General features: G+C 41.5%; 1 pseudogene across 1 annotated transcript; it reads right to left on the reverse strand.

Moving 5' to 3' along the window:
- Positions 1–12351: 12351 nt before the first annotated feature.
- On the reverse strand, positions 12352–28596 carry LOC308622799 (large ribosomal subunit protein uL22m-like; annotated as a pseudogene). The gene is made up of 3 exons: positions 27947–28596; positions 27225–27386; positions 12352–12521 (listed from the first exon to the last, which is right to left on the reverse strand). The product of its transcript is annotated as a large ribosomal subunit protein uL22m-like (transcript).
- Between the last annotated feature and the right edge of the window lie 43493 nt (positions 28597–72089).

Genomic DNA, 72089 nt, shown 5'->3' on the forward strand with positions numbered 1-72089 from the left:
CTTGCGGCACCAACGTTAACCCAACTTGCATCTGAGTTCCAGCAACCCCACTACCACCATCCTTGGACATTATCAACATTGCAAAACCCTCTAATCATCTATTCCCTTCCCCACTCTGTTCCTCAAGCCCAAGTTCCCACTATTCGCCTCCATCTTAAGACCTACTGTCAGCTGTCATTCCTTGTTTGATGGTAAACAAACACTTTTATTATTCAAAGACGTTCCCTACCCTCTATGTCCTCTGCTATCCTTGCAGAGAAGGAAACTCCAGTCTCCACTCTCGCAGAGGCTCCCACTTCTCTGCAGTCATCTGGGGTAGAAGCTGTGCTGTATTTTCAAGCTCTGCTTGTGTGCCAAATCCTGCCATTTCCACTTCCGAATTTTAATACTGCCTTTAGTCTCTCATTGTCATTCTTGACTCTGACCTCACTACACGTTCACCTCAAACTCAGTCACTTGTGTCACCACTTCTTTCTGGAGCACTTTGCAGGAGACCATTCATAAACTACCTTAGTCTCCTAACACCTTGAGCTCTCAAGACCACACCTTGAGTTTAATTATTCCCTAGAATTTCTGTTGTTTAAGCCACCCGGTCTGTGCTATTTTGTTATGGTAGCCCAAGCAGACTGAGACAACAGCCAGTATTAACCTAGGCTCTCTATTTGAACTTTTATACTCCACTCTGAAACAATGGGTTTTCTTATGCAAAATTCAGATACATAGGTTTAAGGTCAAAACATGAAGTCAGATGACGCTTGACTCTGTTATCCTCTGTCTCCTCCTCTGTAAAACAGGTATGAGAGTTCCTTCTCTGCCAGCTTCACATCATTGCTGGGGCAATCACGTGAACACACTCTGCAAACCTGGACGCACCAGGAAATGCAAGCGTCACGCAGTCGGGCCCCTGGCAACCTCTTGAGCTCAGAAGGGAGCTGCATGTTATGAATGTTGGCTCCTAGTTTCCTTTTTTACCCAGAGCAAGCAGTTATTATAATTCTTAGTTTAAATAATTAAATGGGAAAGTGTCCAGAGGCAGCGGGAAAGCTTCAGGTGGTCTCTACCAGGGAAGTCTCAAGACAGTCCAAGAGGGAACCTGGGAAAACCGGAGCCAGAGAAAGGAAGAGTAAAACAAATTTCAGGTTAAAGAAGAAACAGAGCCAAGAAGCTAAGAGAACTCTGGCCTCTTTTCCCAAGGCAACAGTCTGTCTCACAAGCAAAGGCCCTTCCAAGGGGAAGAGGGAGAGCATCTCCTCTGGCTGTCGGGGCTGGTGAGGGTGTAATCAGGAAGAACAAATCTGACTCCATACTGGATCTGTTTCTTTTTCTTTAACCTTTGTATTCTATTGCTTTTGCTACAAGTTACTCACTAAAGGGATGGTGCCTATAGCTTCAAGTATACACAGTGGCGCATCTCCAGGAACCCCATCTCCCATGCCTGCGTGTTAAGCTAAAATACCTTTATTTAGCACAGGGGAAACATCCTGACCAGGCCCACCTGTGAAAGGCTGCAGGAAAGAAAACAATTAATACAGCCCCTCCAGAGTCTGGCCGGAACCAAAAACTATTTACGACCACTTATTGATTGCCTTTTTACTTTACGTCCTCACCTCCTCCTCTTTGTTCTAGAAAAGAAACTAGCAACCAAACTTGGGCAAAATGGTTCTTTGGGACACTAGTCCACCATCTTCTCAGTCTGCTGGCTTTCCAAATAAAGTCGCTATTCCTTGCCTCAACAGCTCATCTCTCGATTTATCGGCCTGCCGTGAGGCAAGCACTCAATCTTGGACTCGGTAACAAGGGGAGGGAAGCGTGTACTTGAGGCCTAAGAGAAGACAAATCACTTGCACGGAGCGTGAGTAAAAATGAAAGCAACGATGAGAGGAAGAAAGCAAATGGCCTGAACTTGGACTAAAATAAATTCCGTCAAACATGATTAAATACACACAATGCCTAGAGCAAAAGCAGGAGCTCAAGTTCACACATCAGCCAAACCACAGTCTCTCACCAGAGCAGCCCAGACACAAAAGTGGTCGGGCGGAGCACCTGCCCAGCAGGGCGGGATGAAGGGATGCCGCACCAGAAGGCCTGGGAGCATCACACACTCGATAAGGCCACCTCCAAATCACTGCAGACGCAAAACCAAGAAGTGCACGAGACAAACAACTCCAGGTCAGCACACGCATGCTGCACTCCCAGCTCTACCACTTCCAAATCCAGACTCGGTGATAATTTACTACACATTTCAGGACCCCAGTTTTCTCTTCTATAAAATGGGTTGATAAAAGTGGCTTGACTGGACTTCCAGGATTGTTGTGAGAATCAGAAATTTATAAGAGGAAGCATTTCATAAATGGGAAGGAATCACACACGAGTGGGGTTGGATATAGGTCTTTCCACAGAGCCGCATCCCTGGGACTTGAGCACACGCGAGCTTACATACAAGCTCTCTGGGGGCCTCAGCAATGTTCATTCTGAGGAGTGCCACTTGCTTTCTGGCGAGCTGGAGCTGTGGCACAGCAGAAGCCGTGGTGGCTGTGGTAATGCTGCCCAGGGCTCTCTTTTCTCTCCCTCCTCTCTTTCCTCAGAGCCCTGCCCAGCAACAGCGAACTACAAGCCCTCCAGACTCCCGCACTCCCCACCCACTTCCCCCTGCTCGGATTCCTCATCTCCCCACTTCCCCATCAAGGGCATTACTCACGAGGACCAGGCCTGCTGCCGGATCCACTGCACCCTCCACTTCCCTCTACCTTTGATGCAACAAATGATGCCCCTTTCTCCTGCCAGTGTGGGAATCGTGTTTGCCTTGGCCAGGAGGTCTCAGGGATAACAGTGGGGATTCCCTGTGTTGGGCTACACCGGCACCCCAGGCCCAGAGGGAATGTTGGGGGCCCTCTTGGAGCTCCCTTAGGGGCACTGAGGCAGCTGGGGGGTTATGGAGGGTCTCAGGGGAGGCTGTGGTCCTGGCTTCATTCCCTCTCCATGCACTCAGGCTGCAGCCCCCCGGCACCACACTGTTACCTGGCACAACCCTGGAAGGGCTCTCCCCAGGCCCTTGCCTCCATGGGCCCCAGTGCACTGGCCCACCCCTCCTGCTGTCTTCACCTTTTCCTGGTTTCCCCCTCTCCCATCTTTTCAGCCCAAATTGGAACCGAGGTCTCTGACAAATTCAGTCACACAGAGCTCACCGTGTTTTCTTTCCTTTTCCCCTTTGTCAGAAAAACAACAACAAAAGCCCTGTGCCCACCATCCAGTTTGGCGGTACCTTGTTTACCAAGGTTTACTCACCAACAGGTTTGCTCCCAGCTCCTTGGTGTTTGAGCCCCCAACTCCAGGGACAGAGATGAGTTTCGATCCACTGGCGAGATGTTGAAGGACTTGAGAGGGAAAGGGGGCTTGGAGGTCCATGATGATAGAATGAACACTTTTTTAGTGCACTTCACAATTTACAATGTCCTTTCGTGACTACGTTATTTTGTTGGAGCCTCACGACAGCTATATAAGGGAGGCTGTTCAGATGAGAAATGTGGACCTCGCAAAGGTCACATAACTTGCCCATCAAACATCTGAGCTGATTAGAGATGGTCCTGGAGCCTAAGTCCTCTGCTTCTGACTACTTGCCCTCCACGAGTACTGGAACCGAGGACGGCTCTGGGGTAAAGACTCTCCCGCCCCAGGAGAGGCTGCCCGTAGCTGCAGAGCCGGCTGAGCAGTAACAGGGACCGAAGGAGTGAGAATGGAGTCCCACGAATGCCCCCGACGAAGGCCCGCTCGGTCAGAGGTCCCTTCTGCTCCTGGAGCTGGCTTTCTCCCAGATGTACAGAAGACTGCATCTTGCTGCCTGTCGAACGGCAGCCTGTAGGAGGCTTCCTCGGAGGTGAGTGAGGAGAAACTCCAACTCCGTGCCCCTCAACGTGGGCCTCACTAGAAACACCTGGAAGCCTTGTTAGACCTACTGATTGTCTGGCCCCCAGGTGATTTAAATCTCCCCAGGCCATTCTGCTGCACAGGGATGATGTAGAATCACTGCCCCAGCTGATACGAATGAGTGAGGCTGATAAGTGAGACGATGCGAAGGGTGGCTCACAGAAGAGGGGTCCCCCAAAACTGAACCAGTATGCCGTCACCTCTCCACTCTTTCCCCAAACCATTCCCTTTTAACTTGAATTTCTGAGTCCTGCAGTGCTGGTTTGTTCGAGGCTCTAACTTTCTGCCAAATCCCAATGCCCAGCCAGGAGTCTCAGTGCCCAAGAAGTGTCCCCCATCTATTCTAAAGACAATTCCAAAGTGTCACTCCCTGATGGAAAGGAGTGCCAAGGAGAAGGGTGACTGGCTGGCCAAGGACCCACAGCGTAAGACGAGGAAGTGTCTGCACAGAGATACTAGCTACCACTCAGCACTTTCAGTGGAGACACAGGGGCCTCACAGAGTCACTTACACTCGCTAGCTTTCCTTTCAGGCATTTATCTAACAAACTCTCTGAACCAAGCTTCTCCCAGACACCCACTGCTCACTGCCTCCCTGGAGCTAAAGCAAGTAGCACCAGATATATACATATATATATATAATCTCCAGCACCAGAGTCAGAAGCACCCCCAGAACCTAGGACAGAGCTTAATCATAAGTCCCACCACCTCAGAGAGCCCCATGCACCAGACTAGGTCACAGGAGCAGGGAGGCTAGATGTGGTCTTATTTAATGTGGGAACAGAGGGTTCTTTATGCGGCATAGGCAATACAAAGGGAGAGGGGGAGACGCTCCTATCACCTGTTTCAATTATCCTAACAATAACCTGTGAGTTCATAACTATGATCTCTGTTTTACATCTCGACAGAAGCCCAAGAAAGACCCATCTCCAGAACCTAGGAGTCACTAAAAGCAAAAGCCTTCGTACACAGGCCTCATGTTCAGGGGAAGGTGGGTATTGACTGCTCGTCAATAGCAAATCTGTGCGGAGTAGGCGCTATAGAAATTCGCCAACCCCTGGTGCTAACTCAACCCAAGGGAGAATATTATTCCATAAAAAGAATGAAGTACTGAGTCATGTTACAACATGATGACCCTTGTAAACATTATGCTAAGGGAAAAAAGCCAGTCCGAAAGGACCACATATTGTAGGATGCCATTTATATGAAATGTCTGCAATAGGCAAGTCTGTGGAGACGGAAGGTAGATTCCTGCGGGCTATGGCTGGGGCCGGGGGTGGGGTGGGGAGGAATGCTGTGTGAATGCTAATAGGTACGGGGCTCTTTTTTGGGGTGAAAAAAACGTTCTGGAATTAGATAGTGGTGATGGTTGCACAACCTAGTGCATTTATTAAGAGCCACTGAATTGTACACTTTTCATGGTATGTGAATTATATCTCAAAAAAAAAAAAAAATCCAAGGGTGATGGGCTTCAAAATTTGAAAGGTGCCTAGGGTTCCCTGAGGCTTTCAGGGGAGCCTGAGAGTCCCCTGTACAAGGTGTCTCAGCTAACAAGTGGCAAAGGCAAAGCATAAGCCAAAGTTTGTCTGACTGAATAGCCTGCTTTTCTTCCGTCCAAGGTCAAGTTCAGCCAGTCCCCTAACTCAGCAGCAATGCTCCTTAGCTCAGGCCGGCTGCTCTCCTCCTAACATCTCACACAGGCCCTCTGTCCCGAGGAGTCGGTGTCCGGGTTAGGACGCCACAGCAGTGAAAGAGGACAGGCACCGTGGGCCTGAGCCGCCCTTTGGGAGGTTGGGGGAGCCCAGTGGTGCTGCTATGGACCAGGGTTCCGGGGAGCTCAGAGCCACAGAGGGAACAAGGTCTTTGCATGATCCCAATACCTTTCCTTTGAAGCTCTGGTTACAACATGAATTATTATTATTATTATTTTTTGCGGTACGCGGGCCTCTCACTGTTGTGGCCTCTCCCGGTGCGGAGCACAGGCTCCGGACGCGCAGGCTCAGCGGCCATGGCTCACGGGCCCAGCCGCTCCGCGGCATGTGGGATCCTCCTGGACTGGGGCACGAACCCGCGTCCCCTGCATCGGCAGGCAGACTCTCAACCACTGCGCCACCAGGGAAGCCCTGAATGATTATTTTTAACTAAAACATGTTAATGGAATATTTTAGTCTTATAATAATTTAAAAATTACCTCATATTCTCTACATTTTACAATTAATATATATATTAATTTAAATAGATATTCATCTTTTGTTGCAATAATTCTTTTCTTTAGTAATAACTGTAATATTATCATGTTTAGCATTTTTCTGCAATAATATAAACATTAGCAATGAGATAAAATACTTTATCTTTGCTGCTGCTGAATAGTGTAGCAACTAATGTTTACAATCACACAATGATTCCACTTGTCCACTTAAAAGGTTAAAATTACAGTTACATCTGTATCTTTAATGATTGCCTATGCTAAATAATGTATATCTGTTATTGGATAATATAACTTTCCTTTTCTGTTGTGACACATATTTTAAGCTTTTTTCAAATGTTGAGAGTTTATTAAATCTTTGACATTCGTTTGTGTAGCTCAACGTCTTAGAGATGGTCATTTACATGGTAATTAGAGAAATAAAAATAGATGATCTATAAAGGAAATGATAATGTTCTATTTTAAAATAGCCCATATTTATTCGGTAGTCCAGAAAGTATGAGGAGCAAGTCTAGAGCCAGAAGGTAATTGTGTGTTTCACGGGACTATTTTCGATAACATGAAATTATTTATTTGTCCTTTACCTGTTAGTGATCGTTCTCCCTCTAGATTGTAAGCTCCACGAGGACGGGGACTGTCCCTGTCTTCCTCACCACCGTGTTGCACTGAGCATGCAGGACAGCATGAGGCCGAGGGAGAGAGATGAAGAGCTGGAGCATCAAGGAGAGCTGGATTTGTCCTTGTTAACTCAAAACGCTCCACCTCATTCAGCTGCATAGGAGGACACGGCTCCACTGAGGCATAGTGTCCCCTCTTTCTGCCTTAGACGCAGTGAGCAGACCTTGAGAAGAAATGGGACTTTCGGATATTAAAGGGGTGAGGCACAAGATCTGCTAAAGAGAATCTGATAATGGAAGTTGGGTGTGGATAAAAGGGGAGTCCTGGGCCACCGGAAACAGGAATGATTAGAGTCAAGTCCAAGGCTATTGACATGCTCTCTCCTATTTGCTTGATGAAGGGATTCATGGTGGCTAATTGCATCCCATGGACACAGATGGCAACCAGAGAGCTAACTCTTCCAGTCTAAGTGGTGATAGCTCCGTCTCCCTGATCTTCCAAATAAATTCAAGCATTCCATGAAGTGATATCAAATGCACACATTTGATTCTCCACATTCAGGATAGCAAACCTGGCTAAGTGCCCACCCTCTGCTAGAGACTTAACATGCATCCCCTTGTCTGCCTCTCACCATAATCACAGGATGTAGCTCTCACGATTCCCAGTTTACAGACAAGGAGTCTGTTGAGTATGTGGGGAGTATGGATTAGTACTCAGGCAGCCTGGTGTCAAAGCTTTGCAGGCTTAACCACCACATCTTACTGCTCCCTGCTACCGTCGCCTTCTTAGTAGAACTCCACGGAGTTCCCTTGACAAGGCTAATAGCCCAGCAACCCTGTGCTCTGACCTCAACTGGGACTTGTTTACAAAGCTGGCCCTGCACTTATCGACAAGGGAGGTTCCAGTTCACAAAAGTTAGTAGATTAAAAAATAAAGCAGTTGTCAACAACTGCCTACGTGACATTCTAGTTTGAATTTTCATCGCATTGGAAACCAGTCCTGTTGTTCCCATTTTGTGAAAACGAGAAAAGCCACAAAGTGTCAGTGACACAGCAGTCGCCAGGTCCTTCCTCTCTGTGATTTGGCCTCCTCCTGCTGTAAGAAAAGTTAAGTCATTGAGGATAAAGCCTTAGGAAAGAGTTCTCACATTCCAAATATCTATCAATGCATCAGTGCATCTATCAGTGCATCACTTCTATCAGTGCATCACTTACTTCTCCTTTCCAAAAACAGGACTTTTATTCACATCTACTTTGTTCTCCTTCAAAGAGAAACTGCATTTGAATAAAATCATCAATACCACCTGCAGCGCTTCGGCACGTGCACATGAAGTTATTTCTGAAACTGAGGACTGCGGGCTTGGGGCAAGGGAAGCATCTCCCTGCAAAGTTTCACTTGGGATGTTCTGGATTTCAACCTGAGCCACTGCCTGTGACTCCTGTCTACCTTCAATGCCGGCTCTGCAGAAAGGCTGCCCAGCCATGACAGACTCTTTGCCGAGGCTGTCCCTGGAGGCGGGTGCTTGTGGAGATCCTTTGTCTATTTAACAAACAGAATATGGTTCAAAGAAGGATCTAGGGCAACCTAGAAACTGAAAGAAAGCAATGGGGAGAGACTGTCTTAGCCCATCTAAAGCCTAGAGCCTAGAAAAATAGAAGGATGAAGGAAGAGGTTGCTACAGGAAGACTTCTCCAAGGTGTGGGGACCTAGCATCAGCAAGAACAGGAAATCAAAGGGACACTTTCTCCCTTCGTAAAGCTGTGAAGCTGTGGCCTTCCTAAAGATGAAGCCCACACTGACTGTTATGAGGAGGGCGGAACGCGATTCGAACTTCATCTCTTTGCCTTGAACTTGCAAATAACAGTTCCCCCTGCCTGTTCTCTGAAGCTGGCTGGCCAGGTGCTGCAGAAGAGTGTTCCTTGTCTCTTCTCTGGATGAAAACAGCAGGCATAGGGTACCCTCTGAGGGAGCCCTGCCACCGAGCTGTAATGAACCAAGCCCCCATCTGTATCTGAATCAGCTAGGGAACCTATTAAGAATTCAGAGTCCTGGGCCCCATCTCAGACTTACTAAATCAGATTTTCTGGGCGGTGGCACCTGGGAATTTGCATTTTGCAGATGTAGGAAATTCTGAGGAATGGTAGCGTTTGGGAATCACTGGATTTGAGAATTAAAGACAAACTCTTAGAAAAATTTGGCCCAGGTGAGACTACAAACATTTTCAGAACAGTATTTTTTTCAAGCCCCCTCCTGTTACTATGCAAACAGGAGCTGCAGATTCATTAGAGGACAAAGGATCTGTACACAGAAAGGTGGCATCCAATTCACTTAAATGTCTGTCTTGCTAACAGTGCAGTCTGCTGTTAAATGGTAGTTTGCCCTGAACAAAAGGAGCAGAGATGCCGGTGTTGCAGGTGAATCTGACTTGTGCTTGCAATTGCCATGGAAACGGCAGCCATTATCGCTAGCTAGGATCCCCTCCCAGGCAATCCTGCTGTTCTATTTTAAAAGCTACTGCTTCTGCTTGCTTCAGATTGGAAATCCTGCCTTCTTGGGGCATGGTGCTGAGGGTTTATAAATGTGTATCCAGAAAAGAAGTAGATAGGGAATTGTGCTTCCCTGTCTCTCTGTTTTCTTCTATTACGCGTCTTCCAAAAGCATCTCAGCATAATCCAAACAGGATAGAAATTCTTCTCATCTCTTAGCACAAATCTCATCTTGTCTCTGGCTTGTAGGGGAATAGGAGAGGGTGAGTTTAGGGTTGAAATAATTCATTTGCCTTCTTCCTTTCCCTTCTTAATCGGTAGGCCTAATTATAAATGCATCTGCACCAGGATTTTAATTAAGTTGAAATTTTCAAACATTGTTTATTTTACACTGAGTGAAGGGGAAATTTTAAAAGGATGAATATGAGGGGAAACAATGCCACACTTTTGTTCTAGAAACCAGATGTTAACGTTGGGCACGCCATGCACCGTCAGCGCTGTATCTTACATTATGAATTGAACATTTTATCTTTGCCTAAAAATGGTAAAATAACAGCAGCTACAAGCATATGGGTTTATCATATGCTATCACATGGGAAACAAGGCTCCAGTGGCTATGTCCTCACCAAGGGAACTCTCCTCAGAATCAGGCCTTCCCCCTTCCAGGCTCCCAAAACCAAATGCTCCTGGAGTATATTCATCTCCTCAGGGGCAGATTCACATCCATGAATTCCCCCCAAACGGAATGTCAGATCGTTCACTGACAATGAGAAATACCTCTCACAGGGACAGGAACACATATATTATATAACCAGTCCTTTCTTCCCCGGTTGGTCAACACAGGGGAAGCCAAATAATATAGTGGTCAAAATGCTATTTTGTTCATTTACCATCAGAAAAAATAAATAACGTTATAAGGAATAGGATACTAAAATCCCTCATAAGATTCATTTCTGTAAGCAGAACCAGAGAGGAAGTCAGATAATAATCAGAGATCGCCTAGAGAGCAGGAAATCAGAACAAAGAGTTCTTCAGTGCTTAAAAGCATTAGGCTGACATAGCCTGATGCTTCCACCTACAAGATGTGATTGGTCTGGCCAGTGGGAGGGGATTATTCCCTCTGCCCTGGACAATGGTTTGGAGGCCCTTGCTAACTGTTCCTGGTGACTCAATTTCCTATGCTCTCAAGCTGATCACCATGCCCCTGATTTTCATATTATTTCTTGGATTCAGGTTACTGTCTCTGTGGACTGGGCCTGCGGGTGGGGGAGGCATTGTCTTTTTTTTTCTTTTTTTTTACATCTTTATTGGAGTATAATTGCTTTACAATGGTGTGCTAGTTTCTGCTTTATAACAAAGTGAATCAGTTTTACATACACATATGTCCCCATATCTCTTCCCTCTTGCGTCTCCCTCCCTCCCACCCTCCCTATCCCACCCCTCTAGGTGGTCACAAAGCACCGAGCTGATCTCCCTGTGCTATGCGGCTGCTTCCCACTAGCTATCTATTCTACATTTGGTAGTGTATATATGTCCATGCCACTCTCTCGCTTTGTCCCAGCTTACCCTTCCCCCTCCCCATGTCCTCATGTCCATTCTCTAGTAGGTCCGTGTCTTTATTCATGTCTTAAAGGCTTTGCATATTCCAGGTTCTGTATTCTGTGCTAAGCTGTGTTGATTTTATAGTTTAACTCTCTGCCAGCGACCTTATTTCAATTTCTCAAGAGCAACCTCTCTGCCACTCCCAATAGGTGGGCAACATATCTGAGTACACGGTTACATTTCTTCAGATTTTCAAGCTATCCCAGCTTGTATTTGAGAAGACAGTAATAAATTCACAGCCCATCTCTTCCTTAGCGTGGAGCTGATAGTGAGCTGGGCTGAGCCACTTTCAAACGTCATTACAGGGGTGTCGTGGGTTGCTTTAGAGTTGCCACCGACCTTCTTGTCCTTGTCTGTCTTCTCCTCTGGTTACCACGTGTCCATCACCAGTCACCCATTAGGTGAACGCTTGTATCCTAGACTGAGAGGAAGGGCTAGGAGCAGCTGGGGGGTTAGGAGGGTAAAGCAGAGGCTGAGCAGGGACATGCAGATGGGGACATAGGGCCACCGGGCCACTCTTTGGAGGCACAGCACAGAGACCAGTTAGATAATTTATTTCAATTTGTTCTATTAAAATGTTTGTATTTGTTGAACTGAACGTCTATTGCATGAAGGTACTTGATTTTGCACCTAACTTACTGGTATTTGGGTAAATTCTAGTAAACGGCCGGAAAGAGGGAACAAGCAGTTAATATAACCCCTAGAGGCCGGTTGCCCTCTTTAGGTTACTAGGGTAAAGGGGCTGGGGACTCGAGTTCTGAAAGCTTTAGCCTGGAATGAAACTACCATCCGGAAAGGAAGGATCAGGTCAGGGCAACAAAACAGAATGTAAAAAAAAACCCCAAAACAGATAAACAGGGCCACTCAGCCTGTTACCGACCCTCCCTAACCTGTCCCCTACAAGGGTCCTTCTGCTGCCCCCTGCCATTGCAGCCAGCAGAAGACCCAGCTCCGTTTGGGACAGGCTGTGGGCGGGGCTGCTTTATAGGATCTCGTTTGCGGGGCGGGGGGGTGGGGGTGGGGCGGAGTTCTCCTGGGTCTAACGCAGGCGCGTTGCTCACGGGCTCCAGACGGAAGTGCGCCGTGCAGGTCTCTGCGCAGGGCCAGTCGCCCGTGTTGCACTGCAGTGTCGTGGGCAGCGCTTTTCCACACGGCCCGCGGGAGTCGAGGTGTCAGGCGCTGCAGTTCTGCGTTGGGAACTCTAATCCTTGTTAGATGCAAGGCCTCTGCACGCGGCCCCCTAAGGCAAGTGAAACTACACGAAGCCCAAAAGAGGAGGTTAGGCCTTCTCACCTAGGTTCCATTTTATTTTTCCCAGGGACTCCAGTGGGCTTTGCCGGTGACAAATGCGTAGATTCCATAAGAGATGCGTGGGGTGAGGGCATCAAGGGGTGGAAGCCTCTTTGAGAGGTCCAGGCATCACCTTCCCCTGCCCTTGGACCCTTAACTCGACTTCGAGCTTGTGGGTCTCCTGGGCTGAAGCAGAGGCCGCTAGCTCTTGGCTACCGGGGCACCGTTAGGGTTTCTGCATGGAAAGTGTCAGCTCAGCATTCAGCCTCCACCCTGGAGAGACAGCTGGCTCCCGGAGTGGCCTTCGTGGGCCATTTGTGGGGCTCTGCAGCAATCTGAAGTCATGCAGAATCCCAGCCTGGGCCTCTGCCATCTCCAGAAAACTGGGGATCTCACCTGAACGAGGAGAGTCTTAAGATTCTGCTGGAAGAGTCTGAGGTTGTTTAACTTCACTCGCTGTATTGAGAGTCGTGCTGGTCCAGGCTGATCCCGAAGGAGACAACAACAGGTTCCTCTATGGAGCTAGTGGGGGCTACTCTGCAGGTTCCAGAGTAACCCCGGGAAGGAAGAGATGAGATATGCCCCGGGATCTACCCAAAGTTAAAACCTAGGGCTTAAGTAGAGGCAACCCAGATAAGCAAAAGGCAGTTTACCAATTTTAGGCCACAAAGATCCTAGCGCCTTAAATTTGCAATGTAGAAACAAGATAATGTTGTATAGGATTCAAGATTCCTGTAATGGATGTTAAAAAGAGTTGATTGAATAGACATTTTCTGAACCGGTATTAAACTTCTATGTAGGAAGAAAGGAGGAGGAAAGGAAAAGTGGAGAGACTGGGAAATGTTTTCTCATTTGGAGGTACCAGAGTTTTATTTCTTTTTTAAGTAGAACCATTGGAACTACCCAACTCTACATTGACTAATTGGTGATAGTATATATATACACATATAAATGTGTGTGTGTGTATATATATATATATAGATATATATATAGTATAAATATATATATAAGGTTTTAATTTGGAGACATAAAAAAGCTAGGCATAGGGAGATCAGCTTGGTGCTTTGTGACCACCTAGGTAGGTGGGATAGGGTCGGTGGGAGGGAGGGAGACGCAAGAGGGAAGAGATATGGGAACATATGTATACGTATAACTGATTCACTTTGTTATAAAGCAGAAACTGGCACACCATTGTAAAGCAATTACACTCCAATAAAGTTGTAAAAAAAAATAAATAATAAAAGGGCAGAAGCAAAAACAAAAAACAAAAAAACTAGGTGTATACCATGAAACAACATCCAAATAAAAGTGAAAGGGGGTAAGAACTCCAGAATTTGAGCTTAATTACTAAGAAAATGTCTACTTGAAAAGCTGTAGTAGCGCAACACACAGGTGAGTCCTTCTTTAAAGAAATCAGTTACGGCATTAAAACCATTCATGCAACTACACACTCTAGTTCTGCAATACTTCCTATTGCAAGTAAATTCATATTCAAAATTTTAAAACTGTCTTCAGTCCAATTAAAAGAATAAAAATAGTTTAAAACTCACTAATTTAAAACAAAGCATCTACACTGGAAAATTCCACTGGTTTACAAAGACAGTCCCCAATTTAGGACTTTTTTACTTTACAATGGTGTGAAAGCTATACGCATTCAGTAGGAACCACACTTCGAATTTTGAATTGTGATCTTTTCCTGGGCTAGCAATATGTAGTCCTCTCTCATGATGCTGGTGAGGGCAGGAACACAGCTCCCAGTCATGAAGGTAAACAGCTGATACAACCACTCTATCTATCTAACTCTATTGTTCAGTTTTTCGATTTCAGTACAGTATTCAATAAATGACATGAAACGTTCAACACTTTATTATAAAATAGGCTTTGTGTTAGATGATTTTGTGCGACTGTAGGCTAATGTAAGTGCTTTGAGCATGTTCAGGCTACGCTAAGCTATGACGTTTAGTTGGTTAGGGGTATTAAATGCATTTTTGACTTCTGATAGTTTCAACTTACTATGGGTTTATCAGGATGTAACCCCCTCATAAGTCCAGGAAGATCTGGACTGTATTTTCAAACTTGAACCATTTGAGCTATCTAGCTCCACATGAACTAAATGACCGAAGCTAAGGTTTCTAGAGTGGACGATGGTGTCTGTGAGTGAAACCCTTTTCATTCAACTGCTTGGGAGGATCCATAGCCTGATGGGCAGCCCCTACCCTGCTTACCTGAGAGCAATGACTATGAGCCACAGCCCTGCCTGCTCAGTGTCACCCCATGCAGAGTGTCACCTTGAAGAGTCCTTCTTACATTACAGCAGAAGAAAGCCACACTAGCTACTCAGTCTCTCCTTCTTCTGTATGAACAGACAACTTAGGATTACCAGGCATAAGAAGAAAACCAGCAACAAGAAAGTGAGACCAAGATAAGTAATTGGAAAAACAGAAATAATTCAGGAAACAAAGCAATTTTAATGAAAATCCTCAGAGAGATTAGCTATCCTTAAACCAAGAAGATACTATAAATGAGGAGCAATCATAAACAGAATGAACCATTAGAAATGATTAATTACTAATATTTTTAAAAATGTAATAGAAGAATGGAAAAGTCAAGGACATTGCTCAAACCTTAGAACAAAAAGACAGAAATTTTAAAATGAGGTAAAAGTTGAGACAACTTTATGTCTTGTATATTTTACCACAATAAAAAATTTTAAAAGTTGAGATGACTAATTCAGCAAGTCTAGCATTCAACAAATCAACTTTCAAGAGAGTGCAGAGACCATGAAGAAGAGGAAATTAGCAAAGAAATAATGAAAATCTTTTAAAGCCACATGGTCACAAATCTTCCAGTTGAAAAGATCTATTAAATACCTAATTCAAGAATTTAAAAATACTTATTCCTAAACATGTTACTATGAAATTTCAGAACACCAAGTATAAAGAGAACATCTTCAGGGCTTCCCTGGTGGCACAGTGGTTGGGAGTCCGCCTGCCGATGCAGGGGACATGGGTTCGTGCCCCGGTCCGGGAGGATCCCACGTGCCGTGGAGCGGCTGGGCCCGTGAGCCATGGCCGCTGAGCCTGCGCGTCCGGAGCTCTGCAACGGGAGAGGCCACAACAGTGAGAGGCCCGTGTAACACACACACACACACACACACACACACACACACAAATCTTCAACTCTTCCAGAAAGTAAAAACAAGTCAGCCACAAAAGAACAAGCCAAACTAGCATCTGATTTCTTATTAGTAACGGTGGGTGCTGGAAAGCAATGGAGCTATGCTCTCAAAGGTCTAAGAGCAAATAATTTCCAATCTGTTGTGGACTATCTTGGACTATGAATCTGTATATTTCCTGTGTGTTTCTTTAACCTCTTTACCTACTCATGTGAACCCCTAGGGTCTATTTTCTTCCACTCAGTTCTACTCAGATAGGCATGAGTCACCCACTTTGGAAGCAGCAACAAAGACTATAAAATTAAAAGGAAAAAGTCTTTAGACAGAGGACCAGATGGAAAGATACATCTGCATGCTTGAAGGGCTAGTTTTTCCACTCTAAAGCCTAGATAAAATATGTACCAGGAAAGGGAAGTAAAAGGCAAAGGGACCACTTCAGAAAGGAATGAAGAAAACTCTTAAGAGAGGAATTGGCAGGATGGGGAAAGCTTTTATGACAGATGTCACTTGGTTGCCTGGAAACTGATTTGGTGCTGGGCTGTCCACACTGGCTGCAGTCTCTAGTGAGAAACTCCACCCTTATTGTCAATGGCTGGTCATCATCCATTGAGTGTCCAGTTTGATGGGGCACTCATTTGTATGGGTGGATTATCCACTCTCTGATGGTGTACCTAAGATATTTTGTGGGATGTTGGTAATATGAATATATCAAGACAGGGCTGGACAAAACCATTTGAAAATTGCACTGTCCTGGTTATACTTGAATACTATACCCAGCCAAACTATCAAATGTGTTTACAAAACTGAGATACTTTGAGACATGCATATCTCAAATGTTTTATACTATTTTTAAGAAGTTTCTTGATCTATTTTTGCAAAATGAGGGAGAGAACCAAGAAACAAGAAGTTATGGGATTCAGGAAACAGTAGATGCAATACAAAAGAGCAGTTAAAGAAAGTCCTGGTATTTCCAGAGTGATAGCTGTAGTGCAGATCTAGGAAAAAAGCAATTCCTGTAGAAGTAGGAGGATGGAGTTCTCTGGACGAAAGGGAGGTCTCTGAGAGGGTGATCTTGATGGAAAAGATGGTGTATGGACAGAATGTTTGTGTCCTCCAAAATTCATATGTTGACATCCTACCCCTCAGCATGATGGTATTAAGAGTTGGAGTCTTGGGGAGGTTATTAGGATTAGATAAGTTCATGAGGGTAGAGCCCTCATGAATGGGATTAGTGCCCTTTTAAGAGTCATGAGAGTTTGCTTCCTCTCTCTGTGCTCTCTACCATTAAGGATACAATAAGAAGTTGCAATCTGCAACCTGGAAGAGGGCCCTCGCCAGAACCCAATGGCACTGGCACCCTGATCTTGGACTTCCAGCTTCCAGAACTGTGAGAAATAAGTTTTTGCTGTTTAAGCCACCCAGTCTGTGATATGCTGTTATAACAACCTGGTCTAAGACAGATGGTATGATGGAATAGAATTTGTCAAAGCCAGTGCTTTAAGAAAAAAACAGAGAGAGAGAGAGGCATTTAGAAACTTAAAAATAAAACTCCACAAGAAAAATATATCTAAATATGTGGCAAACTCAAGTACATAATGGTTTTAAGAAATTTCTAAATTATAAGACAAGAGAACTCCATTCGACTTTCTTACAAATTTCTAAACTGTAAGAAAAGAAATCCTCCTACCGGTGCTGAGTTTATATCATTTGGCTCAGTAAAGAAGTGAAAGTATTTCAAGCACATAACTTGGGCCAGCATTTGCACAGGCCTAATAACACAAAAGTTGCTTTTTTGGCTTGCAAGGAAGACTTGACTGTGGTAGCAGAACAGAATACAAATTGGTAATCTTGATAATGTAAAAGGTAAAAATGACAAAAGGAGGGCCATGGCAGGAGGAGGAAAGCTAGAGAAAGGAATGGGGAATGATTTTCTTTTTATAAAGCTGGGAGTCAATAGATAATGCTGAAAGTTGATGTCACAAGAAACAGGTTGAGGTAAATTATTTATAGTCACAAAGATAACCAATAGAAGAACCAGGAGAAAAAAAATAATAAGATAGACATCTAGTATTGGAAGAGTGGAGAAGAGTGTCACATATGAGAACTAATACAAATATTTTTTAATATTGACTGTCTTCGTTCAGGCTGTTATGACAGAATATCATACAATGGCACTGGGAGGTTTAAACAACAGAAATTATTTCTCACATTTCTGGAGGTTGGGGAATCCCAGAACAAGATGCCAGCAGATCTAGTATCTGGTGAGAGTACTCTTTGTGATTTATTGGGGACTGTATCCTCATGGGAGAGGGGGAGGGGAAAGGGAGAGGGCAGCAGGGGGAGAGAGAGGGGGAGAGGGAGAGAAAGTTCTTAACTCCTGTGTCTCTTCTTATAAGGGCACTAAGCCCATCTTAACAGCCCCACCCTCATGTCCTAATTAGCCCACAAGTGCTCCACCTCCAAATACCATCACACTGGGGATTATGGTTTCAATATATGAATTTTGAGGGGACGCAAACATTCGTTCCATAGCATCAACTATGGAAAGTGAACCTGAGGCTGGAGAGAGGTGGGGAGACTACTGTTTCTTATTGTATACTCCTCGATGCTCTTTGATTTATTTTGAGCAAATACTTCTTTGATTAAAACATTTTAGATGCATTTCAGGAATCACCTCCTCTGTGAAGCCTTCTCTGACCTCTCTCTACTAGCAGAGTTTGGCATTCATGATGCCCTGGTTGTACTTATACCAGATGTTATGGCCTAAATTGTACCCCCTCAAAATGGATATGGGGCGCTCTAACCCCCCATGTGACTATATTTGGAACTAGGGCCTTTAAGGAAGTAATGAAGATTAAATGAAAAACAAGGTCCTACTGTATAGCACAGGGAACTATATTCAATATCCTGTAATAAACCATAATGGAAAAGTATATGAAAAAGAATATGTATGTGTGTGTGTGTATATATATATATATATATATATATATATATATATATATATATATAACAATCACTTTGCTGTGCAGCATAAACTAACACATTGTAAATCAACTATACTTCAATAAAATAAAATTTTTAAAAAAAGGTTAAATGAAGTCTTAGGGGTGGAGCCCTGATCCAATAAAACAGGTGTCCTAGTAAGAAAAGGAAGAGACACCAGAGCTTTCTGCCAAGTGAAGACACAGCAAAAAGGCAGCTGTCCCAAAGCCAGGAAGAGAACTTTCACCAGAACTTGACCATTTGACCATGTTGGTACCCTGATCTCAATTACCAGCCTCCAGAAATGTGAGAAAACAAATTTCTGTTGTTTAAGCCACCCAGTCTATGATATTTTGTTGTAACAGCCTGAGCTAATACACCAGATTCTACTGCCATGATTTGATACATCTGTCTCCTCTTCCGGATTATAGACTCCTGAGAGCAAAGCCCCATATTAATATAACTGCCATATATTGAGGACTTACTATGTGCCAATCACTGTATGAGGTACTCACACGCTATCTCATTTAAACCTTACAACTTCATAACATCAAAACTATTATCCTCATTTTACAGATAAAGAAACTAAGACTTGAAGAAATTATGTGGTTTGTCTAAATTCATTAGAATCCATTTATACCTGGCTCCCACCACTATAGTGCCTTCTGTCTTCTGTTTCCTTGCCTCCTAGCAGTTCCTCACACATAGCTGGTTTTGCGAGGTTGTTTGTTAATTTCTTGGATAAATGTATTCCAGTGTCATCAAGGGAAAAGCACTTGTTTCTCCTTACAATAATATATTCCTGAACTTAATGTTCTTGAACACTCCCACCTCCAATAATAATAAAATTAAATAAAATTTAAAATCCCCTCCTCCAGACAGATCCATCTATATAACTTGCAGAGCTCAGTGCAAAATGAAATTACAGGGCCTCTTGTTCAAAAATTATTAAGAATTTCAAGAGCTTCCAGGTTGGTGAACACATGGAGACTTGGGGAGAGTGGTGCATCATGGAAGCTCCACGCTCCTTCCCACATACATTGCCCTATGCTTCTCTTCCACCTGGCTGTTCCTCAGCTAAATCCTTTTATGATAAAGTGATAAACATTGCCCATTCTGGACACCCACTTTGCTTTATTCACAGAACAGCCCACCCCAGCGATCTCTCCGCAGCAGTATGTTGAGATCTTCCTTGTTCATTTTTCAGCCTCAGAGTCCTCTACTGGGTGCCTTATCCACCCAGTCCCTGCTGATGGACATTTTCCCTGTTTCTAGTCTTCTGCTATTACAATGAATTAAAGAAAAAAGAAAGAAAGAAAGAAAGAAAGAAATTCACAATGGCAACAGCAGAGCATTAAGTGAAGTGCAGGGCCCTTCTACGCACAGGGCTTTGTGTGAATGTACAGTCACATGCCCATGAAGCCAGTCAGCCCCACCTGCAACATTTTCCTCTTATCTTTCTTTTGAAATCAGTCATAAGTCTAAGTTTCTAGCCATCACATATGCAATTGTTAGTCACACAAGAGCATAGGTTCAGGTAGGGTGAGGGTAATTGTGCATCACAGACCCTTTTCTCCTTTGTTTCTCTGTTTCCTGGAAATGGTTCATCTGTCTATCAAGAACCACCACTTAACACTAATTCAAAAAGATACATGCTGGCTTCCCTGGTGGCACAGTGGTTGAGAGTCCGCCTGCCGATGCAGGGGACACGGGTTTGTGCCCCAGTCCGGGAAGATCCCACATGCCGTGGAGCAGCTGGGCCCATGAGCCATGGCCGCTGAGCCTTCACGTCCGGAGCCTGTTCTCTGCAATGGGAGAGGCCACAACAGTGAGAGGCCCGCGTACTGCAAAAAAAAAAAAAAAAGATACATGCACCCCAATATTCATAGCAGCATTATTTACAATAGCCAATTTATGGAAGCAATCTAAGTGTCCATCAATAGATGAATGGATAAAGAAGACATGGCATGTATACACACACACACACACACACACACACATATACATACGTACACAATGGAATATTAGTCATAAAAAAGAATGAAATTTTGCCATTTGTAACAACATAGATGGACAAGTATTATGCTTAGTGAAATAAGTCAAACAGAGAAAGACAAATATTGTATGTTTTCACTTACATGTGGGATCTAAAAAATAATACAGACAAAATGAATATAACAAAACAGAAACAAACTCGCAGATACAAACCAGTGGTTACCAGTGGGGAGAAGGGTGGGAGGGCAAGATAGGGGTAGGGGATTAAGAGCTACAAACTATTGGGTTGGCCAAAAGGTTTGTTCATTTTTGTCCATAAGATAGCTCTAGTAGCACTCTGTTGTCTTTAACTTCATTCAAAACAGTTATGTTAGATTGTATGTGATAGCTGTCATCAGTGTACATTTAAAAAAAGACTTATCAAAATTGGTGAATTTTTGTGTAGCCATTTTAATGAAGATGGAAGAAAAAAGCAACATTTTTAGCATATCATGCTTTACTATTTCAAGAAAGGTAAAAACACAACTGAAATGCAAAAAAAAGATTTATGCACCTTTTTGGAGAATGTGCTGTGACTGATCAAAAATGTGTCAAAAGTGGTTTGCGAAGTTTCGTGCTAGAGATTTCTCACTGGACGATGCTCCATGGTCAGGTAGACCAGTTGAAGTTGGTAGTGATGAAATTGAGACATTAACTGAGAACAATCAACGTTATACCACAAGGGAGATAGCCAACATACTCAAAATATCCAAATTAAGAACTGAAAATCATTTGTACCAGCTTGGTTATGTTAATCACTTTGATGTTTGGGTTCCACATAAGTGAAAAAAACCTTCTTGAGCGTATTTCCACACACGGTTCTCTACTTAAACGTAATGAAAACCTTCCATTTTTAAAACCAATTGTGAGGGGTGATGAAAAGTGGATACTGTACAATAATGTGGAGTGGAAGAGATCTTGGGGCAAATGAAATGAACCACCGCTAACCACACCAAAGGCCGGTCTTCATCCAAAGAAGGTGATGTGTATATGGTGGGATTAGAAAGGAGTCCTCTATTATGAGCTCCTTCCGGAAAACCAAACGATTAATTCCAACAAGTACTGCCCTCGGTTAGACCAACTGAATGCAGCACTCGATGAAAAGCGTCCAGAATTAGTCAACAGAGAATGCATAATCATCCATCAGGATGACGCAAGACCGCATATTTCTTCGATGACCAGGCAAAAACTGTTACAGTTTGGCTGGGAAGTTCTGATTCATCCACTGTATTCACCAGACATTGCACCTTCGGATTTCCATTATTTAGGCCTTTACAAAATTCTCTTAATGGAAAAAATTTCAATTCCCTGGAAGACTGTAAAAGACACCTGGAACAGTTCTTTGCTCAAAAAGATAAAAAGTTTTGGGAAGATGGAATTATGAAGTTGCCTGAAAAATGGCAGAAGACAGTGAAACAAAAGAGCAAATACGATGTTCAATAAAGTTCCTGGTGAAAATGAAAAATGTGTCTGTTATTTTTATCTAAAAACCAAAGGCACTTTTTTGCCAACCCAACACTATGTATAAAATAAATAAGCTACAAGGATATATTGTACAGCACAGGGACTATAGCCAATATTTTATAATAACTATAGATGGAGTATAATCTATAAAAATTTGATTCACTATATTGTATACCTGAAACTAATATAATATTGTAAATAAACTATACCACAATAAAAATAAATATAAATAAATAAATAAGATACAAGGATGTAATGTACAGCACAGGGACTAAAGCCAATATTTTATAATAACTTTATATGGAGTATAATCTATAAAAATATTGAATCATTATGTTGTATACCTGAAACTAATATTGTAAATCGACTATTCTTCAATTTAAAAAAAGAACCAGCACTTGAGACAGAGAATTCTCAATAGACATGCAGAGCTGCATTAGTCAACAACAAAAGTAGTAGTGGAACGTGATAAATTAGCAATGGGAGTTGAATGCCTATGATCCAGATTTTACTCCAGAAAGGGGAAATACATAAAACTCCATATAAATATATTAACAAATTGGAAGATATATTAATTACAGGAGATTAAAACATTTGGCCCATTGCCTCACAATCTAATTAATCTTTGAATACATTCAGGAGTTAACATCAAAGCTGCCAACAGCCCTAGCAGAATTATTCCATATGGAGTGCTCCATTCTCAGTCAGTGGTTTCGAGTTTTTAAACCAGGAATTGCAAATCCAGTGTTTCTAGGAGCCAGACAGGTACTTCGATAAGTGAGGTCAGCCAACTGAGGACTTGGGAAACTGGAGACCACTTCTGGGCCTCTACTGCAGCTGTTCCCGTGGTCCAGTTGACTCTTAGCAGTGTGGACTGATACGGTCTGAGCTTCTGAATTTTCAAGCAAACCCAGAAATGAGTTTTCACCAAATTGTAAATGTGTAAATGTTAGCAACTAATTTTAATAATTAAAAGAAAAATATGGTCAAATAAGAATTGTCTGGGGGCTGGAAATGGTCATGAGCCCTTAGCTTGAGCCCTCCATGACAAAAGATTCATTTTATCGTACAGAGTTCGAGACAACTAAGTTTGGACTAGAGTCCCATATACAAATCCATCACTGGCAAGAATGCTTGAGCGGCTAGGTTGTTTGAATTAGGAAGAGCAAAGAGGCTAAGCCAGTGGTTTGCAAACTCCACCACTCCAGAGAACATTTGGCAAGGTCTGGAGACATTTTGTTTGCTTGTTTGTTTTTTTGCGGTACGCGGGCCTCTCACTGTCGTGGCCTCTCCCGTTGCAGAGCACAGGCTCCGGACGTGCAGGCTCAGCGGCCATGGCTCACGGGCCCAGCCGCTCCGCGGCATGTGGGATCTTCCCGGTTCGTGCCCCTGCATCGGCAGGCGGACTCTCAACCACTGCACCACCAGGGAAGCCCTGGAGACATTTTTGATTGTCTCAGCAGGTGGGGATGCTACTGGCATCTATCTGGTGCATAGAGGCTAGGGATCCTGCTAAATCTCCTATAATGCAGAGAACAGTTCCACAACAAATATTCATCCAACCAAAATGGCAATAGTGCTGAGGCTGAGAAATCAGCTCTCAGGCAGTGATTCACCCCCCAGAATGTGGCTCTCAGGCCAAAGCTTAAAATGCAGATCCTTGGGCCCCAACCCAGGCTGCTCAGTCTTATGCCCTGTAACACCCAGATATGTGCATTTTAGAAATCTTCCCAGGTGATGTTAATGCATGCCAAAATGTAAGAGCCATTGAACTGAAATAACCGATCTAAAGACTCATTTATATCTAGAGAGTTACCATGGTATGTTTAGCAAGGACGTATGTTTAATGAAAACAGAGAAAACTTTTACTTTTAAGCTGCAAAATACTGCACAGACAAAGCAATAGCATCAGAATAATCCACCCACAATCACAGCCTGTTCCAAAAAGATAGGAGTTATAAAGAAGAAAACCTGTCATCGCATCTTTACCCTCCAATACAGAAGATCATGTCCGAGACTGCTGAAGATAGTTTTTAAGTTTATCAACGTGAAAAACAAAACAGCTATGAAAGTCACAATTTTAAAAGCAATCTGTATTCCTCAAGCATTGCAAATTGAAGCATTTGAAATTAGGATGTGGGAAATTAAAGAGAATATATTATAGATATCCTTACTGCCACCTTCAATACATGTCATAGCAATGGGGAAACTAGTCTAATCTTTATAAAGCAACTTATATGTACGTTTGTTTTGTCACTTTCCATTACTACTAAAAATGTAAACTTTAAAAGAAACACTGCCTGGAGCCCTCGCTCACTTGTGGGGTGTATTAGAAGCGTCCCCATTCCAGAAAGGTCAATAGATACTCTTCCCTTCTTCTCTGTCCAGTTAAGTCCTCACTAGAGTGAGCTGCTGTTATTCACAGAAGTGCATCCCACCCCTGGAAGGTCAGGCATGTGTAGTGGTCATCATCCGTAGTGGACATAAATGGAAAATTCAGCCCAGAAGCATAAGCACAGTTAAGGGGAGATTTGTCCCTGGGCTGACGCAATAAGAATTTCAAGGCTGTAAATCCAGACAAAAGGACTGGGAGAAGTAGCTTCCTGGGTAGTAAAATCATTGCCTTGTATGCTAGTGTAAGTTTTTTCTGACTTGGGGCTTATATAAAAGGCAACTTTGCAGGCTGACAAGACCACTGAATTCTAAAAAGGCATCTATAACATAAAGCCTTATATGGAGAGCCTTCCCACACTCTGGCAAACTTACCTTGTTGATAACCTTTGTGCTGTCCTTTTTCACTGCTTTCGCAGGAAACCAATATAAAATTGGCCATACCTCAGCCAAATGGCCATTACTGCCTATCCTCAAACCCAGATGAGCTTCTGTGGTCTGGACTAACTCAGAGTGAGGAAAAAGGTTGAGAGACATGGCTTACCCTGGGGAGCAGAGGTATAGGGGCTCATTCCCGGAAGCAGCACTATTACTTCTTGTCCACAGAGGAAGGAGAGCCATCAAAATCCTTAGGACAGGGCTTCCCTGGTGGCATAGTCGTTGAGAGTCTGCCTGCCGATGCAGGGGACACAGGTTCATGCCCCGGTCCGGGAAGATCCCACATGCCACGGAGCGGCTAGGCCCGTGAGCCATGGCCGCTGAGCCTGCGCGTGCGGAGCCTGTGCTCCGCAACGGGAGAGGCCACAACAGTGAGAGGCCCGCGTACCGCAAAAAAAAAAAAAAAAAATCCTTAGGACATTACATAAAGAAAACACTCTTGAGTTTACACTTTAAAAAAACAAAATCCTTAGGACAGAAAAGACTACCCTCCGGGGCCTCCCTCCCCTCCCAGCATCACCCTAATGACATCCTTGATAATCACACAAGGCCACCCAGCCCCTTATTGGTCCTTGGGACTCTCATACCACCTCTCAATGCCTGTCCCTCATTCCGTTCAAGGCTCTCTACCTCCCTCCCCAACAGATAGATATTCAGGGTTCATTCTGCAGAGTTCTTTCAAGTTGAGATGAATGTGATAAAACTCACTGATGTGTAAAGAAAGCAATTTGTTACCTCTGTAGGGGTTCAGAATAAATCACCCCCAAATATGCCACTTTGGCATCTTGATTATTTTGAACTAAGGTACTTGAGAGACAGCTGGTGCAAGAAGAACACTTTGACCCACCTACGTCTCCCTGAAAGAGGAGAAATCTCCCATGTGAAAGGTACCCTGTACCAGGAGGGCAGAAAGCATCCCTGGTTAATCACCAGAGGCAGGGCATTTAGGGCCAACAAGGGCAAACACGGCAAACTTGTTACTTCATCGTTTTACTATTTTGTCTTGTCAATTCCTCACAAATTGTTTCCTTGTCTAAAAGGTATACAAGTTTCCTATTTTGGTCACTTCTTTGAATCTCATGTCTTTGTGGGGCTCCAGCACATATGTACATATATAATTAAATTTGTTTTTCTCCTGTTAATCTGTCTTTTATTACTAGGGATTCTCAGTCAAGCACCTAGAAGGGTACAGGGAAAATTATATATCCTCTCCTATACCTCCTTCCAGAGAATATATTTTAGAAGCTGTTAATAACAGAAAGGTGATACTTAACCCAACATAACTGATCTGTAAAGGTAAATTTTCAAGGACCAAATCTCCCCAGTGGGGATCTTACACCCCTCAAATCATCTTGGGTAGTCAGAACGTGAGCCATGGAAAGATGGACCTTGTAAAGACAAGTCAGTTGGTGAGTTCTCCATCATTCAAATCCATCAAGAAATGGAGATGCCCTTTCCCAAAATTATGTTTGAAAACAGAAAAGTTAGATAGCATTCTACCTGGAGCATACGGTACAAATTCCTTTATCTTCAAAAACAAAACCAGCCAATTCCCAAAGAGAGTGCACTTCAAACTGAAAAAGCACCCAGTCATTTTCCATGACCTTTGCAGGGAATGGGAGGAAATAAGAAAGACTGTCTCTCCCTCGGCCTCATTCTGAATCAGTTGCCCATCTATGAGCTGAACTTCTCCTATGCAGATAGCACAGATAGCCGTTGTCTCGTCATCTAATGTCCCTCTGCTAAGACTAACGATGGTTTTAAAGCAGGCTGTTAAGTAAGGAAGAGTTTTCTATTGTTATAATAAACATTAAGGTACAGATCTGAGAAGGTGGCAAAGTATTTTCAAAACCACAAAGAGACATCAATGAAAAAGAGCTGCAGCTCGATAGAAAACGCTAGAGCATTGAGCCTCTGTCCTGCTTTAAGTGCCAATTCCTGCCTTTCAGGTTGTGTGGTCCCAGCTGAGGCAGGGAAAGGTAGGCTCAACAGCCTTTAATAGTTTACAGCTGAAGACCATTTAGGTATCAAGCTTTCTCTCAAAAGAGAAGAGCCCAGGTGGCTTGGGGTAGTGGGTCAAAGACCAATTTTAATCTTGAGTCAGAAGACTAGTAAGAAAGTTTAGCTATAAGGTATGGAATGAGTGCTACGCCTGTCATTAAGGGAAAAGGTAGCGTGAAACGAAGGAAAGAGAGATGTAGCATTTCAGTCCCAGTTCTATCACTAAGTTACCATTATTCACTGGAATGTAAGCTATATGTGGGCAGGGACTTTCTGTTTTACTCACTGCTATATTCCCAGCACCGAAGAACAATGAGTGGCACATATTAGGCGCTAAATAAATATTTACCAAATGAATCAACACATTATTGCTGTCTTGAAGAAGTCAAACAGACAGCCCTTAGGGACTCTTTCTTCACTGATTCTTTCTCTATTTGCCCCACAGCACCACTGCCCTGGTCAAAAGAGCATGAGCGCATGAGCGGCGTATGTGAAAAGAAGCTGATGAGGTGATGCCGGTGATGCCCTGGAGGAAAGTTGCAAGGCCTGAAGGTACAGTTGGGGAACTTGGGTGGCAGGTCGACTGGTCAGAAGGGAAGAGCAGCCTGAGCTACCTGTGAACGCAGAGATGCCGAGGTGGGAGGAGGAAAGGAGAGCTGCCAGGGCGGCAGCAGGAGCTGACCAGAGGGACTTAGTTGAAGCAGAGCAGGAAAGCTGTTGAAGCGGCCAGTTTTCTGCGGGCTTTGGCCGAGGGGCTAGTGGAGATGAGCTGTCAGCTGCAAGTGGAGCCAGTGAAGGAGACGGAGAGCAGAGGGAAGTTGACGTATTAGGGCAGACTGGTCATAAAGGAAAGCAGGCGGATACTGCACTCGCCATGTTTGCCCTCCATAGAAAAGAGAAGGCGGGCTTCCCTGGGGGCGCAGTGGTTGAGAGTCCGCCTGCCGAGGCAGGGGACGCGGGTTCGTGCCCCGGTCCGGGAAGATCCCACATGCCGCGGAGCGGCTGGGCCCGTGAGCCATGGCCGCTGGGCCTGTGCGTCCAGAGCCTGTGCTCCGCAACAGGAGAGGCCACAACGGTGAGAGGCCCGTGTACTGCAAAAAAAAAAAAAAAAAAAAAAAAAGAGAGAAGGCAAGAGGGACAGAAGAGAATCTTATCAGACATCCTGGAGTTTCCATGATGGCCTTAATGTTGTGTCCTTTTATTGTTTTCACCAAAGGTATCTTGGCCTTGGTTCTCTGAAAAATAGAGCCTTCAGATTTGGTGGTTTTTTTCTTCATAAAAAGCATTTGTCTTTCATTGTTGTTGGTTTTTGGGAAACAAATGGTAAAATACATACACTGTGGAGTCTGAATTTCCCCATCACAGAGTGTGAATGGGATGGTCCGGTTTCAAAGCTCCTGAATATAGCCTTTGGTGTGGGTGACACTGTCTTTGGTATCTCACGTGGAGGTGGGAGGCCTTCCACCAACTTGGCAAAATAATGGCAACAAACCTCCACGATCCCAAAGCCACCTTCATGGTGGTATCGGATGTGTTTCAGGTACTGGCCTCGCCCTGAAGTGGACTCAGCTGTATATATTCAGCTGGATCTGAATTCCACATTGTGGTCTCTCACTGCCATATCTTGTGCTTCTGAGAGAACCTCCTCCATTATTTGGGCCCCTTTGTTGTCACTAAATTCCAGTCGAGGTAAAGCCTGGTCAGTGGACATTCCTCGAATCAGTTTTGCCAAATACCACATCTTGTCTTTGCTGTACTTTGTCTTCGACAGTGGTAGATTTCAGCTGGCCTCTGAGGAGGTGCTTCAGGTAGTTGTGGAGGCTAAACAATTTTTTTCTCCCATTTTCGAGAAATTTCAAGAGAAGCACTGGTGTGGATATGTGATTAGGGTAAAATGTTATGAGATGAAAGGAACCCCAAGACCAGCTTCCCCCTCAGATTCTGCATCCATAACGCATCCAAACGTTCCAGGTTTGCCACAGCCATCTTTCCTGGAACTTGTAAGTTGTTTATTTGGGAATGTAATTCTGGGAGTGATAGGGCAGGACAGGAGAGGGGAACAGGGAAGGAGAGAGAAACAATACAAGGATATGAAACTGAACTGGCCATTGCTAAGGACACCTGGTGCTCCATCCTGACCAGACCTTCTGAAGAGCTGATGGAAAGCACCTCTGAACTGTCAACAGAGGGGAGGACATGGGGAACGGTTGTTAATTCCCCCACGCTTCTGGGCTGTGCACAGGTCGGTTCCCACAGGCGTCCCTTGCCTCAGCATCATCAAAACCCCAAGGCCAGAACTGAGAGGTTCACTGCACAGGCTCAAGCACATCCGCACGAGGTCCATCAAAGCCCACAGGAAACTGGTCATCACAGCAGGGGCCGGATAGGAGGTGGGGCTGGGAGGTTTGGACGTGGGGCGCAGTCACACCTGGCTTCTCTCTGATCTGCTGGTGCCCTGCCTCTAAGTCCAATTCATCACAGCGTCCTGATCAAGGTGGTGGCTAGTTGCAATCTTTGCAAGGACTTGACATAAAAGGACTAGTGGGACAAGCTGCAGCTAGTTTACAGGCCATTGTTCGTATTTAAGACTTCCCTCCTTTGCCATAAACTGAGATCAGTGCTTCTCAAATTTTTCATATTAGAAACATCTGAGCAGCTTTTGTAAAATCCTTAGCCTAGGCTGTAACCCAGACAATAAATCAGTGTAGTTATCTAATTAGAAAATTAACATTGATAACAGCATTACCTAATTGACAGACATTGCTCAAATTTCCCCACTTGTCCTCTCCTATCCTTTTTTTGTCCATGATCCAATCCGGGGTCAAATGCTTCCAGTTCTCCCAACTGCTTGGTGTCCTCCAGCCTGCAAGAGTTCCTCAGTCTTTCCTTATCATGACCTTTACACTTTTGAAGAGGACAGGTCAGTTATTTTACAGAATGTGCCTCAGTTTGGGTTTGCCTGGTGATGCTTCATGATCCGACTGAGGTTGTACATTTTTGGCAAGAACATCTCAGAAGGATTATTGTACACTTCTCAGTGCATTATATTATGGTTATATGATGTTCATGTGTCTTACTAGGGGTGATGTTCATCTTGATCACCTGGTTAAGGTGATGTCTTCTAAGTTTCTCTAGTGTAAACTTATAATTTTCCCCTTTATAACCAATATATATCTTGTGGGGAGATTCTTTGAGACTATGCAAATACCCTGTTTCTCCTTATACTTGGCTCACTAACTATAGCATCCATCAGTGGTTCTTACCTACCACACTTAACACTAGGTATGTGCCTAATGTTGACTTTCTATATTCTTAATTCCTTCTACATTTATCAGTTGGAATTGTGATCTAAGTAAGAGCTAAACTTGCCTTTAAATAACTCAGAGAGTTTAACAGCTCTAGATAAAGGGGTTGGTTTGGGGCTTGACTGGAGGAATAAGTGAGAAACAAAACTATTGGCGTGAGTAGCGTGAAATTAGATACATGCTGGTAGTTTTCATTTAGGGCCTGATAATTTCACTGGATACGGAGAGCAGCCAGAGATGAGGAAGGCATAGTTGGGAAGTGTTTCAGGTATGAAACATAACACAGCAGTGTCTTCTAGAGTAAAAAAAAAAATAAAAAAAAAAGTTGGCAGGGTGGGTGCAAGAGGGTGACTATGTGATATCTGTATCGAAAAGGAACACATTTATGCAAATATCCCAAGATGAATATCAGAAGAAAAGAAGGGCATAAAGGTACCAGCTACCAAGATACAGAACAAAAGCAAAAGAGGAAAAGCTGAGCTTGATACATCTGCTCACAGGAAAACAGAGAAGTTGTCTGAGGTGACAAAAAAGGTCGGGGGGTAGGGGGGTGGGCAGTGAGGGGAGACTTCAGAAGAAATGAGGAAATAAGGAGACAGCTGGTGATCCCAGCAAAGGAAACTGGGAAGATTAGCTAGAGGTGGAAAACTCCTGAACCAAGAAAAGAAGAGAAGTAGGTCTGCCAGGGTAGGAGTCTGGCAGTCCCATTTCAGAACAAGGGCCTTGTCACTCAGGGGTCTGGGAAGAAAGGAATGGAAGGAAGGAAAGGAAGGTGAGAAGGACAAATTGAGTGTAAAGGGCATCCCAGCCATGAGCTTTTTAGTGACAATGACAACAAGTCAGCTCAAACCACCTTAAGCAAAAAGAGACTCTCTGGGCTCCCAGATCTGGGAAAGTCAGGATAGGAGCTGACAGAGGGTTGCCAGCCCCCAAAACTCAAAGTTATAGGCCCTTGTCTCTCCCTCTCCTCCCTCCCCCACCCCACCATCTCTCAGTTCTTTTCTCTTGTGGGTATATTGCCCTTACGGCTTTCCATCTCAGATGGGCTTCCTCTGTGCAGACAGGGAAGATGGCTGCCTGTATCTCAAAGCTTTCATTGTCTCAGCTCAGCGGCCCTGGAGCAAAGACAGACTACTGTATCCCAGCATCTGCCTGTCAGTGCCAAAGAAGAACTCTGATTGGCCCTCCTTGGATCCCAGGCCCACACTTTGAACCAGTCACTGCTGCTAGAGGGATGAAGCACTGTATGATTGGCCAGGCCTGGGTTAAATGCCCATACAGTGCTTTGGAATCTGGGTGGGACAAAGATGAATAGAACCACTTAGAATGGCAGTTACCCAAAGTAAAGAGATGTATTCTTACCACAACAAGGGAGGGCAGACTTGCTAGGAACATCAAGAGATGCTTCCTACTGAGGACTCCCAGAAAGAACTTCTGGAAATAATAATAGTCAATTTTATTATAATAGCAAATATTCCTTGAGTGCTTACTATGTGACAGGCACTGTCCTAAGCCCTTTTTGTGTATTAAAAGCTCATACCATGCCTAGATACTATTATTATCACCATTGTACAGAGGAGGAAACAGACACAGGTAGGTTGAGTCACTCGTCCAAGGGCCCACTGAAAATAAGCAGTAGAGCAAGGACTTCATCCAGGCAGTCTAAATGAAGAGCCTGTGCTCTTAACCACTGACATAGGATCTGAGCAAGGTAGACATTTGAGAAATAAAAATAAAGTCAAATAAGAAAAAAGACAGAGATTAAAGGAAGCCACGAAGGAGGGTTGATTAAATCCCCACAAAGAGGTTATAAACCTATCACAGCCAGTGATATTATAGCACTTACAGACAGTTAGAACTTAGACACTTAGAACTAGACTATAAAAACACTGCTTGGAGAAGTCTGGAGGTAGGTACTGGAAGAGAAAGAAGAATGTGGAAGACCAGTCCATTGTATCCATGGGCAACTCAGATGAGGCTACTGATATTTTTTTCCAAATCTTTTCTATTTTGGTAAAATATACATAATACAGAATTTACCATCTTACCCATTTTTAAGTGTACAATTCAGTGGTATTAAGTACATTAACACTGTTGTACAACCATCACCACCATCCATCTCCAGATGTCTTACCATCTTACAAAAACTGAAACTCTATACCAGTGAAACACTAACTCCCTATTCCCCTCCTCTCCCTGGGCCCTGGCCACCACCATTCTACTTTCTGTCTCTGTGAATGTGACTACTGCAGTATCTCATATAAGTGGAATTATACAGTATTTGTCTTTTTATGACAGGCCTATCTCACTAAGCAAAATGCCTTCAAGGTTCATTAACGTTGTACCATATGTCAGAATTTCCCACCTTTTTAAGACTGAATAATATTCCATTGTATGTATATGCCACATTTTTGCTTATCCATTCATCCATCAATGGACAAGGCTATTGATTTGTTGTTGTTGTTGTTCAGTGGTGGAATAGGGAAGAATTTAGAACATGTTATTGTACTAGGGAAAGTAATAAATAGGCCGTTAGCCATCTTCTTCTGAAAAATACTCCTTGGACTTGCCTCAAATTAACGGCAGTAGACCAGGAGTAGAAGAAACCCCCATGTTCATTGCAGCCTTGTTTACAATAGCCAAGATATGGAAACAACCTAAGTGTCCATCGACATATGAATGGATAAAGAAAATGTGGTATATATACACAATGGAAGATCACTCAGCCATAAAAAAGAATTTCATCATTTTTAACAACATGGATGGAACTTGGGGCCATTATGCTAAGTGAAATGTCAGAAAGAAAGACTAGTACCATATGACGGCACTTATATGTGGAATCTAAAACAGAAAACCAACCTCATAGATACAGAGAACAGATCAGTGGTTGCCAGAGGAGGAGGTTAGGGGTGGGCAAAATGGGCAAAGAGAGACAAAAGGTACAAACTTCTAACTATAAAATAAATAATTCATGAGGATGTAATGTACAGCATGGTCACTATAGTTAATAATACTGTATTGCATATTTGAAATTTGCTAGGAGAGTAAATCTTAAAAATTCTTACACACAAGAAATTATGTATGTGTGGTGATGGATGTGAATGTCTTATCGTGGTGATCATCTCCCAATATATACAAATATAGAATCATCACGTTGTACACCTGAAACTAATGTTGTATGTCAATTATACCTCAGTTTTTTTTAAAATATGAAAGTACATGTGAAGCACTAAGTCAATAAACAAATACTGGTTACTATTAATACTATATTAGAAGTGTTAGTATTGGTCCAGGAACCTATATTCTTATTAGTGTTTTTCAATAAATTTATATAATGTGAAAAAAAATAGAAGGCATCAAAAACACTAAACCAAAGCTTCCTGTGACACACATAGGTTGCTTGGGTAACATGTATATCTTTATAATAAACCTGAAAGCATGAGGAAAGAGAATGCCTATAAAAAGCTTTTGGGACATGTACGGTGGTGGAGATGAGCCAGGCATTACTGCTCTCCTAGGAAATTAGTTGCTTGAAGACTGCTTCAGAAAGTGCGGTTCAGAAGAGTCAGCCCAGGAGCCTGTCCGCGGGGCGGCAGTGATCCTGGGAGGTTCTGACCCAGCTGTCATTCTCTGGGCACTGCCCTCCGCCCTTGCTGCCAGTGGCTTAGAGCCCCGTTACCCTTTGCCCCAAGGAGCATGTTGCAAGATAACTCAGACGTTCAAGTGCCCTCTAACTCTCCATGCTATTTCCACAGCTTTGAACTTGCACCCAATTTGCCCTTGTATTTCTCATCTGTGAATTTCTGCCAGTATTTTCTCTATTGCTTCTAGCCCCAAGGCCTCTCTGACCTCCTTAGGGGCCACTTCATTTTCTACAAAGACCCAGAGGAGCATTTGGATTGACCGGCTACATTCCGCCAAGCATCCAACTCTGGCTATAGCAATCTGCCCCAAGAAAGACCTTTAAACTTTCATTCAGTCCTGTCTTTTAACCTTTGTCATTTCTGAATATAAACATTAAGGCTGAGACTGAGCATGAGCTGTCCCTTTTCTCATCCCATTTCATTACATACGAAGCATTGTCCCATTTTAAGACATTTGGAGGCATTTCTCACATTCTAAAGTAACTGTGTTCAGCAACCCTCAGAAAATTCTATTATATTCTTGTCTAATCTTATTTGCTAAAGTTTCAACCTGCTATTTGCTCAGGGAGAGATTGCTTCAATATTGATTGTCCTCCGGTATCTTTTCTTCCCTTCTGTTACGGTGATGGAACCCTTGATTGGTAGACATTTACGTAGATGTTCAGTAAAAAGATTGCATTGTTCAACCTCCTGTACCATTAAGTGTGGTCATGTTACTAAGAGCTGGCCAATTGCATGTGATGGGAAATATGTTCAACTCTGGGATGTGTCTTAATGGAGCAGCATGCCCATCATTCCTCCATTTTTGCAATGTGGGTATGGATGTAATGGTGTGTCCCACTGGACTGTGTGGGTAAGGGCAATATCCTAAGTATCATAGACCAATAAGGTGGAAAAAACTTGGATCCCTGAATGACCTCATGGAGCAAAACCTCCATCCCATGCCTGGGACCATCTACTTCCTGACTGTAACATGAGAGTAGATAAATTTCTACCCTGTGTAAGTCACAGTTACTTTGGGTCTCTGATAATGCGGCAGAACCTATATAATAAATACACTTGTAGATACACTTAATAGAGATGATCTTCAGTATACCAGATGTAGTGGAAATGTGCAGAGAATTTGAAGGAGCCCTTTCCTATGTTTGGGGGAATTCCCCATTACATAAGTCTCAGTGGAAGATCCTGATCCTTGATTTCACCATCCTTGGAAGTTTGGGCTCAGGTGTGTAATCCAGTCTTGGCCAATCAGATGCTTCTGCTCAGACTTTAAATCTGGAATGAATGAGGCAAAGAAGCTGGAAAGGTCAAGAATTCATTGTGCCCTGTGTAGCCCACAGGGGCACCCAAACATTTAGTGGGAACAGCAGACATATCCCTATCATGTGTCCTTTGGCATGATTTGGGCTCTGATTCTCACCTTGGTTCTGTGTGACCTTCCTGGAGATGCTGTGAATTACTCCAAGGGCCTTTTGTGAAATTGCTTTTTTGCTTAAATCAATCAGAATTCCTTTTGCTTGCAACTAAGAATGCTGACCCACATGCTCAGGTAAGAACTACCACACAATTAACTGTATATGTTTTTGCTTTTACAACTGTTTCACTTTAATAACATACTCATACGAACCACTAAAAGTTACTGGATATTTTTCAGCTTTGACCATCATATCGTGTGGTTTTTCATCTTCATACTAAAGACTAAAACTAGAAGGAACCCTGGGGACTGTCTTGCCCACTTCCTTCATTGAGGGACACTGAGACTTAAAGATATTCTTTCTCATTTCAGTGGATGAATCTCATTTCTATGCATGGTCTCTGATAACTTCTCCAACTAAATCGAAACCATTCCAAATTAAGGGCCTGTCTCTTCTTATGCTGAAAATTTATTTTAGAAATATAATGAGTTACTTCTGTGTTCCGTTACACAGACCACCGAAGGAAATAAAAAGACTATTGGGCCCAGAACCAATCCTAAGAAAACATCACCAATGGTCAAGAGACTTGAGAGGGGGACAGTTTATAAGTTTCCCTCAGGGCAGCCCTATTTATATGTATTAAAAACAAGCATGGCTTTTTTTTGGCGGTACGGGGCCTCTCACTGTTGTGGCCTCTCCCGACAGGCTCCGGACGCACAGGCTCAGCGGCCATGGCTCACGGGCCCAGCCGCTCCGCGGCATGTGGGATCTTCCCAGACCGGGGCACAAACCCATATCCCCTGCATCGGCAGGCGGACTCTCAACCACTGCGCCACCAGGGAAGCCCAAGCGTGGCTTTTGAATTTGCCTCCAGTTATCTCCCATTCCTTGGCAAATAATGCTAGTCATTCTGTAGTATTTTAAAGTGGACAAATACATAGTTTTCCAATCTTTCTTGAACTGCTCTCAGACACCTCTATGATGCAGTTTCGGTTTGTTGATGATTGCCTGCTTCCTTAAACTTCCATATCATTAAGGTAAAGCTGTCATGACTAAGTTTATACTCATACACATATCTCTTCTATATTATTTAGGATTAGGTTCAACTGTAAGAAACAGAAAAACTCTAAATTACCGTGGCTTGGACCAAGATATAAATCTGTTTCTCCCTCAATTAAGAGAGTCCAGAGGCAGCTGCTCGAGGGCAGTATCATCAAGCCTCAGGCTTCTTTGTTACTATTCTGCCACTTTAGCTTGTTGCCTCATGTTCCAAAATTGCTTCTGAGTGCCAGTGATCACGTCTGCATGACACCCAGAAGAGATCAAAGAACTCTCTCTTTAAGGACACTGTCGGAAAGTTACACGATACTCCTTCTTATATCTCATTGGACAAAATACGGTTAAACCTAACTGTAAAGCAGACTGTGGAATATGGCCTTTTAGTGCAGTGATTTGCTATTCCAAATAAATTTGGGAAGAGGGAGAGAATGAACGTTGGGTAGTACTGTTTTGCTTTTCTGATAGATTCCGTGTTGCTTTCTGAGTAATGGATTCAAGTAAAGTCAAGTGGAATAAAGAATATATAGTAATTAAGAGCCCAGTCACTGGAATCAGACTAGCCTATTTGCAAACTCACTAGGTTTGTAACTTTGTACAAAATACTTAACTTCTTTGAGGTTCTGTCTCTTCATCAGTAAAATGGAGACAGTGATGCCTACTTCATAGTGTTATTACACAGATTAAATGAGATTTTATATATATGGCAGATTAAAGATGGCCACAATCTCTTTGATACTCCTCCCATTGAGAGGTGAGGTCAGTGTCCATTCCCCCTTGAATCCAGGTGAGCCCTATGACTATTTTGACCACTAGACTATGGCAGAAGTGACTCTATGGCGCCCATTCAACATCACCTGATGCTGGAGTTGACCTAGTCACCACTGGCTGTGTGACCTTCTGAGGGTATAATACTAGCTGGAATTATTTTCCCTCTCTCATAATTTCACAGACCAGATCGAGTTAGAAAAGTATCCATATTTATAGTCCCAGCTTCTACTTCTATCTCTTGGAATCTTGTTCTTGGAAGCCAGCTGCCACCTAGGAAGTATGACCACCCAGAGACCACCATGCCATGAGAAGCCTAAGCAATGCAGAGATGGGGGCCAAGGAGCACTGGGGGGCCAAACATGTGAATGCAGGTGCCATCTTGGAAGATACCTACTGAAAACCCCAGCTGCCCTAAGGGATGCCATGTAGATCCTAGACAGATTGCCCAGCAAAATAAAAATGTTGTTTTAAGCCACCAAGTTTTAGGGGTAGTTTGTGCACAGCAGTAGATAACTAGAACAATGTATATAATAAGCACATGGTAAGTGCTTGACTGGGGTGCTGACCCTGATTCAGGTTTAGCAGTGAGTACCCAGTGACTGTTTGGAAGTCCTCCAGCACAATGATGCCCTGGGTGAAAAATATCACACATTGATAAAGAAGCACATATATTACTTTATCACTCTTGTGTTTTTACTATTTTGATTTAGTTGGTTTCCTTTGTAATACTGTGCATTTTCTTTTACACAATTAAATACATTATGCTGAGATAAAGTCCATAAATTTTCAATTAACTTCCAAAAGAATACATGACCAAAAAAAAGGAATAAGAAAAAAAAAGAAATTAAGAATCCCTGTTGGATTGCCAATCATTAGAGAAATGCAAATCAAAACTACAATGAGGTACCACCTCACACTGGTCAGAATGGCCATCATCAAAAAGTCTACAAACAATAAATGCTGGAGAGGGTGTGGAGAGAAGGGAAACCTCTTGTACTGTTGGTGGGAATGTAAATTGGTAACTGCCAATTTACAGTATGGAGGTTCCTTAAAAAACTAAAAATAGGGTTACCATATGATCCAGCAATCCCACTCCTGGGCATACATTGGGACAAAACTATAATTCAAGAAGATACATGCACCCCCGTGTTCATAGCAGCACTATTCACAATAGCCAAGACATGGAAACAACCTAAACGTCCATCGACAGATGAACAGATAAAGAAGATAAACACACACACACACACACACACACACACACACACACACACAATGGAATATTACTCAGCCATAAAAAAGAATGAAATAATGCCATTTGCAGTTACATGCACAGACCTAGAGATTATCATACTAAGCGAAGTAAGTCAGAAAGAGAAAGACAAATACCATGTGATATCACTTATATGTGGAATCTAAAATATGACACAGATGAACTTATCTACAAAACAAATAGACTCACAGATATGGAGAACAGACTTGTGGCTGCCGAGGGGGAGGGGGTCAGGGAGGGTTGGACTGGGAATTTGGGATTAACAAATGCAAACTATTATACAGAGAATGGATACACATCAAGGTCCTCTTGTATAGCACAGGGATCTGTATTCAATATCCTGTGATAAACCAGAATGGAAAGCAGAGTCCCCTTCCTACCCGCCTCCACAGCTATACAGTGGACTGTATTTATTTTAAGCTCTACAGCTTTAAATAAACTTATTGTGTTAAGCCACTGAGATTTTAGAGTTACGTTATTTAGCCTACACTTCCTAGCAGAGTGTCTAATTATAGAAGAATACATTTATACCCATCAAAGAAAGCCTACCAGAAGGAGAGACTATGATGAGGACAGAAGAGTTCAGCCAGGCTAATATAAAAGGATGGGAGGGACTCTGAAGACTGTAGTCTGTCTCATAGATGACCTCCACATGGCCCGTCCTGCCCTAGAGTCCCTTTTTGCCCAGGCTCCACCATCTCCCCCATGCAGACTCTTGGGCTCCTGGTCTTTTCCTTGAGGCTGACCCTTGGCCTCCTCTAGGCTTCTTCCAGGTTCGCTGAGAGCTGGCTGTCACTCAGTGCTGACCTCTGCTGCCTTTGAGCACTGGCCTCTGCCTCTCCTTGGCTCAGGTTGGTCTCCTTGGCTTCACCACATGCCTCATTCTCAGCCTTGGCTTTAGGTCTCCTGGCTTGAATCCCACCTAGGACCCAGAGGGTCCCCTGCCCAACATTGCCTGATGCTAGAGTTAACCCAGTCACCCTTGGTTGAGTGAACTTCTGAGGGTTAGTCCAACACTAGTTTGGATTATTTTTCCTTTCGCATAATTTCTTTGAGCTGAACAAGTTCGAAGAATGTCTGTATTTATGCTCTCAGCTGTTCAGGTTATCAATCATATATCACATGAAAGAAAAAAACCCTATTTATCAAGCACCTTACTGTCTGTCAACCAATGTGTGAAACACTTCTGCATTTCATTTAATCATTGCCAAAATGCTCGTTTGAGGGAGGTATTTTAGCCGCACATTTCCAGAAGGAAAAAAAAAAATGAAGCGCTGTAAGATTAAGTTATTGCCTAAGATCGTACAGCTAGAAGTGAAGCAGGGAATCTGAACTAGATTCATCTCTTCCCACAGCCCATTCTCTTTCACTCCACAGTGTTGACTCCGACCACCCCATTCTGGTATGATTATTCAAACAAGGCATATAAAGTTCTAGGGGGGCCTGGGGAAAATAGAAAGTGCAAATGTACAGGACCTGTCCTGAGCATCAGACTATTTCATATTTCTCTTGATAACTTGAGTCATGAAACAGACATAAGACCATCATTTGCCAGTGACATTAAGGTGATCAGTTGAGCAGCAGTAAAACATAATCATGGTAGAATTTAATAAACACGAAACTTCAGAAGGGAAAATGCAAATGCACACTTCAGAGGATCAGTTCTGCAAAAGTTTACTTAAACATATTCTCAGGTTCATAGTGACTCAGCAGGACAACCCTAATGATACATTTTGATGTTGGTGATAGTGTCGCATATTGTGGTGTTATTTTTTTGAAGTATGACTCCAGGAGTTGTTAGCAAAAGCATGACGTGCAGAGACCATGATGTAATTTTTCCACCCTGTTCAACCTTGGTCAGGACTTCATTGGATTATGTGGCCATTTTAGAGCCATTCAGTTGCGAGGAATATCTGAAGATCTTGGGCATGTTCCAGAGGCCAAGCAATAACAATTATTAGCTTGGGGTAAAGAGCCTTATTAACAAAGCCCAGGGGACCAGGGTTATTGAGAAGGAGAAGAGATCAGTGATTAGGATGAAAAATCAGGAATTTCAGTCACTGTAGTAGTGTTTTTCTAAGTGTGCCCCAGAGCCATACCCATCAGCATCACCTGAGATGCATGTAAGAAATGCAAATCTTGGGAAAATCCCAAACCTACTAAACCGAATTTCTGTTGTGGGAGGAGAAAACCCCACAAGGATTATGCACACTGAAGTTGAGAATTTGTGCCAGTGGTTCTCAGCCTTAGCTGCACGTTGGAATTACCCGGAGACCCACCTCAGAAATTCTGATTAATTGGTCTGGGATGACTCCAAGACATCAGACTTAAAAGCTCCCCAGGTGATTGTAATGTACACCCAAGGTTGACAATCTCTGCTTTGTGCTAAAACGTAATGCCAGCAAGCAACTGTCCAACTTCCACTGAATCTAGTTTAACACTTTAACTAGATAATTCCTTAAAATTTGTGTCACCTTTCCAACATAAACGCATTTTTTTTGCCGTACGCGGGCCTCTCACTGTTGTGGCCTCTCCCATTGCGGAGCACAGGCTCCGGATGCGCAGGCTCAGCAGCCATGGCTCACGGGCCTAGCCGCTCCGCGGCATGTGGGATCTTCCCGGACCGGGGCACGAACCCGTGTCCCCTGCATCGGCAGGCAGACTCTCAACCACTGCGCCACCAGGGAAGCCCGCATTTTCTTTTTATAAGTGATTTGTCTGTTCTCTTAATCAGGACCTGAGACTCAAAGTCATTGTGAACAAAGTTATTATTTTCTCAGTTCTGGAGACTTCACTCTCCCTTTCATTCCAGTTTTTCTCACACAGTGGCTGTGAGGTATGACAAAGAAAAATATTATAGAGTGCTTTTAAACAATGGTGTATGTCAGAGCCCCTTGGTCCTCACTGTGGTCTTGCTATTCTCGGTGGTCCTGCATAGTATTCAACTCCAGGTAGAAAATCTGCTCATTAGAATTGAAGACGATGAGTGCAAGTTTATTTGAAGACATATTTGATCAGAACCCAGAGAACAGGTGCTTTCCCATTTGGGGAAGTGTCCTCGTGGTTATCAGGTACAGCAGACAACTCTTCTATATCAGAAAAGGAACAATTACTGCTGCCGATATTAGCCATTTGAGCCTTAGATTAAACTGGAGTCCTTTACCAGGGAGCTTTGCACTCTGGACCTTATCTGATTATGTGATGACATTAATTGGCCCCTGAAGGTACCTGACTGGATTTTTGGTAGAGGCTCTTCCCTTACACTCCTGAAATTACACTTTAGAGAACTCTTTTTTCTGTATAGATGTGTAATTTTGCACATTATCTTTGTTTAAATTGTGGTAAAATACACTTAACATAAAATGCAGTATCATAGCCATTTTTCTGTGTACAGATCAGTAGTGTTAAGTACATTCACATTGTGCAACCAACCTCCAGAATTCTTTGCACCTTGCAAAACTGAAACTCTCCCCATTAAACAACTTCCTATTCTCCCCTCCCCACAGCTGCACATATCTTTTGAATAGGAGAGTCATCAGTTTAATCTTCTTTTTAAAAAGTGTCCTAAAATTCATTGGTCTACTTAGTTTTAGCCACATTTGCCAGTCCAATCTTATGAAATCAAAATATTTTCTTTCTCCTTCACGGGTCCACATATCACTGAGGTAAGACATCACATACTCCAAAAACAAAAACATTCTGGTTTTTCTTTAAATAAAATGTCCACTTAAGTTAAATGTCCATTTAAAAAAGAATAAAAGTGGAATACTATAAATTGAATTTCTCTTGAGAGAAAACCTAAAATTTTGATAATACCTGTGCTGGAGAAATAATAACTCTCAAATATTGGTGGGAGAGAAAACTAATTCAACAGATTAGACAATCTATGTCAAAATTTCAGTTGTAGATATCTTTTCACCAGCTATTCAACTGCCAAGTCTTTACAGATATATTCACAAAAAATAAAAAACTTAAATGTTAATCAATAGGAAACTGGTTAAATACTTTCTGTATACAATATAATGAACTATTATACAACTGTTAAAAATAGTGGGATAGGGTTTCCCTAGTGGGGCAGTTGAGAGTCCGCTTGCCGATGCAGAGGACACGGGTTCGTGCCCCGGTCCGGGAAGATCCCACATGCCGCGGAGCGGCTGGGCCCGTGAGCCATGGCCGCTGAGCCTGCGTGTCCGGAGCTCCACAATGGGAGAGGCCACAACAGTGAGAGGCCCGCGTAACGCAAAAAAATAGTGGGATAGCTCTGTGTGTGCTAATATGGGAAGATCTGCAAATATATATTTAAAAAAATATAATGAAGTGAGTGTGAACATTTTTAATTATATACATACACACACACACATATAAATACAGGTGTCTGGGGATACATTCCCTTTTCTTGAAGGATATACAAGCAATTATTAACAATTGGCCCTTTGGGGGAATTCCCTGGTGGCGCAGTGGTTAAGAATCCACCTGCCAACGCAGGGGACACCGGTTCGAGCCCTGGCCCAGGAAGATCCCACATGCTGCGGAGCAACTAAGCCCATGTACCACAACTACTGAGCCTGCACTCTAGAGCCCGCAAGCCACAGCTACTGAGTCTATGCGCCTAGAGCCCGTGCTCCACAAGAGAAGCCACCACAATGAGAATCCTGCTCACCACAATGAAGAGTAGCCCCCGCTCGCCGCAACTAGAGAAAGCCCACCTGCAGCAACGAAGACCCTATACAGCCCCAAATAAATAACTAAGTAAATAAATAAATTTGTAAAAAAAAATATTGGTCGTTTGGGAAAAGAGGCTGGTGATTGGGGAGGGGTGTCAGTGGGAAGGAGCACATCTATTTTTCATTTACACCTCTCAGCACTATTTGAATTTTTTAAAACATGGGCTTGTATTACTTTAAAAAGGTTTTAAATGTCAACATAGTTATCTAGTCAGTGAGATTATGCAACATTTAAACTTTACTCTTTATCATTTTCTCTATATAAAGAGGTACATTTTAAAAAAACTCTGTTCACTTGAAAAGCAAATCAATAGAACATGAAATTTTATTTCATGACTTAGATATTTGGGCACATAATTACTTTCATGACCAGTTTAAGTCATATAGTCTTCCATGTTTTATGTCTCTACAATAAAAAACCAAATCAAACTAAATCAACCAAACAAACAAACCCTGTTTTATTTTCTTTTTTGACAAGAGAATAAATGGCATTTACTAAAAATCCCCTCAGTTTCCTTCTTAATGTTCTGCAAAATGTCTTTGTAGAAGCTTTGTAATTTTATTATTTATTTAAGCTTTAGTATAGGATTCATCATTTTCTATAGATTTTGCTTAGACAGTTTTGCTCAAAGATTCTGTTGTTCCATTGAATAGAATATAACATCTATGGATCTCTCAGGGTATGAGACACTTGAAGATTGCCCTTGCAATAACGTTGTCTTTTATTAAGATTGCCCCTTTTTCTTCTTCCAGTCTGTCTGGGAGTTAAAAAACTTTGTTGCAAGTGAAAATATTCTGCTTTTCTCAGGTCAAAAAGACATAGTCTTAATATCCATACTCTTAACACTCAGTGCAGTAGAACAAAAGGTCTTCCTACCACTGGAAAGAAGCTCAGGATTTCCATATATAAGAAAATATTTCCTTTTTTCTGTTGTGAATGGGACATGTGATATCAATTATCTGGTTATTATAGTTAACATAATGTTTGTCTCCAGGCATGAATAAACACATTGAAGAGCTATACAAATCAAAGGTGTCCTGTAAATCAGCAAATAAGCCACACTGTTGTAACAGATCAGTTCTTGATGACTTTATAAAAGAAGATATTTTTGTTTAAAACAGATCACTTTGAAAGACAATAAACAAAACTCAAGCTCACTCTTAGTTACCAGAATATTAGAGTTACAGAGAAGTCCAAGCTACTTTATATAATTTTTTTTTTTTTTTTTTTTTGCGGTAGGTGGGCCTCTCACTGTTGTGGCCTCTCCCCTTGCGGAGCACAGGCTCCAGACGCGCAGGCTCAGCAGCCACGGCTCACGGGCCCAGCCGCTCCGCGGCACGTGGGATCCTCCCAGACCGGGGCACGAACCCGTGTCCCCTGCATCGGCAGGCGGACTCTCAACCACTGCGCCACCAGGGAAGCCCTACTTTATATAATTTTAAATGGTGTTCCTAATTGAACTCATCCTACTGTGTCCCAGCATAAAAATGCAGAATGTACTTAGTTAGAATTGAGTAATACTCATTGGAAAATAAATTTCTGGCAAATGTACAAACTATGTGTGGTTCCCATAGAATTAAACAAAAATAGATCTTGTTCAAAATAACAATAAAAATCCCATGGGACTGACTAATAAAAGATGGCTGGCACAATTTGAATTCCATTACAAAGGCTAACAAAGAACTTTAAAAAGTGGTAACAGTAGAATCATCATTCTTTGTAGCTGTGGCAGCCATCTTGGAACTACCCTGGTGACCATGACTTCAGAGAATTCAGGCTACTAACCACACTGGAAAAAACAAAGCTTGTTCCTCTGTATTTTGGGATTTTAACAAACCAATAGTGGACTGTACAGACACCGCAGACTTTAGGCGTTATGCTGATTAGGGAAGAATCATACCTTAATTACAACTTCTCGTTTATGTGTGCTAAAGTTTCTTAAATTTTATTCCATTGATCAGAGGTTTTTCTTGCTCTCAGATTCTAAAAGAAGAATAATGTGATCAGAATATATTGTTCTTTAAGTTTTTTTACCTAAGGATGACGATTATCACATCAGATTTTCAATTCACTTTGCTTACTATAAATATAGCATAGTCCCAAACCCCTTCCACTGTCATATAATTTTTACTGTATTCAATAATAGCAATTGATTTATAACCATAGCTAAATGGTTATGTAATTTGTATATAGTTATAAGAATTTTCATATAATAAGCTCAGTAATCAGGAAAAAATCCTTTATTCTGAATATGTGTCTTGGAAAATACAGTCATTTAAAATATAGTAATGATTCCAATGTGCCTACTTTGTTCTCTGGGAAGAGTCTCCTAAGAGATATCAGGAGGAAAAGGTTCCAGTAAAGAACGCATAAAATGCAAACACTTTGTGTATATGTATAAGTGTCAGTTAGCAGATTTGCCCTTGGAAATGTCTGGATGGGGTTATTCCCCACTCCCCAATCCTTTCTAAAGAGAAGAAAAAAATTTCTGCTGGCTGCTGTTGGTAGGACAAATGACCAGGTCCATCCAAGCCCCAGCAGACTAGAGAGGAGTTCTCCACAGGACCTCACTCCTGCTGGTGCACAGGGGTCCTGTCTTCCTATCTCAGTGGTCTTTGAGTGACCATGAGGTACCACGGAGTCATAGCTAGTATCAGGGAAATTGTCTCTCAAAACTGGTTGGACATACTACAATATGTGTTTAGAATGGTGTTATTACTGAGATGTATGGTGGCAGAGTGGAAAGAACATGGATTTTGATGTTAGACCCAAAGTTAATATCTTGGTTCTACCTTTTCCACCTGTGTCATCTTGTACAAGTCATTTATCTAAGCCTTAGTTTCTGCATCTATAAGACAGGGATAATAATTATTCATAGACTTTTGGAGAGGAGTGAATGTGATTACATTTTTAGTGTGTCTTACATATAAAAATATAAAAGTATAACTGCTGTAGAGTCACATTAGATCCAGTCCTTGAGGCAGTGCCAGACAAGACATGAGGAAATGCTTTCTCCACGCGGCCATTTTCCCTGACACACAACATAAACAAGTATGATTTCTGAGGGGCTGTAAGGGGTAATGTCCACCATGCTGGTGGGAACCCATTGAGGTTTGCCTTGCTAATGGCAGAGAGAAAACTAGTTAGAGTAGGCAACATTCTCCTTGCAGCCCCAAATTCCTACCACTGGGCTAGCTGATGCTTGAAATTCTACAAGTAGAGTTTCGTTCCTTAGTTCCCTAATTAGAATACCCCTGAGAAAGAAAACATATCAGACCTTTCTACGTTATTTTCTTTTTCTGCCTCTTGGGAGAAAGGACTTGACCAAATCCTTTCTTGAGAGCAGTGTTATAGAGAATACGAGCCATTGGGTAAGGAGAAAACAGAGGAGGGAAAAATCACTAGTCAGCTTCTCTTAGGTCATGTGAAATAGTTAGCTCCCTCTGTCCTGGGAACATTCTCATCATTAACTAGTAAAGAATCCTAGAACTAGTGCTTTAAAGGAATTGTTGTGTTAGCTAGACTTGGAGATGAAATGTCATTTTCTGCAATTCCTCCATAACTAAGTTGTCTTTTACTCAAGATTCTGATATAATGACACATCCTAGAGGCTTTGGAAAGATATCCCTGTGATAGTCTACATTCTTAGTGCAGACATTATATGTAAAACAGGAGTGCAAGTCTTTTCTCCACAAACACTGGAGAACAGAAACCAGTTCATCCTCCATAACACTGTTCAACTGTTCTGAACAAACTGCTGATAACTTCTTTAGTGCTTCTATTTTCCTCTCTTACTGGTAGATCAAGTTCTTCAAGGCCCAGGACTCAGGCTGGCTTACTTCCTCCTGTCTTTATCAGGGCAACTGCAGCAGGAGCTACAGTGGCGGCAGCTTTGACAGCCCTCCCTATCTCTGTCCCTCTTTTCCTAATTGCAACTTGGATGTGGTCACCCTTTTCCTTTCAGACGCACCTACAGGAACATGACAGCTTAGGCTGCTATTTTGCTGTAATGCAAAACTACATTTTAAACATTGCAGTAATTCCACAGTATTTGAAATTACTGTATTTATACCTCACATATAATATCTCACATGTTATGGATATGTTAGAAAGGTCCCCCAAATGAAGGTGATACCTGCTTTAAACAAAAAAAAATCCCTGGATGGTGACTATAGTTAACAATACTGTACTGTGTACTTGAAAGTTGCTAAAGATATTAAATGTTCACACACACAAAAAAAAGTTGGGGAGTAAGGGGAGGGGGAATTGGATGGAGGTAGTCATAAGGTACAAACTTCCAGATATAAGATAAATAAGTCCTGGGGATGTAACGTACAGCAGGATGGCTAAAGTTAACACTGCTGTATGGTATATAGGAAAGTTGCTAAAAGAGCTGATCCTAAATCTTCTTAACACAAGGAAAAAACTTTTTTTTTGGTAACTATATGAGGAGATAGATGTTAACTTGTTGTGGTAATCACTTCACAATGCATGTATGTCAAGTCATCATGCTGTAACTTTAAACTTATATAATGTTGTATGTCAGTTGTATCTTAATAAAGCTGGAAAAAATACCTATTTATTGTCAGGAGTAAAAAAATAGTAATAATAATTCAGTTGATGCTTGAATAGTAGTCTATGTGAGATGTTCTGGGATATAGTCTTTGGCTAAAATATTTTTCTCATTTTGTCCAATATTTGGATATCAACTTAGTTGACCTGGTTCTCAGGATAGCTGGAGCCTTTTGTTAGGGCTCAGCCCTAGACCTACATTCTCCATACAACCGAAGAGCAATATGGATGCTTCGTAGCCTAAGAGCTTCACGTTGCCATGGGAAACATGGCAGCCAGCCGAAGAAACCCATGCAACTCCTGTGCAGTTTGCTCAGAGCTCCTTCTTTCAAGTTCCTCTGCCTTGACTGCTACTGAGCCTTCTCCCTCAGTCACCCAGTTTGTTGTACCTTGGCTCTCTAGAAAATAAGTCCCTTTAATTTATGACCCAGCTATCTCTAGAAACTTGAAGTGCTTTAGAGACATTTTCTCATTCAACCTGCAATAGACCCAGAGGAAACACAGTTCCGTTATTGCAACAATGAAAATTAGGTGCACATAGTCTAAAATATTTGCACATAGCAAGCTGATAAAGCTTCTGAGACAGGAATCAAAGCCTAATCCACTAAAATGTGATTGCCTCATTTCTTTAGAACCCAAGATTTTTGGGGTGTGCCATCACTGCAAAAGTATATGAGGCAATGCTCATCAAAATGAGCTTACCAAAAGTGAGGATAAATGCTACTTAATAAAGGGAAAGAACTTCCTTTCTGATAGAATTCAACAAGCATGAAATTGTCACAATCAGAATCAGTTATCTTTTCCAAATTTAGGTGACCTTTTCTGAGTGGAGCAATTGAAGTCTAATTAAACACAAAGAAGCTACGATTTCACTCAAGAATCAATTTATACATCCAAAAATTATTTCAGTGCCAAGGCTCTGCTTACTTTTACCTGAAAAATAATTAATAGAGGATTTTTAAAATGTTGGATGTGCACACTGAAGTATCTGATATATTCTCACAAAGAATATATGCAGGGGTTTTATTAGCTACTTTTAGGCGTCAAAGAAGAATAAAAGACTTGAAGAATAAAGTCATCGATAACGAAAGCTGCAATCAATTTTGCATGGGAGAACTAGTCACCTGATTAGCTAGGGAGATAAAAATGTTCCTTACCAGACTGTACCTTTCATTTGTGACAGAGGGGATGGGTGGAGGATCAACAACAGGCTTTTTAGCCAAGATCAACTCAACTTCAGGAACTCCACGGAGAGGATTAGCATAATGAGAAGAACTGAGAAGGATCCAGCATGTTCTTTTCTCTGACCTGATAAAAGCAAGTGAAATATTCTCCTCAGGCCTGGTGTGTCCCTATTCACCACCATTCCTCACACTAAGGAAGGTTTAGGCATTTAATAACAATAGCAGTTCTTACACTTAGATGGGACTTAAAGTGTTCTCAAAACACTATCCTATCCTTTCTTGTTTTGTCCTCACCCAGCCCATTATCTCCTTTTACCAAATGCAGACACATTCCGTCTCTCTGAAATCCAGGCCGCAACCCCTCTTCAGCACCATGTTGAGATACAACCCAGAGGTGGGGGCAGATAGGAGGAAAACATCTGTGCCCCAGCCCCTCAAAGGCTGAGAGCAGAGTTACAGCCTGACACAAGGTCAGATTCTTACAGGGGCAGACAATCTACTGGACCTCTGGAGGGCATTAAGGACAGAGGCTTCTGTGCCCTCCTGCCCCCAAATCCCTCCTTTGTAGGCTGAGTCACTGTGTCAGATGAAGCAGAATGTGTACTGTTGTGAAATAGGCCCTGTAAGGTATCCCAACCTTCCGGCTTCACACAGTGTGTGCAGACAAGCCCACTGCAGAGTATGTCTAGAGCAATCAGTGCAGCTCAGACTGGATCAGTGGCAGCACACAGAACCCATCATGAGGTCCACCATGAAAAACTGTACATTCTGACTCCAAATGTACATAGACAGTAGTTCCTCCCCGTCCTAAATTAAGTTAAAACAAAACACATTCAACGTTTTCCAAGAAACAAAGCATGAATCCATTTTATAGATCAAAGAATACCAAGGTAACTACTGGCAGTGGGTTTCAGAGAGATATACCTTCATTTTGAAATTGAACCAAAATTCACATCTTACCCTCCTGAAAATAGGGTGGTTTTTTTTTTCTTCAGAAAATTCCTAGGTTTTGGTTGCAGTGGTAGAGTGTGACACCTATTGGAAAGACCACCTTGCTTTGGCACCCATGTTACTTTGGATAGTGATGCCAAAAACTCAGCCTCTGTGCACCAGTGCTGAATCAAGTCTTGGAGACCGAGTTTTGGGTGAAGTAAGAAAGAATAGCTTTATTGCTTTGCCAGGCAAAGGGGAACACAGTGGGCTCTTGCCCTTGAAACTGTGTGTCCCAATCCGGGAGGCTGTGGTGAGGAGTTGTATAGCAATGGTTCAGAGGTGGGGTTGCTGATAAGATTAGGGTGTGTGCAGGGCCTGCACTCCTTTAATCTGGTCTCGGGTGATCTCTTGAAGACTTCTCTGGTTCCTTTAATCTGGCCTCAGGTGGTCTTCTCTGGAATGAAGAATGCTGACATGCTCCATTTGTTGGGGGTTTTAGTTCTGTAAAGAGCTCAGAGATATTGTTATATGTATCCCTTGAAGCAGAACCAGGACCCTGCCACAAGGCTGCATTATTGTTTCTTGGCTGCTCCTTCCTTGTCTGCATTCCCTCCCTTCCCTGATTAGCAATGGTTTGAATCTGCCCTTTGGAACTCAGAGAAGGTCATGGAGGCTGGAGTCTTTTCCCTACAAACAAGAAATGGGGACATGGAATGTCTTCCGTGCCCAGGAGCCAATAGGGTCCTGCTCGATTTCAATAGCATCACGTCTCCCAAATGCCCCATAAGAAGTAGTTTCCTGTTTTATGTACAGGTAGAGATTTCTGCCTGTCACTGTAGCATTTTTCATTTTATAATTTCAAAATACTTTGAAATACTGTTATTACCACCATATTTTTACAAAAAGGAAGCTGAAGCCTGAAAAGACTGTCCAACAATTAGAGTTAGTTTAGAGCAGAGGTTGTCAAAGTGTGGGCAGAGGATCCCTGCAAGCCCCTGAGACCCTTTGGTGGGTCTTCGAGTGCTTCCTTTCCAATCACATATCTGTGTGAGGTGGGATTTTCTTCAGATACTTCAACCAAAACTACATATGGTAATGGTGTCGATGTAGAAGCAGATTGGAGAATCCAGTTGCCTTTAGTTAGCCTAGACATTAAAGACATTAGCAAAATATAAAACGATGCCATTCTTCTCACTGAATTTTTTTCTCTGCAAAATATACTTATGTGTCATCAAATATGTTAATATGTAATAGGCTCCTTATTGTTACTTTAAAATGAAACACTAAGTATTTTTTAATTGCTCAGTTTTAATTTCTAATATGATAAATAACAATAGCTATAGCTGACGTAAACAAAAGCTCTTTGGGGTCCTCAATAAATTTTTAAAGGAATCTTGATACTAAAACATTTAAGATCTGCTGGGTGAGGGAATAAAACCCCGTTAAAAGAGAAAGTCAAATCCCATTATCAAAAGAGAATTAGAAGGATGGATTTGAAATTTAAGTGAAGAGATCAATGTTGTAGTTAAAGGAAGAAAGAATTCTGAAAGAAAAAAGATATTTTCAGTAAGACTAAGAGAAAGATAATGTTCTAAGCAAAAGATCCATATGCAAGGACCAAAGAACATGGAAAAACAAAATTCAAGCAATGACCCTCTCCTTCTGAGACTTTTGTGGGAATTTGCTTTTGAAGGGGAATTTGGGTGTATTGTGCTAGTAGACTGATAGCAAAATCACCGGGAAGAAAGGGAGTGTTGTTAGTAATGGAAGCGTTGTGAATGGATCAAGATATTTATAAGTCTAAGATCTGTTAGCTAAATTAACATGAGATCTCAAGTTGACAAATGAATTGATTTTAATTAAACGACAAGTCAGGATCCAACTTAAATGTTTAACAACTGTAAATTGGTTAACTACATGAATACATCCTTACGACGGCATGTTCAGCCAATTATGTTCTGGAAAAATATTTAATGACTTAGAAAAATATTCACAAATCAAAAAGCAGGTTACAAAACAATATTTGGAAAAATGTAAGTATAGAAAAAAGATAGGAAGGCTGTAAACCAAAAATGTTAATACAATCTCTGAATGATAATACTATGGGTGATTATTATTACATTTTCCGTGTTTTACTGTGTATTTTAAATTTCCCAAAACAATGATAACAACAATAATAATAGTACAAAAATTTTGTTTTGGTAGAGATGCCTAACATTCTTGTTTAGCCCCAATTTGGAGCTATCTCTTACCCAGATAAACCACACCCATTGACTCCCCCTTCCTTTTAACAAATAGCCCCAGGAAGTCAGTCTCTGCCTTCCACTTACAAGGGCCGAGGAGCACTTTGTACTGGTTTTGAATTCAGCAGCTCCAGCATGTGCTAATTGATTTTATTCTGCAACTTTAGAATTAGATGGTTTGGAGCAGAATAATGAACTCTCCCCAAAGTAATGAGTGCAAATTAATGAAGTATATCCCCAGGATTTCCTGTAAGAATCTTTCATTACAGTGATAGTTAGGAGTTTTTACAAGTACTTATCATAAATAATTTATTGCCTCCAGTGGCATGCTAAATACCTTAACTGACTGTTACTATGGGAACATCAGTGTCCATATACAGTTTAATTCTATTCCCGGAAGCTGAAATAAAAGTCGGCATTATCTTAACATTACAAATGTGAGGATTTAGGCATTCAAAAGCTAAGTAGCTGGCTAAAATCCAACAAGTCAGAGAAAGAGCTGAAACTACCCTGCTGACGCCTAAGTGGGGACACTTGTGCTAGAACTGGGAGCCTCCTCAAAGGGTGTGCATGGTCTGTGAGCTCGGTTTGGCACAGACTCTTCAATACTAGGTTGATACCAGGACAGCCTATCACAAGCTCAGGGTGGGTGCTGATAGTCTTGTTACCTAGAAGCAGTCTACAAGAGGAAGAAGAGGGTGGGACTCCAAGGCTCTGCATTACCATTAAGGGTGAAGCTAGCAAACCAAGGCACTGAGAAAGTACTCACCAGCCAGTGACCCTTCCTTTGCCAAAGGAGGAGAAGCCACGGAAAGCAGGAAGGGAAGGAAATGTATGCATGCATGGAAGAGAAAGCACTGAGAAACAGACAAGTAAAAGGAGGGCTGTTTCATTTTAAATAAATGTGGCACAGGGAAGAAATGCAGAGTTTTGTTTTTTTGTTTCTTTTTAATTTTATTTTATTCATTTTTTTATACAGCAGTTTCTTATTAGTCATCCATTTTATGCACATCAGTGTATACATGTCAATCCCAATCTCCCAATTCATCATACCACCACCCCCACCCTGCCGCGGCTTTCCCCCCTTGGTGTCCATACGTTTGTTCTCTACATCTGTGTCTCAATTTCTGCCCTGCAAACCGGTTCATCTGTACCACTTTTCTAGGTTCCACCTATATGCGTTAATATACGATATTTCTTTTTCTCTTTCTGACTTACTTCGCTCTGTATGACAGTCTCTAGATCCATCCACGTCTCTACAAATGACCCAATTTCATTCCTTTTTATGGCTGAGTAATATTCCATTGTATATATGTACCACATCTTCTTTATCCATTCGTCTGTCGATGGCATTTAGTTGCTTCCATGACCTGGCTATTGTAAATAGTGCTGCAATGAACATTGGGGTGCATGTGTCTTTTTGAATTATGGTTTTCTCAGGGTATATGCCCAGTAGTGGGATTGAAGGGTCATATGGTCATTCTATTTTTAGTTTTTTAAGGAAGCTCCATACTGTTCTCCATAGTGGCTGTATCAATTTACATCCCCACCAACAGTGCAAGTGGGTTCCCTTTTCTCCACATCCTCTCCAGCTATTGTTGTTTGTAGATTTTCTGATGATGCCCATTCTAACTGATGAGAGGTGATACCTCATTGTAGTTTTGATTTGCATTTCTCTAATAATTAGTGATGTTAAGCAGCTTTTCATGTGCCTCTTGGTCATCTGTATGTCTTCTTTGGAGAAATGTCTATTTAGGTCTTCTGCGCTTTGGCTATTCGGGGTCTTTTGTGTCTCCATACAAATTTTAAGATTTTTTGTTCTACTTCCATAAAAAATGCCACTGGTGATTTGACAGGGATTGAATTGAATCTGTAGATTGCTTTGGGTAGTATAGTCATTTTCACAATATTGATTCTTCCAATCCAAGAACATGGTATACCTCTCCATCTGTTGGTATCATCTTTCATTTCTTTCATCAGTTTCTTATAGTTTTCTGCATACAGGTCTTTTGTCTCCCTCGGTAGGTTTCTTCCTAGGTATTTTATTCTTTTTGTTGCAGTGGTAAATGGGAGTGGTTCCTTAATTTCTCTTTCAGATTTTTCATCATTACTTTATAGGAATGCAAGAGATTTCTGTGCATTAATTTTGTATCCTGCAACTACCAAATTCATTGATTAGCGCTAGTAGTTTTCTGGTGGCATTTTAAGGATTCTCTATGTATAGTATCATGTCATCTGCAAACAGTGACAATTTTACTTCTTCTTTTCCAATTTGTATTCCTTTTATTTCTTTTTCTTCTCTGACTGCTGTGGATAGGACTTCCAAAACTATGTTGAATAAGAGTGGTGAGAGTGGACATCCTTGTCTTCTTCCTGATCTTAGTGGAAATGCTTTCATTTTTTCACCATTGAGAATGATGTTTGCTGTGGGTCTGTCATATATGGTCTTTATTATGTTGAGGTAGTTTCCCTCTATGCCCACTTTCTGGAGAGTTTTATCATAAATCGATGTTGAATTTTATCAAAAGTTTTTTCTGCATCTGTTGAGATGATCATATGGTTTTTCTTCTTCAATTTGTTAATATGGTGTATCACACTGATTGATTTGCATATATTGAAGAATCTTTGCATCCCTGGGATAAATCCCACTTGCTCATGGTGTGTGATCCTTTTAATGTGTTGTTGGATTCTGTTTGCTAGTATTTTGTTGAGGATTTTTGCATCTATATTCATCACTGATATTGGTCTGTAATTTTCTTTTTTTGTATTATCTTTGTCTGGTTTTGGTATCAGGGCGATGGTGGCCTCATAGAATGGGTTTGGGAGTGTTTCTTCCTCTGCAATTTTTTGGAAGAGTTTGAGGATGGGTGTTAGCTCTTCTCTAAATGTTTGATAGAATTCACCTGTGAAGCCATCTGGTCCTGGACTTTTTGTTTGTTGGAAGATTTTTAATCACAGTTTCAATTTCATTACTTGTGATTGGCCTGTTCATATTTTCTATTTCTTCCTGTTTCAGTCTTGGAAGGTTATACTTTTCTAAGAATTTGTCCATTTCTTCCAGGTTGTCCATTTTATTGACATAGAGTTGCTTGAAGTAGTCTCTTAGGATGCTTTGAATTTCTGCGGTGTCTGTTGTAAGTTCTCCTTTTTCATTTCTAATTTTGGTGATTTGAGTCCTCTCCCTCTTTTTCTTGATGAGTCTGGCTAGTGGTTTATCAATTTTGCTTATCTTCTCAAAGAACCATCTTTTAGTTTTATTGATCTTTGCTATTGTTTTCTTTGTTTCTATTTCATTTATTTCTGCTCTGATCTTTATGATTTTTTTTCCTTCTGCTAACTTTGGTTTTGTTTGTTCTTCTTTCTCTAGTTCCTTTAGGTGTAAGGTTAGATTGTTTATTTGAGATTTTTCTTGTTTCTTGAGGTAGGCTTGTATAGCTGTAAACTTCCCTCTTAGCACTGCTTTTGCCACATCCCATAGGTTTTGGATTGTCGTGTTTTTATTGTCATTTGTCTCTAGGTATTTTGTGTGTGTGTGTGTGGTACACAGGCCTCTCACTGTTGTGGCTTCTCCAGTTGCAGAGCACAGGCTCTGGATGAGCAGGCTCAGCGGCCATGGCACATGGGCCTAGCCACTCCGTGGCATGTGGAATCTTCCCGGACCAGGGAATGAACCCATGTCCCCTGCATCGGCAGGTGGACTCTCAACCACTGCGCCACCAGGGAAGCCCTGTCTCTAGGTATTTTTTGAGTTCCTCTTTGATTTCTTCAGTGATCTCTTGGTTATTTAGTAACGTATTGTTTAACCTCTATGTGTTTGTGTTTTCTACGTTTTTTTCCCTGTAATTGATTTCTAATCTCATAGCGTTGTGGTCAGAAAAGATGTTTGATATCATTTCAATATTTTTAAATTTACTGAGGCTTGATTTGTGACCCAAGATGTGGTATATCCTGGAGAATGTTCTGTGCGCACTTGAGAAGAAAGTGTAATCTGCTGTTTTTGGATGGAATGTCCTGTAAATATCAATTAAATCTATCTGGTCTGTTGTGTCATTTAAAGCTTCTGTTTCCTTATTTACTTTCTGTCTGGATGATCTGTCCATTGGTGTAAGTGAGGTGTTAAAGTCCCCCACTAATATTGTGTTGCTGTCGATTTCCTCTTTTATAGCTGTTAGCAGTTGCCATATGTATTGAGGTGCTCCTATGTTGGGTGCATATATATTTATAATTGTTATATCTTTTCTTGGATTGATCCCTTGATCATTATGTAGTGTCCTTCCTTGTCTCTTGTAACATTCTTTATTTTAAAGTCTATTTTATCTGATATGAGTACAGCTACTCCAGCTTTCTCTTGATTTCCATTTGCATGGAATATCTTTTTCCATCCCCTCACTTTCAGTCTGTATATGTCCCTAGGTCTGAAGTGGGTCTCTTGTTGACAGCATATATATGGGTGTTGTTTTTGTATCCATTCAGCAAGCCTGTGTCTTTTGGTTCGTGCATTTAACCCATTCACATGTAAGGTAATTGTCGATATGTATGTTCCTATTATCATTTTCTTAATTATTTTGGGTTTGTTTTTGTAGGTCCTTTTCTTCTCTTGTGTTTCCCACTTAGAGAAGTTCCTTTAGCATTTGTTGTAGAGCTGGTTTGGTGGTGCTGAATTCTCTTAACTTTTGCTTGTCTGTAAAGCTTTTGACTTCTCCATCGAATCTGAATGAGATCCTTGCCGGGTAGAGTAATGTTGGTTGTAGATTCTCCCTTTTCATCACTTTAAGTATATCATGCCACTCCCTTCTGGCTTGTAGAGTTTCTGCTGAGAAATCAGCTGTTAACCTTATGGGAGTTCCCTTGTATGTTATGTGTTGTTTTTGCCTTGCTGCTTTCAATAATTTTTCTTTGTCTTTAATTTTTGCCAATTTGATTACCATGTGTCTTGGCATGTTTCTCCTTGGGTTCCTGTATGGGACTCTCTGCCCTTCCTGAACTTGGGAGGCTATTTCCTTTCCCATGTTAGGGAAGTTTTCGACTATAATCTCATCACATATTTTCTCGGGTTCTTTCTCTCTCTCTTCTCCTTCTGGGTCCCCTATAATGTGAATGTTGTTGCGTTTAATGTTGTCCCAGAGGTCTCTTAGGCTGTCTTCATTTCTTTTCATTCTTTTTTCTTTATTCTGTTCCACAGCAGTGAATTCCACCATTCTGTCTTCCAGGTCAGTTATCCGTTCTTCTGCTTCAGTTATTCTGCTATTGATTCCTTCTAGTGTAGTTCTCATTTCAGTTATTGTATTGTTCATCTCTGTTTGTTCTTTAATTCTTCTAGATCTTTGTTGAACATTTCTTGCATCTTCTTGATCTTTGCCTGCATTCTTTTTCGGAGGTCCTGGATCATCTTCACCATCATTATTCTGAATTCTTTTTCTGGAAGGTTGCCTATCTCCACTTCTTTTAGTTGTTTTTCTGGGGTTTTATCTTGTTCCTTCATCTGGTACGTAGCCCTCTGCCTTTTCATGTGGTCTATCTTTCTGTGAATGTGGTTTTTGTTCCACAGGCTGCAGGATTGTCGTTCTTGCTTCTGCTGTCTTGCAATGCAGATATTTAGATGGAAAGACTAAGAGATATTTAAGTAGCAATTGTCAAAGGGCAGGAGTGACCGCAGAGTAACTTCTGTCTTCCCCCCATCATCATCGTGCATGATGGCCCTTCTCCAGGTCATCTTGTAATCCTCCATTTTTGGTACAGGGAAAAAAACAAACAAACAAACAGAAAAATCCCAGAAAAGCTAGATCAAGAAGGTCCACATTTTATGTGGAGGTTAGAGTCTAGGAAAACAACATTATAGTCAAATGACTTACAAAAGAAGATTATTTTCTTACAAAATTGATATAAAAAGCCTATCCTCCTACTACCCATTATTTTTTTATATTCTTTAATACTGTTTAACCATCATAGTAAATAATATTTAATAATGCTTTATATAAATACAAATTATTAATTTAAAAGACTAGTATTTAAAAGACTGTTTACTCTGGTCTTGATAGAAGCTATAAGTTACTCTAAGGCAGGGTCAGCAAATATTTTCTGTAAAGGGTCAGATGGTAAATATTTTAGGCTTTGCAGGCTACAGAGGATCCCTTTAAAAATGTAAACATTATTCTTACCTCAGCTGTACAAAACATAATTTGCTGCCCCTGCCCTAAACTACTGCAGCAGGCATAAGGTCCATAAAGGGCAGGAGGGCAGAATGGATGGATCATCTGTATCCACCTCCATCCCCTGCACAGATTTGGTCCATCTTGTTCACACTGTATCACCAGCCCCTAGAAAAGTGCTTAGTGCACATTAGACCTAAGTCCATAATTGTTGATTCAGTAAATGATTGCTAGATTCAGATGGCTGAAGAGAAGTTTCAGTTTGTGGAAAATCTTCAGTTCCTCCTCGCTTCATCCTTCTTGTTCAAAACTAAAAAGTAATTTGGTGTTGATTCTTTTCTACTACAAATCCTAGTGTTGAGAATCCACAGTAATAGGCCTTTGCTCTCTTCTGGCCAACAAGAGTCTTATCAATAATGAGATGACTAAATATTATAACTTCTAGCACAATATGTTATACATGGCCCAGCATCTAAATGGAAAACAGTATTTAGAGAGAGTTAAATATGTAACAGAGACCTGTTTTCCATGCAGATCATCCTGAAGAGAGGACAGGTATTTCCTGATGAGTGGAAGGAAACTAACAGTTCCTGAGCCAACTTTACACTAATATGTTATACACATTATTTAATATAATCCACATATGTCATGACAAGGTAGAGAATATTACATTTTACGAGTAGAAAACTGAGACTTGGGGAGTTTGAATAACGTGTTCAAGTTCCAAAAATTAGTTAGTAAGAAACCATGATTCAAATCCAAGGCTGTCTGTTCTCAAACTTCAGGCTTTTTATATTATACCTGACTATAGTAGAGTATGTATTTCTAGCTCCATCAACCATTTGCTTTGTGACCTTTGAGATGATCACTTTACCTCATTCGTTAGACACAAATATAAATAGCTACCCACCTGTCAGGGAGTTGAAAGAATTCATGAATGTTACAAAATACAGCCCATAGCACTACCTTGTCCTCAATAAATATTTGCTGAATTTGAATTTTGCTGAATATCTGAATTGGCTGACAGTCATGAGAAAGGAGAGAAAAATATGTGGAGTAAATGCCTGATTTATCATCCCTGAGAGGGAGAAGAGAAAGAAGTACAAAATGCAATTAAATGATTGTGTAGTTGAGGGTATAAACTCAGCCAAAGTGGGCTGCAAAGCAGGATTCAGAAATTAGAAGAAGTTGGGTTTCTAGGAGAACTAACATAAATTGTACATTAACAATTTTCAAAGAATTTTTGTTTTTGCTTTTGTTAGCAACAGAGCCTTTCTTCAGAAACCTTATTTTAAAGCCCAGTATAGAAAAGAAATACAGACCTCTTCTTAGCCCTGGTTTCTGATTTCCATGGTGTCCCCTAAGAAACTTTTATGGAACCCCTCAGGCTAGCTCAGGGCATGGTTTGAAACTTTCTGCTCTTATATCTGCCTCTTCCCTCAACACCCAATCAACCACAGGATGTATATTTAATAAAGGGGGCTGTTCTCTTTCTTGTAATAACACTATAAATACCTACTCTATAGAGTGTTTTCCTGTTGATGGTTAACACAGTCAGAGGTTGAGGCATCCTTACGCATGGTTTGATTCAGGCTCTAAACGATGGGGTCAAGGATATCTGTCTCTCCGTTTTTCTACATTGCATTCTCTGTGAATACTCCATTCTCAAACAGGCTCTCTCTGTTTGTGGCAGAGATGGCCCTCAGCAATTTCGGGCTTAGATCATCCTCAGTCCCTACAATCTTGGGAAAGAGAGATCCTTGCTTAGTAGCACAAGTCCCCTTAAAAGATTTGATTGACTCATCATCAGTCATGTGCTCATCCCAATCCAATTACTATGGTTGGAGTAATTCAGAAAATAGTTGGCCAGGCCTGGCTCATGGTCTCACCCTTAGAGCTGGGGGGAAGCCAGTTCTACCAGAACACAAGGATCGAGAAGGATGGGTGTGAAAGGTGATGCCCCAAAGTGATACCGAGCACAGAAAAACACATGTCCACTCTGCTGCTCAGAGACGTGATCACGATGAGCCCAGGACAGGGAGATCTGAAGACCACGTTAATTGAAGTGATGATGTAAGAAAAAGGCAGAAGTAGAATTCAGGAACAAAAAGTAAAGAAAAAAGATGGAAAAAGTGTCCTGTTGGCAGTGTGGACTTGTGCTTCCACAAGGAGAAGGAAAGGACTTTCAGTCTCTGGAGGGAAGGCAAATATATTGTGAAGTCATCCAAAAGACTATTTGTCTTCAGGAGAAGATGAAAAGTAGTCAACAAGGGCCTGCAGGAGGATTTTGTGTGGGAATTCAGATTGTAAACTCACTGGGGAAGACTTCAAGAGACTTTTTTTGCAAGGATTCAGTTGCCAAGGGTGAAAGAGCAGAAAGAGCAAGACTTGAGCCTTAGGAGTAAAGCAATTTCTTATTTATTTTGGACACAGTGTCTAAAGAGTTAGAGCAGTTGGCTAGACACAAATAGCACTAAGCCAACCAAAGATAAAGACCACTTCTATGGCAGTGTAGCATGGTGGTTAGATGCTCAAGCTCTGGAATCAAGTTGATATAGGTTTAAATACTGACTTCATTCGTTCGTGATGTGACCTTGACAAGTGACTTGTTCTCCCTGGACCATGGCTTCCTCATCTGGAAAATGGGGATGATAATAGTTTCTAATTCATGGTCTTTTGTGATTTAGGATTAAAAGAGATAACATTTGCAAAGGACTTCATACAGTGCCCAGCACATAATAAGGGTACATAAATGCTGGTGTTCATATTATTTAGAAACAAAATGGTTGATAGTTACCATGCAGATATTGTATGAATTATATCAAAACATGAAATCTAAATCAACTAAGTGAAAAACTACATTGCCTCTGAGAAGAACGTTGGAAAGAGACATAAATGAGAGTAGACCAGAATTCCTGAATATTTTACTTGAAATAGAGATGTCATTGCAGTATATTTTTTCATTCATTCATTCAAGAATTTTTTGTTAAAAGCCATTAAGTGCCAGGCACTGCATACAAGGTGCTAGGGATAGAAGGAAAAAGGTAAAACTCTCAGCCTCAAATAACTCACAGTCTAGGAGAAACAGAGAAAGAAAAACATAAACGGTATCAGAACAGCAGGATGAGAACTACCTAAGTAGAGTTTTGTTCACAGTGTGTGATGGGAAAAGAGCAGTGAGTGGCCGACTCTGCCTTGACGTTCTATGGCTCCAGACAGCATTTGAATACAATCCATTTCATATTTGCAGGTTGGAGGTAAAGAGAAGTTCAGTAACGTATAATCTTAGAAGGTCACATCTAGAAACAAAACTGGCAAATGTTAATAATTGCTGAAGCTAGATGATAGGGATTCTTTCTGTTATTCTCCCTATTTTTATGTGTCTTGGAAAATTTGCATTTTAAAACTTTTTAAAAATGGCAACTGAAATCTAGTTTCTCAGAGCCAGAAAAGAGCAGTGACGTGGAGAAGCACAGGGCAGCAGCCATAACCAGGAACATACAGATGCTTAGGCAAAAGAAAAAATTGTGCCTCACTTGATATGGACAGAGAAGTAAATAGAAGAAAGTAAGGGGTAGAGACTTGAGAAAGACCATTTAAGGCAGTGAGAGCAAAGGGAAAGGAATAGAAATGGAAAGACAAGTGGGAGCAAAAAAGGGGAAAACTAACAATAACCAGGAATTCTGAACACCCACTTACCAAAAAACTAAAAATAAAAAAGAAAGAAAGAAAAGGGAAAAAAAAACCGAGGAAGGAAAGAAAGAAAGAAAAATGAAAACCATCAAAGCAGACCTAGATGAAAGCATTATGGTGAAGCTGAATAACAAGGGTAAAGGCACAAGCAAAAAATTATTCTCTGAGATGAAACGAGATTAGGATTGTGCTCCAAATAAGTAATAGGGAAAGATAAAACAGAAAGATGCTCCACGAGGAAACCAAGTCCAGAGGGAGAGTAAGAGTTCAGATAAGCTACACAACACAATGTCAATTTAAGGTGCTGCAGTGTAAAGAAAATTTTCAGAGTGAGGTTGGGTTACTTTTGGGAAGATCCACATATACACCTTGACAAGTTCTTCCCTTCCTTCCTTCCTTCCTTCCTTCCTTCATTTCAATAAGTAGTTTATTAATCTTGTTCTCTGGCAATAAACCAGAAAGTCAATCACAGAGCTTAGAGCCTAGCAACAGAAACAAACAACTAAACAAGCAATTATAATAAACTGTGGTGGAGCCCAGACAGGTAAGTACACATGGCAGGGCTTCACAGAGCAGGCTTCATTTCCATGCAGGGAGTTCCCCCAATCCAGGGGCTGGGCCTTGGGCTTTGTAGGTACAGAAAGCTGACCTGCTCCCATGCCAATATCCATCTCTTGGGGAAGGACACGCTTTAGTCAAGCTCACAAAGACATAACCACCAGAAGGCCAATTTATTTATTTATAGTAAGAGAAACAAATGTGAAAGATTTGGAGATTTTTATTCTCTGATGAGCACATTCTTTCATGATAGACAAATCTAAGTGGGCTTGGCTTAATGAGACAGGAAGGAAGTGGGCAGGGCACAACTGTTAAAAGAATTAGAAGGGGGACACAGTCGTTGAGAAAAACAAAATATAGCAAAAGCTGGTTAAAACCAACTAGGGCCAAGATGGCGGAAGATTTGCCTTCCATTAGACATTGAGCCTCATTATACCTTCACTGTAATACATTAGCATGCTAAATGACACACCCACCAGCAACAGGACAGTTCCAAGGCTGACCATAAAAAGCCAAAAAGTGGGAGGTGGTCCCATTTCTGGAAATCCCACCCCTTCCCCAAAATAGTTGGAGTAATCTTCCCACTCATTAGTGTATGAAATTACCCAGCCCATTAAAAACTAACAACTCCATACCCAGGGCCCTCTCCCCTTCTGAGACAGCCCATATTCTGTCAGTGGAGTGTGTATCTTCCTGTGTAGGTCTGCTTTCACTCTACTCTCTACTAACTCTTGAATTCTTTCCTGTGCAAAGCCAAGGACCCTCACCTGGCAGCCCATCTCAGGGACTCACTGGAGACCTGGGACGTGACCATTCATTCTCTCGCGCCCTCTTCTCTTCATTACCATCAAAGAATTGCTAAAGAGAATGGGTCACAGCAAAGGGGTGAGAGATGGATGCTCTTCATGCCCAGTGTGACTGAGCAGTGATAGCCCGGTGCGTGCTATCAGTCGTTATCTGCCTCACAGAAGATACTGGTGTTCATGGGTCAGGGCACCATCCCTCTAGCCACTGCTAGAGAAACTGTCACAGTCTTTCTTTCTCAATATCCTTCTATTTATTTCTATTTACACATTCATTCTCTAGATACAATCCAATATAATTAACTAAATATAATTTTCTTAGATATAATCGCCATTTTGTCTTGCCCCCCTAAGGTGATACACAGATTATCCAGATTATATTTGGGTGCTCACAGTCTGTTGGGTCCTCTCTAGGTAGGTCTGGTTTTATCTATAATGTTTTAATTATTCCTATTTTCATGTTCAAAGTATAATTTTAAACTCATTTTAGGGGGTGTGCTGCCTATTTTCCTTTTACTAGGTCTACTCTTTAGCCAGCTAAGGTTGTGTTTGGCCAATAAATGGGACATCAGAGATCAGAGAGAAGGAGGAAAATGAGGTTGGGACATTTCTCCCCCTTTTCCCCTTTTGGCGTCGGGGTGGTTATGGTTCCTGGTGTTGCTAGTCCCACTGTACCTTGTTGGTCTCCCTAATTCCTGTCCACACCATCGTAAAGTCTCTTTGTTAAACTCTCCTCCATTATCTACTTTGGACATGCCGTCTCTTCCCTGTTGGAACCATGATATAAGTTGGTGTTGACTTTAAACCCATATATTACAAATGGGAGGTAAAGGTAAATAAGACTGGAGCACAAATATGTAGCCAACTAGTTATATAGTAATAAAACCCCAAAGAGCTAGGAATTTAATCTTTGGGGCTGTGAAAGAACAAATGTTAGGTATTACTTTCCTTAAAAATAAATAAATGAAGTAAAGTAGAATTTTGGGTTAGGCGGGGGTTTTTTGTATTTTTAAAATTTTTTTAATTAAAAAAATGTTTTTAATAAATTTATTTATTTTATTTATTTATTTTTGGCTGCGTTGGGTCTTCATTGCTGCATGAGGGCTTTCTCTAGCTGCGGCAAGCAGGGGCTACTCTTCATTGCGGTGCGAGGGCTTCTCATAGCGGTGGCTTCTCTTGTTGCGGAGCATGGGCTTTAGGTGCACGGGCTTCAGTAGTTGTGGCACACAGGCTCAGTAGTTGTGGCGCACAGGCTTAGGTGCTCCGTGGCATGTGGGATCTTCCCGGACCAGGGATCAAACCCCTGTCCCCTGCATTGGCAGGCAGATTCTTAACCACTGCACCACCAGGGAAGCCCTAAATTTTTTTAAAATTGAAGTATAGTTGATTTACAATGTTATGTTAATTTCTGCTGTAAAGCAAAGTGATTCAGTTATACATATATATATATATACATTCTTTTAAAATTCTCTTTATGATTTATCACATTGAATACAGTTTCCTGTGCTATACAGTAGGACCTTGTTGTTTTATACATAATAGCTTATATAGGCTAACCCCAACCTCTCACTCCACCCCTCCCCCATCCCCCTCCCTGTTGGCAACCACAAGTCTGTTCTCTATGTCCATGAGTCTGTTTCATAGATAGGTTCATTTGTGTCACGTTTTAGATTCTACATATAAGTGTTATCATATGGTGCTTGTCTTTCTCTTTTTGAGATACTTCACTTAGTACGACAATCTCTAGTTGCATCCATGTTGCTTCAAATGGCATTATTTCATTCTTTTTTATGGCTGAGTAGTATTCCGTTGTGTGTGTGTGTGTGTGTATATATATATATATATATATATATATATATATATATATATATACCACATCTTCTTTATCCATTCATCTGTTGATGGACATTTAGGTTGTTTCCATGTCTTGGCTATTGTGAATAGTGCTGCTATGAACACAGGGGTTCACGTAGTATCTTTTTGAATTACAGTTTTGTCTGAATATATGCCCAGGAGTGGGATTGCTGGATCATATGGTAACTCTATTTTTAGTTTTTTAAGGAACCTCCATACTGTTCTCCATAGTGGCTGTTACCAATTTACATTCCCACCAACAGTGCAAGAGGGTTGCCTTCTCTCCACACCCTCCGCAGCATTTGTTATTTGTAGATTTTCTAATGATGGCCATTCTGACCAGTGTGAGGCGGTACCTTACTGTAGTTTTGATTTGCATTTCTCTAATGATCAGTGATGTTGAGCATCTTTTTCTGCACCTATTGGCCATCTGTAGTAAAATAGAATGTTTAATTTAAAAGGAAACTTAAAGAGTGTCAAGTTTCTTAACAATGTATAAAATTGAGGCAAATAAGGTTAAGTGGCTCACCTAAGATAACAAAGTTTCTTAACTAGAGAACTGAGAGTAAATTGGCTTTCTGGTTCTTAGTCCTTTGCTACTCTGTTTCTTCCAGGGAACATTATTTTAGTTTCTAGAAGAAAGACAGCAACATGGGTGTTTTACAGTTTTCTTTCATTGGATAAGAATTCCAAAAAAGGGAGGGAGAAGGAGGTAGATGTTGTGGTTTTAAAACGTGCCCACTGTTTCTTTGATAATGTAACCAAGCAGGACCCCATCTTCCCAGGACAGATCCTTCCCTCATATCCTCTGCTGTAGCTCCTCTCTGAAGTACCTAGATAACAGTATCTGATGCACATTTCCTGAGTGGTTTTACAGATGCTAACACCCTCGCTAAATGGAAGGCTTTAGCTACTTGAAGACCCAGAGCAGCCAGGCCTAAGGATTAATGATGTTAACCCCTGTGACACCACCCTGTTACCTCACCATCAACCTATCAGAGTATTTTGCACGAGCTGATCACAAACCCTGGAACTCCCCTCCCTCGCCTGTCCTTTAAAAATGCTTTGGGGCTTCCCTGGTGGCGCAGTGGTTGAGAGTCCGCCTGCCGATGCAGGGGACACGGGTTTGTGCCCCGGTCCAGGAGGATCCCACATGCCGCGGAGCGGCTGGGCCCGTGAGCCATGGCCGCTGAGCCTGCGCGTCCGGAGCCTGTGCTCCGCAGCGGGAGAAGCCACAACAGTGAGAGGCCCGCGTACAGCAAAAAAAAAAAGAAAAAAAAGAAAAAGAAAAAATAAATAAAAATGCTTTGTTGAAACACATCTGGGAGTTCAGGCTTTTTGAGCACTAGCTGTCCTGGACTCCTCATAGGGTACATTGGCTCTACTGCATGCGGGTGAGTGGACCCAGGTTTGGTTTGGTAATAATAATTCTCCCTTTAAGAGGTGGAGCTAGATTCCTCTCCTCTTTAGTGTAGGCTGGATTTACTGACTTGCTTCTAACGAACAGAATATGGTAGAAAAGATTGTGTAACACTTCCAAGACTGGCTCATGAAAGGAAATGTGACTTCCTCCTTGCTCTCTCTCTGGGACATTTGCTCTGGGGGAAGCCAGCTGCCATATTGTATGGACACTCAAGTAAACCTGCGGAGAGGAGCTAGGACCAATTGCCAATAGCCCTTTGAGTGCGCCATCTTGGAAACCGATTCCCCAGCCCCAGCACAGCCTTCAGATGACTGCAGCCCTAAATTGCATCTTGACTTCCATCCAGAGCCAGAACCACTGCTCTAAGTTTCTCCTGAATTCCGAACCCACAGAAATTATGAGCTAATAAATATTTGTTGTTTTAAACTGCTAAGTTTGGGGGTAATTTGTTACATAGCAATAGTTAATACAGTAGAGAAGAGGAAGGAAGGAAGAAAAAGAGAAAAAAGGGAGAAAGAGTAATCAGAAAAAAATGCTGCTTATAAAACATTCTTGCACAGCACAGACAAAACTGTTCAGAGAATAACTAAAAACCACAGAAGCCCAATGAGTTAGGGAGGTGCCAAATCAACATATTTGGAGCCCAGAATGTCGTGGTTTCTGTAAGAATATATGAAAAAAATGTTTTATAATTTTAAAACGTGCAAAGTGCCACTCTGATCACATCGATCAGACTGTGGTCTGTACAAGCCCAATATTCTATTTATGACTGTGGGAGAAGATTTTGTGGGAGAATATGATTACTCTTATGACAGTAATCTCTGAAGTCAAGAGAATATGCTCATTATTTATAATTTCACTCGTATATATAAAATATATATTTATATATACATACATATGTACACACGTATGTATATTTAGAGAGAGACTAAAAAAATATTGAGTCCTCTATCATTTTTTTTTTTTTTTTTCTTAAAATTGCCTCCAAGCTCCAGGAGTTTATCCTTCCATCTAAAATCCTTGTGACTGTCTTTGCAGGAAGATCTGGGAGCCAAGAGGCAAAGGAAGCTCTGCTAGTTGAGTGTTAATACTTGGGGAGGGGATGGCCATCAGAGACGTAAGCCCCCATAAAATAACCAAAGGGACAGGAATTACCCATCTCAACAAAAGATTTAATCTGAATGGAAATCAGTTGATCATATTGTCAGTTAATTCTGTGGTTTGGGTCTTCAGGAGAGACACAAGTCCTTCTTGCTAAGTATAAATACCTCCCTATGAGACTCTCCTTTTGTGGATTTACGTTACATTTCATACAGGATGAGGGGGCCCTCTGAACTTTCTCCTGATTCTCATATTTGTGGATGTCATTCCTCCTAAGGGTGGATTATTTCTCGTCTAGTGTTTGATTCCTTTACCATTCAGCTTTCATCTTCTCAGACTCAACTATGGACCAACATCAAGGAGGAAAGCAAAGCTAAAGACAAATAAATATAAAAACTAAAGTTGAGGGGCTTCCCTGGTGGCGCAGTGGTTGAGAATCTGCCTGCTAATGCAGGGGACACGGGTTCGAGCCCTGGCCTGGGAGGATCCCACATGCCGCAGAGCAACTAGGCCTGTGAGCCACAACTACTGAGCCTGCGCGTCTGGAGCCCGTGCTCCGCAACAAGAGAGGCCGCGACAGTGAGGGGTCCGTGCACCGCGATGAAGAGTGGCCCCTGCTTGCCACAACTAGAGATAGCCCTTGCACAGAAATGAAGACCCAACACAGCAAAAATAAATTAATTAATTAATAAACTCCTACCCCCAACATCTAAAAAAAAAAACCAAAAAACTAAGGTTGAATTTTTTCGAACATGGTCATATAAAACATAATAACTTGCTCCCAAACGAGCAAGGACGTGTAATAAGAGAATAGCTGTGTTTTGTGCTTGGAATCAGAAGAGTCATCAAGTAAAATGCCTAACCTAGCATGTGTGAGATTGGAGAGGGGTTCAGGTTGGGAGACAGAGATGGTGAGGAGGAGGCAGGGAGTCGGCACGCCTAGCACCACGGAGGCAGCCGAAGGAGTGGGGGTCAATCAAGAAGAAGAAATCCCTGAAATTAAAGAAGAAATGAGTCTATCCTGTGATAAACCATAATGGAGAAGAATATAAAAAAAGAATGCATATATGTGTATAACTGAGTCACTTTGCTGTACAGCAGAAATTAACATAACATTGTAAATCAACTATACTTCAATTAAAAAAAAAAAAAAGAAAGAAATGAGTCAACCTAGCTTGGGAAAGGTAAAAGAGGGCACTGACTCGAGTAAGTTTTACTGAGAGACAGACTAATATATACAAGTTGGATGGAGGAGAAATTGGTCCTTGGTTTGATAGCTAGCTGGATGAGTAAGAAAGTAGGAACTAAGTAAAGAAATATCAGTAAAAAGAGAAGACGAAAACAATAGGAGAGTTTACCTAATGTTGGGCTTTTTTTTCCCCAGAGAAAAGAGAAGTCTGCAATAACTTGTGAGTGACACCGAGACTGCTAGGGGGTGATTCATGCCCATGCAGTCCAGCTCTGAAAGGAGAGCCTCTTAGGATTATGCAAGTATTAGGGGATGAAACAGGACTCCTTCTAATGCTCTGGGATTGTACTGTTTATTGTCCTAATGGGAGACTGTATTTTCAGTGGCAGAGGAAAACGTCTGAGAGTTAGAAAGCATAATAAAGTTCAGGAGGAAAAAGAGAGTTCCTGGAACAGACTGACTTACCACTGCATTTGCAAATAATTCCCCTACTGTTAAAATAAGCCTTTGGCAGATAGATTCGGTTTGCTTCTGGAGAAAAGGGAAATAATAAAATCCATTACACCAGTGCTTTTGACTATTTCACTGAAGGAAGCTAACAAAAGAATAGCAGTAATTGGAGGTGCTCCACACTTTTTGATTCAGATTAAAAAGTTTTCGTAATTTTATTGCAAAGACTAGTAGTAGCAAGCGACAGAATAATACCTCATGCCTAAAATTATGCTGCAAAAAGAAGATGACAGACTAGACTTTCCAGTATCTTAAAATCAATAACAGAATGACCAAAAAGAGCTTGAATGGTGCCTTTATCTGAAGAGACAGTCGTCAATACGAGACATAAATCTTTTAAAAATAGAGTCAGCATATGGGTTGCCTTCTAACTGTGTGAAATACATAAAAACGCTAGAGAAATGTGATTAGAATTCCAATACATTATGGATAAAGCTTGAAATAAGGCAAGAATATTCATGCAGCCCTCTGCAATATGCATAACAATAGAAACTCTGAAAATATACTCCATGGTAAAATGCTAATGAAACATTAATAAGCAAAAATTTTCTGTGCATAATCAGTGAAAGCAGAGAGCTCTTAAAGATTGGAAATCTCTTATTTAGGGAAAAGTGCCGCTATATAAATAAAGAGGACAGAATTAGAAATGGTAGAAGCAATCTGTTCGGTGGATCAAGGAATCAGGAGAAAATAATACATAAAGTGTGATCCCAAACTTGTTTTAAAAAATAACAGCTATTGTCTCTGGATATAGGGAATATGGGAAATTCTAATATTTTCTTAGTATTTTCTTGTTTTTCAAATAATATCATGTATTATTATTTAAAATATTATTTTAAAAAATTGTGCCACAGATTTAAGGCCAGTACACTGTATAAATAAGGGAAAGAGCATATGTAAGTTGTAACCTACAAAAATAATATTATTATAAGGATGACAAGAACAGATGGATTCTGTTTTCATTTTGGTGACAAATACGTAGGTCTAGATTCAGTGTAAGCAACTATAGAGTGATTGAGGCAAAGAAGAGGAAAAAATATTTTTAAAATGAGAAAAGAAAATTGAATTTTTAATAGAATCTTAAAAGTAAGATTTTTTTAAAATGTGAAAGGAAGCAAAACAAAATTGGAAGAGATATTAAATAAAGAGAATGTTAAACAGAGTTGATTTCCTATAGAGTTTAAAATTATAACATCTTTGTACATTGTATAGGATGTGAAGTATTTCTATTGAAACATACCTAGAATCATAGAACTCTAGATCTAAAAAGAACCTTAGAGATTACCTAGTATTTAATTCCTTCATTTTGTAGAAAAAACTGAGACCCAGAAAGGTAAAGTGCCCAAACCTAGTCGTCAGCATTCAGTGCTCGTTTTGTCTGGCTTTACCGTGGCTTATGGCATATGTGAGCATTGCAGTCTTCCTCTTACAACTTCCAAAAAAGAGAAGGAACGTTCATTAGGGCTGGGCCATGACATGATAGTGCATATTTTAAAGGGATGTGTTCAACTTTTCTAAAACTGAAGGACTGGATAACTGACAGGAAACTTAAAGAAAAAAGGTAAGCTACTTGTAAATTGAGTGGAGAAAATTGAATGGTGGGGGGGGGGGCACGAGGGATGTCAGTGAACTCAGAACTCAGGAAGCATGAGTAAAAGAGATTAGCCAGTGGAGACTGACCTTGAATCAAGGGTAGAATGTGACAGCTCTCTATAGAACATTGATGGTCGATGAAAATGATGACATTGTAGGTGTTTAGGGTCTAAATGTGTAAAAAGATGGGTAGACTGAGAAATAATTTTTCGTGGAAAGCCAAGTAGCCAGGTTTTCCAGAAGTCGTGAATGGAGAACAAAGGGTTGATAGAGTTCTTCTGTTCAGAGAACTATGACAAATAAAAAATAGGAAGAAAAAGGAGGGTAGGTCAATCAGGAGATGTGTGACACAGAACACTGAACACAAGAACACAGAAATAAGTTCGCTTTTTAAGGAATTATTTGACATAAAATAGTGCATTCAAGCCTTAGGAAGAAAATTCTGGGTAAAAATAAAAATGCACAACGACCCCCCAAATATATAAAGAGTGGGTAGAGATATTTAAATTTAGGTTTCTGTTATATTAACAATTATTAAATCTGAACTAAAAAATGAATAGAATTTCATGGAAGAAACTCATCAGTGTATAAATAATGAAAGGAGAAAAGATTAGCTTTGGATAAATATTACAATTGTGAGTGTTTCAAGTTTTCTCTCTTTTTATATCACCCAGAAAAAATTGTTTTAAATTAAAAATATTGGGACTTCCCTGGCGGTCCAGTGGTTAAGACTCCACTCTCCCAATGCAGCGGGCATGGGTTGGATCCCTGGTCAGGGAGCTAAAATCCCGTATGCCACATGGCACAGCCAAAATAAATAAATTAATTAATAATTAATTTACAAAATTAAAACCATTTATGAAGTCTTATGACTAAAGCATTGGCCAGCTTTAAAAAGAAAAAAAGATTGTGAAGTTTTTTTTTCATGACTAATGCTGACCTGTTTGTCCCCCTACCCACTAGAATCAGAGGCTCCTGCAATTATACAATAAAGCCAGCTTGGTGGGGGACTCAACAGGGTCCCTGCACACTGTGGGGAGATGTATTTCAAGGGAGGTAGTTTTATGGAAGTTTTGGTAGTTTGGGTAGTATGGTAGTTTTATGGCTCCGTTTTGCCAACTTCTGTCTCGGGGACTCTGGCTCTGAGCTGGGGATCTGCATAATGTTATCAGCTGCTCTGGCCCTGCTGCTAACATCCTCTGCCTCGATTTAATAGCAGAAGATGGCATGCTTATACCCAATACCAGCAGTCGACTAGGAGGACGCAATTCCACTCACCTCCAAATTAATTAGGTCCTCCAGTTTATACACTCTCAGACTCATCCTATATTTCTTCATAATTATGTAATTTGTTTTCTATTTATTTGTGTAATGTCAGTCTCCCTGACCAGAATGTAAGGACAGGAACCTTTTACTTCTATCCTAATTGTCCCTTTGTGTAACCAGAACTCCTAGCACTCTGTGCCTGGCACAGAGTAGGTGCTTTAA

This window comes from Mesoplodon bidens, assembly GCF_964165515.1.
Source record: "Mesoplodon bidens genome assembly, chromosome: 9".
Taxonomy (NCBI): domain Eukaryota; kingdom Metazoa; phylum Chordata; class Mammalia; order Artiodactyla; family Ziphiidae; genus Mesoplodon; species Mesoplodon bidens.